Source organism: Notolepis coatsorum, assembly GCF_963971535.1.
Source record: "Notolepis coatsorum genome assembly, chromosome: 20".
Classification (NCBI taxonomy): Eukaryota; Metazoa; Chordata; class Actinopteri; order Aulopiformes; family Paralepididae; genus Notolepis; species Notolepis coatsorum.
Window position 1 is genome coordinate 18898933 of NC_140184.1, and position 72089 is coordinate 18971021.

The 72089-nt window shown below is 42.6% G+C and overlaps 2 protein-coding genes across 3 annotated transcripts in view; both read right to left on the reverse strand.

The window, feature by feature from the left end:
- Positions 1-7015: 7015 nt before the first annotated feature.
- Positions 7016-43074, reverse strand: LOC311246819 (aminopeptidase Ey-like; the record flags this gene model as incomplete). The annotated part of the gene is made up of 20 exons (XM_084337065.1): positions 7016-7173; positions 14769-14844; positions 14949-15086; positions 15185-15352; positions 16011-16121; positions 16303-16391; positions 16523-16670; positions 18029-18084; positions 18473-18606; positions 24348-24424; positions 24729-24907; positions 25760-25825; positions 25918-25983; positions 26749-26892; positions 26990-27103; positions 29660-29814; positions 33524-33650; positions 39407-39546; positions 40713-40855; positions 42521-43074. The coding sequence occupies 20 exons, from the start codon at positions 43072-43074 to the stop codon at positions 7021-7023; spliced, it is 2838 nt and encodes a 945-aa protein (XP_084193191.1). The 3' UTR covers positions 7016-7020.
- A 4682-nt stretch (positions 43075-47756) lies between these two features.
- Positions 47757-72089, reverse strand: part of LOC311247255 (aminopeptidase Ey-like) — a 64643-nt gene continuing 40310 nt past the window's right edge. For both annotated transcript variants that reach the window (XM_084337606.1, XM_084337607.1), the window contains 15 exons: positions 71449-71562; positions 69678-69821; positions 65747-65812; positions 64468-64533; positions 58209-58384; positions 57607-57683; positions 57075-57208; positions 55990-56045; positions 55725-55872; positions 53053-53144; positions 51885-51995; positions 50820-50987; positions 49776-49916; positions 49117-49198; positions 47757-48796 (listed from right to left, as the gene is read on the reverse strand). In XM_084337606.1, the coding sequence (XP_084193732.1) occupies positions 48644-48796; positions 49117-49198; positions 49776-49916; positions 50820-50987; positions 51885-51995; positions 53053-53144; positions 55725-55872; positions 55990-56045; positions 57075-57208; positions 57607-57683; positions 58209-58384; positions 64468-64533; positions 65747-65812; positions 69678-69821; positions 71449-71562 (1728 nt within the window). In that variant the 3' untranslated portion in view covers positions 47757-48643. The remainder of the gene's footprint in view (positions 48797-49116; positions 49199-49775; positions 49917-50819; positions 50988-51884; positions 51996-53052; positions 53145-55724; positions 55873-55989; positions 56046-57074; positions 57209-57606; positions 57684-58208; positions 58385-64467; positions 64534-65746; positions 65813-69677; positions 69822-71448; positions 71563-72089) is intronic.

Consider the following 72089-nt stretch of genomic DNA (forward strand, 5'->3'; position numbering starts at 1 on the left):
CCTGAGTGGATATACAATAAGCTGCAGAGCCGCAGAGCCAGGGCCGCAGCGCCACAGAGCCAACTCTGCTCTGGGCCGAGCTGCAGAGCCTACTCTGCTCAAGGACATTCCCCCTGAATGCTTTATGTTTTTTTTTTGCTCTTTTCTGTTGTAAATAAATACGCCCTTAGTTTTTGGCTAACTCTGAACTACCTGTCTGTGTCGTGCTGTTGGGGTTGTTTACAAACCATAACAATATTCAGGTGTTAAATTTCATTTTCAAAATGGCTAGGTTAAGTTATGAAAGCTGGAGGGAAAACAACATTGTATTTGAAGTTACTGCAAGTTGCCTGTACATTACCTGTATAATTATTTAAGGAAATCGTGCAGCAGAGTGCAGTATCTGCTTTTTTGTGGTTAATTAAAATAATTACGTCATATTTTTGTATGCCTAAAGATTACTTCATTAATACATGTTAAATCTGGGTACTATCATCTATCTACCTATAAATAACACATTTTGGATCGCCAGTCAAAAAACTTTACAGCCATTTTTCTCAGTTTCACTGTTTGGAAGTTACTGCGGTCTGCCTGGGTTTTGAGTGTGATTTTGTAGTTAATGCAGTTTTTAAAACCCCATATCTCCAAAACTGAGCGACATTAACATCTGAAACTTGGTCACAAGATAAAACATTTATTGACAAGTTCAATTTCACTCATAACAAAATTTTGACTTTTTTCAAGTTACTGCGGTTAGCCTTGACAGGGCAGTATAGGCAGGGGTGGATAAAGGGTTAAATCATAATGAGCATTACCCGGGCAGAAAAGGGTTAATACAACAGACTCAGTAACAGACACACACACCGTGCTCCCATTTACATCTCCTTTTATATAACCTGGTTCAAGGTACATGGGTATTACTCAATGGTACACACTATGTTCTCACTGGCACCTAGTGCTCTCGCTCTACAATACACATGGAGGAAAGTTATTCCCAAAATGAAAGCTCTTCCCACACTGAAAGCTCTTCCCACACTGACAGCTCTTCCCACACTGAAAGCTCTTCCCACAATGGGCACCTTGTGCTCTCTCTATATTACAGACACAGTAAGAACCTCTTCCCTTTAAGGGTTATCTACCGCTCCGCTTCGTGGAAGGGGAGAACCAGGTAAAAAGTAAAGGAGTTCAATGGGAATTTTATAAAAGAACACACATGTTATTACACTCAAAAGAAATTAACAGTGGGCCCACATTTAGCACATAAACCCCTATATAAAGCCGGCTGTAATAGTTGGGGGCGCGCCTTTTACACTGCTCCCCAGTGTGCATTCAAAGCACTGTTTATCTTCACTCTTAGAGAACTCGCTCCACACAGTGTACTGTCTACCGAACACGTTTCAACACTCCGAGTACTGCTACTTATCCAAGATGGTGGGCCCAAACCCAGCACCGCTAGTCCGGGTGCTAAGATGGCCGACGGAGATCCCACGATAACAGCCAGCGGGGCGGAGTGGATGCTGGGGCAGGTGCTGTTGGCAACGGCTTGAAGAGGCTGGAGGAGCGTGCAGTGTAGTGGCATCCTCTGCTGGGCTGAAGAGGGGAGCCGTCGTGCGTGCTAAACTGTAGTGCTCGCCTAAACACAGCTAAACTGCGGGTCGTATTGCACCCTCCTACTATGACGCCTATATACACAACTACCGCAAGGTGATCAATGTCTATCACCTGATCTTCGGCTCTCCTCGCCGGGTGAAGCCTTCACAGTGTCTCTGGCACACGAACCAAACGCTAAGCTACCGCAGATATTTCTGGAATAACCCGTTTTGTAGCAGAGCCTATTCCTTTATCCGGCGCATTAATCAACCGCTCAACTACCGCATGTATTTCTGGAATAACCCGTTTGGTAGCAGATTATATTCCTTGCACGCTCGCTTCTCTGATGCTCTTCGGTGCTGACGTCCGTCCTCGTCTGTGTCCAACGCCGAAGAGGAAGCCACTCCCCATTGCACCTTGTGATGAATCATTTCTTCCTCTCTTGATATCCTTCCTGCCCAGTGACCCTCCACCACCGCCACCTGCCGGCACTTGTAATCCTGTCTCCCTATGAAACATCAATGTTTAGAAGAGGAGGATCAAAGGGCAGCAAGTTAATAGTCGATATTCAGGGAGGGGTGATCAAAGAGAACCGCACGTTATTTGTCCATGTCCGGGCAGGTATGATCAAGAGCGGACAACTGGTTACAACGTCCTTGTGAACACAGGGAATGCAAAAGATTACGTTAGCCAATCTGAATAATAGCCAGACATATTCAGGTTGCTACACAAGCAAAACCTGGACATTATCTTTACCTGTGAAACTTGGCACAAACCCAACAACTATGCACTGTTGAACGAAGTCACTCCACCCGGTTACAGTTACATTGAGAAATCACGCTCCCACAGACGTGGGGGTGGATTAGCTATATTTTTTACCAATCCAGCATTATACTTACTCCAATTTCTGTTTATGAATTCACCTCATTTTAATGTCTTGCTTTACACCTCAAAACTCCTGTCAACCCTGTGCTTTTCATTCTTGTGTATAGACCCCCCCAAAGCCAATAACACTGTTTTTCTCAACAAACTATCTGAACTACTGTATGCCCTGTGCCCCACCTACAAAAGTGTACTGTTCCTGGGTGATTTCAATATACATGTATAGACTCCTCACACTGCAACCTGGTTACAATCTGCAACAATGTTTACATTTTCCAACCCACAAACATGGTCACACCCTAGATCTAGTCTGTTTACCCAGTTTATCTATTACTTCTCTCACAAGCTCTGAACTTGGAATCTCTGATCACCTTGCCGTTTGTTTTAATCTGTCTATTCCTCTACCACTCACTAACAGATTCAGAGTTTTATTTGCCACATGGAAGCAATTCAATCACAGTTTTCATACAAAATCATAAATAAAGTGTTGTATATTATGTAAACATACTAGGTTAGCCACAGTGTACACAGTTTGCTGAATTGGAGAGAAGAAGGATAGAATGGTTTCCCCCCTGTGACTCCACTAGCCAGAGGGAGAATAACGTTTGTAGTCAAAACAACAGAGCTAGAATTCAACCCATATTTATTGTTAGAGGCCAAAGTGGGAAGAGGATTTGACATACAGGGATTAAATCATATTAACAAATAATGAATACATGGTTATAGATACTCTCTTATTCCTATAGCCCATCAAATTGGCTTTACACATCTAGTCAAACAAGTCTATACACACATATTCACATGGTTGTCAATTGAAGGAATATACTGTGCATTACATGGTCAACCTGGTCCAGTGTAATGACCTCACATTAAACTAGACAACACAAAACAGTGGTTAATCATGGTTACTCACGTACTGCAAATACACTCTCAGATGGTAGCGGTGGAGACCAGACTGGGTGTTGCCTGGCCTCCTGATTTAATACTTTAGATCTGGTTTTTATACTCAATATAACATCACAGGTTTGACTATTTTCAGCCAATCAGAGTTACATCCAAAATATGGTCTTCACCAATCATGTGGTCAGAACAGAACATTGTCTTTACAGCCTTGATGTCCATACATGGGCTTAGTTGTCTCCATGCCTCAGGGTCCTCTGTCCGCCTCTGTGGCATCTCGCCACTCCTCTCTCCAGTGTTTGACACAATATAACATCTTCTCTTAGTGTTTTCTCTCTCTATTCAGAATTAAACCAGTTCTATTTCAAGGATTCTAATGTAATATTAACCAATATATTTAATTTGCTTCAGTTTGATACCAAGCATTGATGTAAATAACCTATTTTCAGTTTATATATAGAAATAAATCTAATTTACAAGCTGTAATCGTATAGTGTGAAATACATATACACAGTTCCTTTGATTGTACATTTCTACACCATGCCCAGTTGTTTACACCAGATATGTAATATATATTGAAGAGAGAATCACCTATGGTGATCTGCTCCTCCCAAACTAACAAATGACCTTCCAATATACCCTTTCTTAAGTTGACAAGGATATTCTGTTATAGAGACGCACTCAGATGCGATGCTCGCACCCCCGGAATGTGGTACTGTTTACACAGAGAGCAGTTGCTGCTGGTGGTGGGGGTTTTACGACGTCCAGTAAGCGATCTGCAGTCTTATTTGGCTCACAGTTTCCTGTTGTATGTTGTTTCAACCTGTTATCTGGTATTTCAGCAGTCACCCAAGGTTACACAGTCTTATTTGTTGAATGAACCGTTTTATCAAGTCAATGATACCACAAAAGTTCTACCATGGGCAAAAGGAGCAGGAAGAAGAATAATTATTATAGTTACCTGCCCCCTATTCCTAAATTAAACAAGTATTACTTGATGGTCGGCGTACAACCTAATTTACACAAAATAATAATCCATACCATATACAAAGAAACAAACAACCCACAGATTAAACAAGAACAAAATAATAATAATAATAATAATAATAATAATAATAATAATAATAATAATAATAATAATAATAATAATAATAATAATAATAATAATAATAATAATAATAATAATAATAATAATAATAATAATAATAATAATAATAATAATAATAATAATAATAATAATAATAATAATAATAATAATAATAATAAACAAGAAAATAAAAGATTCACATTTGAATTTCATACTGACATTCTTTTTATTTCTTTTTATTCTTTTTGAATTGACAAACACTATTACACCCCTTAAGCTCGCTATGGAGATAATTCCACAACTGTACACCAATAACTGAAGGACACATCTGTTTAAGTGTGGTAAACGCATAATCACTTTCCGCAATGTACAAGCTGTTAATCTACCCATTCTGTGCATTGACATCACCTCCTCTGTAAATGTGGTTCAATTTCACTCCCCCAACCATGCTGTTCAACTGTATAACACATCTCTCATCTCCATTCTAGACAAAGCTGCCCCCCTAAAGTCACGTACAGTCTCCTTTTCCCGCTCTGCTTCCTGGTATACCCCTGAACTGCGTTCCTTAAAAACAACTGTCCGGCAGCTTGAACGCAAATGGTTGGAAACTGGTTCAAATCTCCACCTCCTTGCATATCAGTCCCATCAACAGTCCTATTCTAAAGCCCTGCAAACAGCCAGATCCCAATACTACTTCACCCAGATTGAAACACGCCGCAACAACACCAGGTCTCTTTCTTCCACCAGCAACACTCTCATTGCACCAGTTAAACCAGCCACACACCCAGCATCCACTGACCAACTTCATGAACTTTTTTATCAACAAAGTTGACAACATCCGAGAAGATATCTTAGCCAACGCCGCCAAAAATCTGGATGAATCACAATCTTCTCCAACTCAACAGTACTAAAACTGAAATCCTTCTAATAGGCCCACCTCACCTTCTCAGTAAAAACCCCGACTGCTCCATATCCATCAACAGCACTCTGTCCTCCCCTCCCCCACAGTGAAAAACATGGGTGTTCTATTTGACCCCAAACTATTATTCGAACCACACATCAATAACATCACCAATACATGTTACTTTCACCTCAAGAACATTTCCTGCATTAGACCACTACTGTCCCCCTCTGACACTGAAAAGCTGGTTCATTCCCTCATTTTCTCCTGTCTAGATTACTGTAATGCATTGCTCATTGGCTCAACATCTAAATCGCTCCATAAACTTCAACAGTTCAGAACACCTCAGCCCGCATCATCACCCGCTGCCCCAAGTTCTCCCACATCACACCTGTCCTCTCCTCACTTCACTGGCTCCCTGTTAAGTATAGGATTGACTTTAAGATCTGTCTCCTCACTTACAAAGCCCTCCACTCCTGCTTACCTCCTTCAACACTACACTCCCTCCCGCTCACTCCACTCATCCAACTTAGTCCTTCTGAGCACACCACACTACCGCCTCAAGTCCACAGAAAACAAATAATTCTCCTCCTCAGCTCCCCGACTCTGGAATCAACTCCCATCACACATCAAAGAAGCCCCATCCGTAGAAACATGTAAGCCCCACCTCAAAACCCACCTGTTCAACCTTGCATACCCTCACTCCTGACCCTCTAACCCCTGCATCACTTACACTTTCACATCTGTACACACACCTATATATTAGTATTATTAGTATTTTTTGTATTATTATTATTTATTTGATCAGTCTCTTCTTGTCTCCTTTCTCTGTAGTATCACCATGTTGTCATTGTGAAAGTCCATGTACTGTGTTTGTCCATGTAGCTGTAATGCAATGTCTGTAAAGTGCTTTGAGATACCTTATCTCAATCAAATAGATTTATTATTATTATTATTATTATTATTATTATTATTATTATTATTATTATTATTATTATTATTATTATTATTATTATTATTATTATTATTATTATTATTATTATTATTATTATTATTATTATTATTATTATTATTATTATTATTATTATTATTATTATTATTATTTTGTTTTAAACAATGGAGTTCTATAATTATGCCGGCCTTATCCTATACAATTTGATGTGCTTTTTTTTTTAGTGACATTATAATTGACTGCATTTTGAGAAGAGCTCTAGAGTCTAGACTAACTTTTCCACTATAGTGGCACTCTTGCATCGAACATTCTCAGTGGGCGGCGTCATTTATGTCAACATAAAGTCAGTAAATTATAAAGTAAATACAGAAAAGAGAGCAATATTGGTTAGACTTGTTGGAAGTGTGTCTTCATATTTGCCTTGGTGGCAGTAGTGTGAGCGGGAGAGAAAGCACATGGCTCTGCAACTATGTAATCTGACATACGTTGGGTCTAGTTTATACCTGTGTACCAGTGTTGAAATTAGTATGCAAAGCCTTGTTAGGTAGCCTACTCTGCTTGTTCCTCAAACTCCTTGTTATGCCACTGATTATATATATCCTTGTCAATATTTTTCAATTCAATAACTTTGTCATCAGTCTTATTTAAAAATTGTAAGTAAGCATTTGGTTCCACCTGGCAATAAAAAAAAATGGAGTTGTTATGTTAGTTATCATGTTAGTTGTCAGGTTAATTTGCTGAGGAGGAGAACCATTCGGACACGTGGTCCTTGTATATGGCCATCCAGTTCATATTATCTTTTATTTCCTTCAGAACATTGTTCAGAATGCCCACCGGTATGTCACCGCCAGTCATATTCATTATATCTCTGAGCCGCTGCACCTGTATGGAACCAAATAGAAAAGATGAACATGATTTTATGCCATTATAAAAACTCATCATCATCATAGTATCATCATTATTATTATCTCCACCGGGCGGTAGTCTGGGGGAATTATGCGTATGTCAGTCTGTGCATGATTCTATCTGTCTGCAGCTAATCTCTGAACTACTATTTGGATGCAACGTTGCTCATAGGCTAACAGCAGGACAGGGACCTGGATGCTGGAATATCTTTCTGATAGGTCAAGTATTTTATTTGAATTAATTTCCTTCATTGTCTATTGAAATACATATTCAGTATGAAGTTACATCTTTTGAACGCAAGAGAGGGATACTACACAGGTCCTCTGGTAATAAGTTATATTTCATGCTGGCTCTGCATCTTGATTCACATATCGGGCTACTCCTCATGCCAATTGGCACACAATTGAGTGATTGAGTGAATTTTAGTCTATTCACATAATCACTAACCAGGACATGCCGCCCACCTGCACCATATAAACAGGTAAGAGCCATACAATCCCTCTTCCATGCTCTTTTGTGGAGTAAGGATAGCTCAAAAGCACAAGGATAGCTTGTTTCAGCACGGACAAGATGAACAAGTCTCCAGCTCAACGGTCTGGACCACACTACACAATATCAGACAGTGGCTGCCACCTTCTTGGCAGAGTGGATGAAGCCCCCTGTCCTGAGGGAGAGCATAGGTCCTGCCAGGAGATGGCGAGACTCTGTGACATTGGTCCAGCTGGGCCAGAGCTCTGGGCCGGCATTGCATTGTGGATCTCCATCATCACCCTCTCGTTGAGGGCAACCTTCAGAGTGAGGACTTGTGGTGTGGCACTCTGTCCCAATGCATTGCACCGCCTCCCTGCCTGGTGAGCGTCAATGAGTCAGTAGGAGTTGATTAAATTCTCTGGTGAGGAATGACCAGCCTCCGCCTCACCACCACCGCAGCATACCCATCTGCTGGACCTCACGTTCCCTGGTTAGGTCGGAGGCAAGAGATCTCTACTCTGAGCCCCAGGATGCCTTTCTGGAAGAAGAGGGTCAAACGGACGCTAGGATGTCTCTTGTTTTTCCCAAACTAATCACAGCTGCGACCTCAAAAAAAAGATGAAAAGTATTTTCTACCAAACATGTTCACGGAAAGAGCAATGGTTTCATACCAAATTCCACTTCTCTATGACTTACCTCTCAGTCACAAACACAGACAGGGCACGATGACGAAATGCCAGCCTCACAGGTGTGTGGCCTTTCTGAGCACTCACCGCCTCCATGCCGTCGAGTCTACCCGATTTCCAATGAGATTGAAGAAGGGGGAAAAAAGAATGCCCGCTGCTCTAAGCCAGCAGTATTCAACAGCGGCCAGCATATTGATGGCTGTGGAAAGCCAAGCACAGAGGAGCCTGGTGACATCACGTCAACCAATAATGGCGACCCTGGTGATAATTATCCCGCAAAGGTAGGCAAGTATCTGGTGCTACATTGTCAAGGCAATCTCCATGCTTTGTGTCACAAATGACTCTCTTCTGTGTCCCCCCGGGGAGATTCCTCTGTTCTCTTCTACTCAAGGTGTAGCAACGGTGTGGAATCCCCCACTCCTTCCTTGCCAGTCAGGGCACTACAGGAATTATGCTCTCGGCCCAGATTTACAAATCTGTAATTGTGTTTTGTAGTGATTGTTAATTGTACATAATTCACCCACGGAACTATTGTTAGGAACAAGAGTTCCGCCCGAACATTATATGAGGTGGCACTTCCTGCCACCACACACGAGTCGACTGCACGCAACGTAGCAGTAGCATGTTGTATTTGTGTACCCAATAAATGCTGTTCGCTCTACCTCGAGCTACCGTCTCCGTCTCCCATCTCTCGGCACTACACTGGTGACCCCGACATTGGTCTCGCTGAAGTATCAGGGACCGAACCGAACATGGCAAACGATGCCGTTATTATTCGATTGCCGGAGTTTTGGGAGCATTCTGCGGCGGCGTGGTTCGCTCAAACAGAGGCGCAGTTCGCCCTACGAGGGGTTGACGACGACGCCGCGAGATATTACCACGTCGTCTCGAGCCTCGGGAGCACTACAGCGGCGAGGACGGTAGGCTTCATAACAGCTCCGCCTGCCCGGAATAAATATGAGGCGTTTAAGACGCACCTGCTCAGAATATTCGAGTTGTCACAGTCAGAGCGCCGACGCTTGCTGGCTATACGAGGCTTGGGGGACAGCAAACCTTCAGAGCACATGGAGATGATGTTAAACCTGCTGGGTGCGGAACGGCCTGATTTCCTGTTTATCGAACTGTTTCTCAGGCACATGCCGCCACACGTGCAGACGGCACTTGCCAATTCAGCGACTACTGATCCCCGTGCTTTAGCAGAAGAGGCAGACCGCTTCTACCTGGCCACTCGACACTTTGCCCCAGGGCTAATAGCCTCGACTCGCGGTTACACGCCGCAGGGGGGAGGGGCGAGGAAGAACAGGGGCAGCGCTGCCGCAGGCCTGTGTTATTACCACACACGTTTCGGCGCGAGGGCGACAAGATGCCGTTCCCCTTGCACTTTCGTCATGACGCATAAACGCAGACACCTGCGCCCAGTAGCAGCGGTGAGCGCAGGTATGTCGAACCGGCTGCTTTTCATTAGAGACACACTCTCCGGTTGCAAGTTCCTCTGCGACACCGGAGCTCAGAGGAGCGTCCTGCCAGCTACGAAAGAGGACACCGCCGGCGATGATAGAGGTCCACGCCTGACGACCGCCAACGATACCCCTATCCGCACCTACGGTACAAGGACCGTGGAACTGTGTTTTGGGGGCCAGCGGTTCACGTGGGACTGCATCACGGCCGACATTTCGTTCCCACTACTCGGGGCAGATTTCCTGGGTGCACACGGTCTCCTCGTGGACATTAGACATGGCCGCCTGATAAACGCACAGACACGGGCTTCGTTGGCATGTGTCCGCGATGAGGCGACATACGGCGGCCTTCTTACAGCTTTCACCGACCACGAACCCCTCACGTTTTCTGAGTCAAAGGTAGCGGAGCCATGGTCGGCACGACAACAGCTCACGTACGATTCCGAGTGCGCCGCGAGACACGTCGCCGAGAAGCCCAACGTCGTCATCGGAGCTGTACAGCCGGACCTCGACTACGTCAACAGGGGCTCGGGACAGGCCTCCGACCACGACATCCAGGCCCTCAGGACTGCAGATTCCAGTCTACGCCTGGAGGACGTTGCGATTGGTCACTCGGGTCCGACGCTGCTGAATGACCTATCCACCGGACACCCTAGCCCACAGGCCCCTGAGGACTGGCGAAGGCTCGCCTTTGAGGTGGGGTACAACCACCACAAGATTGAACCCGCCCACGTAGACATTTCCCAGCCCTTAGAGCTGGCCCTCTCCCCCCGCCGAGGCCGTCCGCCGCTACCCCGGGACCCGCCAACGACGGAGCCGCCGTTGGCCTCGTCGACGTCTGTGCCCCCGGGGGTCGGGGAGGACACGGGCGCTTGCGCCGCCCCTACCTCCCCGCCCCTGGCTTTCCGCACTCACCGTGGCCGGTTCATGCCCCCGGGCGCCGTGGAGGGCGCAAGCGCTTGCACCGCGCCCCCGGTTGTCCGCTCACGCCGCGGCCGGGTGGTTGTCTCTCCCCGCCGTGGAGATTTTGACCATGGGTGAATTCTGGGGGGGCTTGTGTAGTGATTGTTAATTGTACATAATTCACCCACGGAACTATTGTTAGGAACAAGAGTTCCGCCCGAACATTATATGAGGTGGCACTTCCTGCCACCACACACGAGTCGACTGCACGCAACGTAGCAGTAGCATGTTGTATTTGTGTACCCAATAAATGCTGTTCGCTCTACCTCGAGCTACCGTCTCCGTCTCCCATCTCTCGGCACTACAGTTTACAGATTGAAGAGTGCTTGTGGTGCTGATGATGTTAATCCCATCATATTCAGGCAAAAGTCTGATTCTCATTATCACTCAGAAAATCCCGTGCCCTGTCACTGTGGTAAAGGCTCAGATAGCGCAGTCAGTGAGCTCCACCTAGAAATCCCCACCGGCATCAACTAGAGGATGACGGGGTGCCCCTTAGGGGCGGCGCTGACATTGGGGGAAAAGGAGAGTGTGTGTTCCCAGACATTGGGACCGTGACATGCAGCCCACGTGAGCATGTTTCAATTATGGCTCCTCGCCTGAGCTTTTAAGCCTACCCAGTGGCTTTTCTAGGCTTTGTCCTCAGCCACAGGCCACTGAAGTGCTTTTCCAGCTGGGAAACATGGTACTCTGATGGAAAGGAGTGTTCCACCAGAGGGAACCAAAGTTCTAGTGCCGTCTCCCTCTCTTCTGACTGTGGCGGAGGGCTTGGATGCTGAGAGATTGCTCCTAGAGTATCTGTAAGTATTAATTCCTCAGTGATTAAAACCATCCAGAGTGCGCATTCCCATTGAACTAAGTGGTCGGGCGCCAGGTTGGCACATCACATAACCAGGCATGCGTTCTTCATGGGACGGGGTTGCACTCCTTGTCACCCCATGATAAGTACTCGCTATTTGCATATCAATAGCGCCGGTCGTCAGGTGTGTTAAATACGTTCTCAGATACATTCACACCTAACTTGTTGTGAAGACATGTGTTACATTCCATTCGTAGAGGCAATTAGGCACTGTCTTTAGTCTGTGCTCAAGCGAGGGGACATTAAATGCGCATTCGCGGGAGCGCGCGCACGCGCCGGGAGCGCGCGTGCACGTGGTGCGTGCAACCCCCGATGATTTCAATAACGCACCACTGCACATAACGCACTGTGGTGCAAGGCGGTGGTCCCGGGTTCGACTCCCGGACCCCGCGACCTTTGCCGCATGTCTTCCCCCATATCTCCTCCCGTTCTTCCTCTCTGCCGGACTTGTCCAATAAAGCCAATAAAAATCTACCAAAAACAGAATCTTAAAAAAAAAAAAAACTAACACTGGTTACGCATTAATGTGGTGCTTTTTTCCAGACACGATGTGTAGCAAGTCTTTAGTCTCCATATCCTGTTTTTTGGATTCGGTTCTAGTTTTTTCTACAGTCTAGGCTTGATGACATGCCCTGTCACCTAGTTCAATCTAACTGTGTGTGTTTAGTGGGGGTCGCTACTTTCTCATGTTGGGTATATTCCATGGCTTTTACACACAAAGATTTCCCTTCATTCCCAGTCTGATTTCGGATTGATTGGATGCACAAAATGTGAAAAATAATTCTGTAGTTGTCCCTTTGATGTAAAATGTCTCCCCTCATACCAGTCTTGTTCCATCTAACTGTGTATTTAGTGGGGGTGGCTATTTTCTCATGCGTGGATTATGCTCACTAGAAGATATCCCTTTATTTAAGTCTTACTACTTATTGGATGAACAGAATGTAGGTTCCAGGATGTTTTTTTCTGTAGTCGCTATCTCAAACATTCCTTTTGATGTCCAGCTAACTGTGTGTATTTGATGGGGAATCGTTTTAAAAGGTTTATTTCACCCAAATGGTCATTGCTCTCACAGTTCTCGAAAGTGCTTGAAAAACTGTTTTCGCATAAGTTAGATGGTTTTGTGGAAAAGAACAAACTGCTGAGCGAAAGCCAGTATGGCTTTAGGCAAAACAGATCAACAGCGACTGCCTTAATGAATATTATTGAAGAAATAACAACAGCAACAGATAAAAGTAAATTAACAATAGGGGTGTTTATTGATTTAAAAAAGGCATTTGATACCTTAGATCATAATATTTTAATTTCTAAATTACGTTCATATGGTGTGAGAGGAATGGTTCTTGAATGGTTGAGTAGTTATCTCCACAATAGGCAACAATATGTGCAGTTGGCAGATGTCAAATCTGAGCTCATGAAAATTGAATGTGGGGTACCGCAAGGTTCGGTTTTGGGGCCCAAACTCTTTCTTTTATATATTAATGATATTTGTGATGTTTCAAAACTATTACAGTTTGTCTTGTTTGCTGATGATACCAATTTTTTTTGCTCTGGAAATAATTTAAAGGAACTAGCCGAATATATTGTGTATGAAATGACAAAGCTAAAGAAATGGTTTGATGTAAATAAGCTATCACTGAATCTGAAAAAAAATTAATTTATGATTTTTGGCAATCGAAAACTGGATGAAAATATAGTACTGACCATAGATGGAGTTGATATAGAGAGAGTTAATGAATTTTTCTTGGTGTGATTATGGATGATAAATTAACATGGAAATCTCACATAGCACACGTTAAAAAAAAAGATGTCCAAGAGTATTTTTGTTATGAATAAAGTAAAGGATGTGTTAGAGTATGAGGCAATGAGAACACTCTACTGTTCACTCATCTCACCTTATATCAGTTATTGTGTTGAAGTATGGGGGAATACTTATGGGACCAATATAAAACCATTATATATACTACAGAAGAGGGCTGTAAGAATCACACATAAAGTGAATTATCGAGAACACACAAACACATTATTTATTAAATCTAGAATAATTAAACTTGAAGACATGGTTACGTTTCAAACAATGTTAATTATGTTTAGGGCAAGAAATAATACACTGCCAGAAAAACTACAAAATCTTTTTCATTTAGAATTTTAAACATCAGTTTGCACGTACCACACTTAAACAGATGTGTCCTTCAGTTATTGGTGTAAAGTTGAGGAATTCTCTCCATAGCGAGCTTAAGGGATGTAATAGTGTTTATCAATTAAAAAAAAAACATTTAGTCAGTATGAAAAGCAAATGTGATCTGAATAGTGAGATATTTTTTTTCTTTTTTTTCCCTTCTTTCTTCTTTATTATTATTATTATTATTATTATTATTATTATTATTATTATTATTATTATTATTATTATTATTATTATTATTATTATTATTATTATTATTATTATTATTATTATTATTATTATTATTATTATTATTATTATTATTATTATTATTATTATTATTATTATTATTATTATTATTATTATTAAATTTTTCTTGTTTAACTGTGGATTGTGTGTTTCTTGTATAATGGTATAAATTATTATTTTGTGTAAATTAGGTTGTACGCCGACCATTAAGTAAATACTTGTTTAGTTTAGGAATAAGGGGCAGGTAACTATAATATTTATTCTTCTTTCTGCTCCTTTTGTCCATGGAATGATATTTATGATTGTGTAATGAAGAAACTCTGATTGTATTGATTCCATGTGGCAAATAAAAACTCTGAATCTGAATCTGAAAAAGGTTTATTCCACAAATAAAGGTGTATGGTAATGGTGTGTGATATTGTGTTATAGTGTAATAGTGTGTACAGTGCAATAGGAATCATGCAGGGAGATGTTTGTTACACTTAAGCCCCGCCTAACATGAACTGACTACTAAAAAAGAAATGGGTGGCTGCCGCCTGGTGGAGATTTGCACTCTACTGAGCACACCTTTCTACTTATTATTATCTTCATTATTATTATCATTATGTGTATTATCATCATCCTCAACACAAAACAGGACATTTGAAGAAAAAAGAATTGATGTAGAAAATATTCTATGTTGTGTTGTTTGCTATATTACAAGCAAATAACAATAATAACTTGAATACCTGTTTGTACTCCATCTCAGAAGAGAAACGATTGGTAACACTCGTAAGTAGATGTGAAAAGGATCCAGCAGCATACCTGAACAATATGGAAATTACAAAAATAAATGCAATTTCTGAAAAAGATTACATTCTAAATCTCTGTAATGACAACTAGTGCAGAAGTGTTGAATGGAGACTTACGCAATGATACGGCTGAAGTTAGCTTGGACAAATTCCCAAGCCAGGGACTGCCCAATCACATTACGAGCAATATGACCAATGGCAATGAGGGCATCCCACTTTCGAATCTTCTCTGGATCCAGACAATAGTCCAAATATCTAAAATAGATCCACAAACATGTTAAGTCAAATGTGTATACGTAATCAAAAACAGTATTAAAATCACTGTTGAAGCAGACCAATTCAACTTAACTGACCTCTTCAACAGCTGGGGGTGTCTGGCACAGGCCAGTGCCCGTTTCAAAGCATCATCCTCTGAGGCGATGGTGGCGTTCTTGTACATGAACCAGCCAAAGTCCCATTCCTCAACGCCTCCTGCTGCTATAGCACTGCAGTACACTGTGGACCTCAGGTTGGGATGAATCCTGGACGATACAAAGACATGTATTGTAGTGTAAGAGTCAGGCTTGGAAAAGATGGAAAAGGTTTACAGGCATTACTGGATCAAGGGAAGGCATCAACAAAGGAGCTTCCTGCTCAAACTAGAGTAGAGATATACTAGTCTAAAACTAAAAAAATTCTATATGCTATACCATCTAGATGCTTCTGTGACTGAGTGAGTCATTGACCACTCACTTATCAGGTCAGATGCACCGCACTGGCAATAACTTATAACCAACAACAACAAAAGACAAATGCATCTTGCCATTTTGCTTTGGCATGAACAAAATTGACCTTAATGCCCTCTTTTCCTCATGCTCCAATCACAACTGTTGCTCCTCTCTGACAAGTTTGTCCATACCTAAAGAAAACATGGGGGGGGGGGGCATTAATACATCACACAGGTCCAGTTATACTAGGGAACCTAGCCTTTTTAAAATGTGACTGTGTTTCTGTGACGATGACCGCCATTCGACAGAGGTAACGACGAACCAGCAAAGGAAGCTTGCAAGGAAGAAACGACAGGGGCAATGCAGGGAGCAAGCAAGGAAGGAAGTAGGTGACGAAGAGCTCGAGCAAGCAATGAAAGAGGTAAGAAAGCAAGGAAGGAGAAGAGGCAGGTAACACGGTCTGGGAACATACGGATTCTTGGTGGAGTTCTTCATCCATTCTCTGTACCAGCCAAGTGCCAGCTCCTCACAGCCCTCCACACCAGTGCTGCAGCCCATGGAGATGGCAATGACCTGGTTGTACCTGGAGAAACACAAAGAAGAGCGCCGGGAAAAGACTGCGCCTACAAAACAATGCATCTAAAATAACATGTGAGTTATGTGAGCTATGGAATTGACCTTAATGTCCAAAAAGGATTTCCAATACAGTTCAATTCTCAATTTCTGGTAAATCTGTGAGCATTTTGTATGATAAATATCCTTACTGGTCATTATGATCAGGCAGCTTGGTCCAGTTGACAGTTATATCTTTTAAGTGATTAAAAAGAGGAGTGACTTGTTTCTTGATGTAAGCCTGGAAAACAAGATATTTCCAATTACTCCTTCTTTATATAGACAATGGAAATGGATCTGTTGAATAGTGTGCAACACTATTCAATTTCTATGATTTGATATATATTTGCAATCAATTTGACCATGACTAACCTGTATGGATCCATAAGTTTCACTGCATCCAAACTTGAAGACGAAAATATCTAAATGTTTTTTGGCCGTTTTCCAAGGCAAATATTCAGTCTCCTTATTCAGGTACTTGCTGGTACTCAAAGCCAGTGTAATATTCACAATATTTGCCCTGAAAAGCACGAGAGGAATTACTTAGCACCACCTGTCAGTTTAACACATTCTCAGTGATTTCCCTTTCTCTCTCTCAAGTAAATATGTTTAAATAAAAATAAAATCGACAGGGCTCTGCCCATCTCTCACCTCAACCCCTTAGCTCACATCATCAGTTGTATTATTCTCTTTGGCAGTACGATTGTAATGTAAGTGAATAATGTCTGTCTTCTTTCTTTCTTTCTTTCTTTCTTTCTTTCTTTCTTTCTTTCTTTCTTTCTTTCTTTCTTTCTTTCTTTCTTTCTTTCTTTCTTTCTTTCTTTCTTTCTTTCTTTCCTTTTCTTTCTCTCCTTTTCTTTCTTTCTTTCTTTCTTTCTTTCTTTCTTTCTTTCTTTCTTTCTTTCTTTCTTTCTTTCTTTCTTTCTTTCTTTCTTTCTTTCTTTCTTTCTTTCTTTCTTTCTTTCTTTCTTTCTTTCTTTCTTTCTTTCTTTTGTTCTTACTCTCTGTGCTCACACATACTATATAGGGCAAACCTGAAAAGTATATTGAAGTTATAGACGTAATCAACATAGTGTAAGTAAATATGTGTCTTTCTTTCTTTCAGCGCTCATGTGTAGAGCACACCTGAAAAACATAGCTTATTGCATACCGTAGTGTGTCTTGCCTGTCTATAAAAGTGATTGAATTGAACTGAACTTGACTTGCATGCATTTACAATGTATTATTATCAGTCATGTTGTGTCAAGCTGATAACATCTGTGATATGTTCCCTGTTTGATGAGCTGATATACTATAACATCTGTTAGATGTTCCCTGTTTGATGAGCTGATATACTATAACATCTGTGATATGTTCCCTGTTTGATGAGCTGATATACTATAACATCTGTGATATGTTCCCTGTTTGATGAGCTGATATACTATAACATCTGTGAGATGTTCCCTGTTTGATGAGCTGATATACTATAACATCTGTGATATGTTCCCTGTTTGATGAGCTGATATACTATAACATCTGTGATATGTTCCCTGTTTGATGAGCTGATATACTATAACATCTGTGATATGTTCCCTGTTTGATGAGCTGATATACTATAACATCTGTGATATGTTCCCTGTTTGATGAGATGATATACTATAACATCTGTGATATGTTCCCTGTCTGAGCTGATATACTATAACATCTGTGATATGTAGAAGCAAGAAACTACAGTAAATGCATTGTTTGCTCCATTACCTTTTGTCTAATGTAGAATAAATAAATACATCTTTTTAGGGGCTTGGTGTGCAGGAAGAATGGGAACATTGTAACATTTAACTGAAGTGCATGGAATGGGATGGAACTGGACTGAATTGAACTGAATAGAAATTACTGCACCTTTGAAGATTAAAAACATCATCAATAATCTGAGCTCTGTTGATTACTGGAATTTCCTGCAAAATAAACAACACAAAGAGTTTATTTTTATTTGTTTACATGCATAAGATGTCACTCATTTGAAGCATTAGAATGTTCTTCCTGTGCCCCAGGACAGCATTGCTATACGATCTGAACCAGAATTAAAATCTCATTTGAGTGTAAAGAGTTCATGGCCTCATAAGATCAGAGCCCCATTCATTGTCTTTGGAACACCCCCAGATTTTACATCACCAATTGGAGGGTTCTAGAGGGTTCTCTATCTGATTTCTAGCTTCAGGAGAGAGTGGTGCGTGTTCACAAATACTGACTGAACTGTCCAGGGGCACAGGAAGAACATACTGTATATGAATTCTTAAAATGGGTGGCATTCCCCTTTAAGTATCACTTTCTATTGAGCCGTACCTGATGGTTTGCATCCAGCTGGGCAAGGAGACGGTCCCAGTTTTCAGAATCATAGTTCACTCTGTAGAAACCACTTATATTGATGTTGGCCAGCACCCACTCATTGCTGTTGGCTCTCATGTGTGTGTTAGTATCTGTTGTAGAGAGATCATTCTTAAAAGGTGCGCTATGCAGTTTCAGGGGAGGGTATTTGTTTACATTTTCAGAGCCTGCAATTAGTTTACAAAACATATTTACGAGATTTCTAATTCCTCTTCATCTCATGACACTTTAAATTTAAAAAAAATTGAGGCACTGTGAACTAAACGTAAGCTTATGTAGCCACCTGAATATGTCTGACTATTATTCAATGTGTCGAACGCTAATTCTTTGCATCCCCTGTGTTCGCGAGGATGTTGTGTAACCGGCTGCTCTTGATCATCCCTATCTTGACATTGACACTTAACTTGCTGCTCTCTTTGATTCTCTCTATCCTAACATTGACGCTTCATAGTGGGACAGGATACAGGTGCCGCCAGGGGCGCTGGTGGTCACGTTGGGCAGGGAGACACAGGTGAAGAAGAATGGGTTCAGAGCGCGGTGCCGAGGGAGGGGCTTTCTCTTCATAGTTTTCCACAGAGGGAGGAAGACGCAGGGAACGGGAGCTCCGGAGATTCAGCACGCGAGAGATAAACTCAGTTACAAAGCGGGTTATCCTAGAAGTATGCGGTAGCTTAGCGTTTGGTTAATGTGGAAGAGACATTGTGAATGCACCGGCAGACGAGCGAATGCCGAAGACCAGGTGGTAGATATTGTCCACCTTGCGTTAGCTGTGTATAGGCGTCATGACAGGGGGTTCACCACGACCCACAGCTTAGCTTTGTTTAGGCTAGCACCACAGTTTAGCCCGCGTGTCGGCCCACCCCTTCAGCCCAGCAGCGGACGTCACTACACTGCACGCTCCTCCAGCCCCTCCAAGCCGTTGCCCCAGCAGTCACCTGCCCCAGCGTCTACCCCGCCCCGCTGCCTGTTATCGCGAGATCTCCCGACGGCCATCTTATCACCCGGACGGTTGGTGGTGAGAGCAGGCCCGCCATCTTGGATAAGTACAGCGGCGCTCCGAGTGCTGAAACTTTATCGGTAGACATTTCCACTGTGTGGCGCAGGCTCTTTAAGGGCGAAGATAAACGGTACTTTGAACTAACGCTGGCAGCAGTGTCTAGGGCAGTGGAGGTTTCTCTATGAAACACAAATTCACTCATAATTCATAATTATTATTAATTTACATATATATATATATATATATATATATATATATATATATATATATATATATATATATATATATTTTTTTTATTATTATTATTATTATTATTATTATTATTATTATTATTATTATTATTATTATTATTATTATTATTATTATTATTATTATTATTAGAAATGTTTTCCTCTGTAAAAAAATGCCAGTGAATTTTTTTTTCTTCAAAAATTGCCAAAATTGCCAGCTCTGAGCAGGCCTGCACTGCAGTAATGACTGCAGTATATATTCATGCAGATGGCTGCACAGGTTGACCCAGGATTAAATAAATAATAAATAATAGCCAATCAAAATAGGCTATTAACGTCATCTAAGCACGGTCTGTGCAGTTAAACTCTTGCCATTGAATGGGGGATTGAATGATTGACAGCCTTGTGATCCAATCAGATAATGGTTTCTCTTTTGCTGCTCTGTGGCTCTGCAGCTAGAATGATTGACAGCCTTGTGATCCAATCAGATAATGGTTTCTCTTCTGCCGTGCTGTGGCTCTGCAGCTTGTTTACAAAATAATTTTTATCTCAGTTTAAGAAGATAACTTGTTGGAGCTAACGTAGCTAAAGGGCTACCACCGCAGCTATCAGGCCTAGGGTGGAGTGTTTTGTTATTGTTCATGAACTTATTGTGCATCGTTTGATGATATATATATACACCTGCGATAAAAGCTAAACGTGACAACAGCAACAACGTCATAGCCTCGCGGGCACTTTGAATTCTCTAGTACTGTAGATAGCGTTGCGTTAGCCTGTATGTTAGCTTGTAGCTCCTGGTTAGCTACTGCGCTAGCCTGTTGGCTAGCCAACGCGCTAGCCTGCATGCTCTGCTTGTTAGCTTGTATGTTAGCTTGTAGCTCCTGGTTAGCTACTGCGCCAGCCAACGCGCTAGCCTGCATGCTCTGCTTGTTAGCTTGTATGTTAGCTTGTAGCTCCTGGTTAGCTACTGTGCCAGCCAACGCGCTAGCTTGCATGCTCTGCTTGTTAGCTTGTATGTTAGCTTGTAGCTCCTGCTTAGCTACTGCGCCAGCCAACTGTAGGAGGAAGGAGATATTGTCGACTAGCTTGCTTGCTAGCTAACGTTATGTTGTAACGTTATGCAAGCCTTGTGAATGTCTAAACAAACGGAATTGTTTGATTGATTGAAAACTTTATTAATGACGCAATGAAGCATATAGCACTAGTTAGAGGGGAAATTCGGATTCCTCTTGGATTCATTCATTGAGCAGAACTGCAATTCGCTCAGCTGCAGAAACGTTGAGGAGACTATACCCACAGGACTTGGAGCAAGGCGCATCAGCTGCAACAATGGTGAGTAACCGAATAACCGTTCATAAGCAGTGTTGTGCTAGTTACTGAAAAATAGTAACTCAGTTACTTTACTAGTTACTCATTTCAAAAGTAACTCCGTTACGTTACTAGTTACTTACACCCAAAAGTAATGCGTTACTGTGAAAAGTAACTATTTAGTTACTTGAAGAAGAAAAAAATTTCTCCCATGCAGATACAGATACTCAAAATCGGTTGATCAACTTGACAGTTTCCATTCACATCACTGAACTCTGCTAAGCAATGTGGTCTAGATACAAACACAAATCTGACACAAACACAAATGTCCCGACGTAATAAGAAATGCACTGTGCCTAATTGCTCGGGGAGGTTGAGCGCAGGCACGTTTAGGTTGCGCGCATGCACGTTTAGGTTGCGCGCATGCACGTTTAGGTTCTAGGTTGAAAATAAGTGCTTGAGGAACAGCCTTGATATCTTTCGCCGGAGCGTTTCATTATAACCGTCTTGCAACGTTGTTTAAGATATCAATCGTGCATTGCAACGTTAGAATAGTTAGGATATCAATTGTGCATGAAAGGACTATATTTATATTGTTTGATTAGTATTGATGAGATTCCCTGGCAGATTTGTAGTCAAAATGCGTTGATCAACTTGAGTTTCCATTCATTTACATTCACATCACTGCACTCACCAGTGTCTGTCGAGATGTAACGTTAGTCCAGCAGCCCCTTAAACATTTTCTTTATCTCATTTCCATGTTGTACTGTATATTCTCTCTCCAAGTAGTTGGAAAAAGTTTTCCGTCCCATTTGCTGTGTGTCGCCTGGTATCATTCTATGCGGGTGGTGAGTGGATTTGGATGAGTCCTGGTAGTTAACGTTAGACTCCAGTATCTTTGAGCCAAAACACAAATGACATAACTAAAACGTTATTTTCTTTTCGCTCGACAAAAGAGAAATACGCGAGTAGCTGGGCGCTGCCATTATCAGTCAGGATCAGGAATAGTAAACAAAACACGCCCCCAGCATAGCGTTTCCCCGCAGCCAGACAGGATATGAGGATAATAATAATAATAATAATCACTACCGCTCGCTATCAATCTACGCCGTATATAACGCAAATAACGCAGTAACGAACCATTCAGTAACGTAAGTAGCGTTACTGAATTTCAAAAGTAATGCGTTAGAGTACTAGTTATCGCCAAAAGTAACTTCGTTACTGTAACGCGTTACTTTGTAACACGTTAGTCCCAACACTGTTCATAAGTGATGCCGCTGTGTGTGTGTGTGTGTGTATACAGTGGCCGCCGAGCCACTGTATACTGTACATGGTCTGCTTGGTTTGATCGGGCCGCCGAGCCACTGTATACTGTACATGGTCTGCTTGGTTTGATCAGGGGCCGCCGAGCCACTGTATACTGTACATGGTCTGCTTGGTTTGATCGGGCCGCCGAGCCACTGTATACTGTACATGGTCTGCTTGGTTTGATTTAGGGGAGTGGTCTGCCCTGCGGGGGGGGGCCCCCGACATATTGCGCAATGCCACTGCATACCATTGACTCAGAATGGTCTGTTTTATTGAAATCGTCACAGCAGTATAGTTTGTTTATACTTCAGAAGGATGATATTTAAACATGGTCCCCAAAATGAATGGAAGCGAATGAGGAGCCTGACACCTGGGAGGAATGGGGGTGTTGCAGCGTTGGGGATGTTTAAAAAATATAATTTAATATATAATATAATAATTTGTGCTTCACCTAAAAATTTGGTCAGCAGCCTCCACTGGTCTAGGGGCGCCCCGATCATTTATTGTTTTGGGGGAAAAGCTGGCTTTAGATAGGACTTTTATTTGCTAACGTGGGCCCACTGTTAATTTATTTTGAGTGTAATAATAACGTGTGTTCCCCTTTATAAAATTCCCATTCAGTAGCCCCATACCCCTCTCCCTCTAACTCTCCTAACCCCCCATCTACGGGTGCAAGAACAGGTATTTAACCCCTTATAGGGTGTCATTACTGTATCTTGACTAGTGTGGGAAGAGCTTTGGTTCTCCACTGTGGAGTGAGAGCACTAGGTGCCTAGCATTTCAACCCTTAAAGGGACAGGTCCCATTACTGTGTATTGACCGGTGTGGGAAGAGCTGTATTTATTGGGTTGTGTAAGCAGGAAGAGCTTTGCTCATGGTGCCTTTTGATAACAATATAATTGTTGCAGTTGTGTTAAGAACCAGATCATTTTCAGTAAAGAACACTGAATGGGAGCACTGTGTGTGTGTCTGTTACTGAGTCTGTTGTCTTAACCCCTTTCTGCCCGGGTAATGCATTTTATTGTTTAACCCTTTCCCCACCCCCTGCCTAGGCATCATTGGGACAGGTCTCTGCTCATCAGCAAGGAAAGGTACTGCTTTGGGGAGAAAGTATACCATCTATCACTACTGCCACCGGGTGTGGTAGGGTGCGGGTAGTATTTGGAGAAGTGTGGGTGTGTGGGGAATTACTGCGAGTCGCCCTGGAGGGCAAGAAGGACCAGATCCGCTGCGGTCCTACTACCTGGTGACAGTGTACATCTACTCTCATAAAGTAGGGATAATCCACCCTGCTACACTTATTATATATTATAGGAGAATACTAAGTACAGTATGTTTGTAAACAAAATTGCGGGCCCTGCCATTGTAAACAACAACAACCACGACAGTGAACCACTAGTAATTTCCAGGTAGATTTCTAGCTTCAAACAGTGTTCCAGGGACTCAATTATCCTCTCAGGACAGTCAATTTATTCAAAAGCCTAAATAGATTAGATTAGATTAAAATGTATTGTCATTATACTGTACAGCACAAATACAGTACAACGTAAATAAGTTTGACATCCAACCAGAGTGCAAATGTAACAGTAAAGTGCGACAGCAATATACAATGTACAGACGATTAAACTGGGTACAAAATATACAAATTAGTACTACTGAGTGTAGTGCTAATCAGATGTATGCATATGTGTGTATACAGTGATACAGGTATAAAGACAGTATGGTAGTAGTCATACTGGCCAGCAGCGTAACTAGTAAGAGTAGGATATGTACAGATATGGATATAGTATCTACAGATATGCAAAAGGACTATGTAGGTACAGTAAGTACAGACAGGTGTGGATAGATATATATGCAGTGAGAATAAATATATATAATGGTACATGCAGCATTATTGTACATGCTATCATACAGAGCTATGGGTTATATGCAGGTGTATAAGTAAGTATATATAGAGGGGTTAAATGCAAGTATATTCATAAAGGAATACCTTCTGCGTTAAGAAGCCAGTGGCGCTCCTGAAGGGTTCCTGTCTTCATCCATGTGATTGGTATAAACCACTCGTAGCTATCTCACACACACACACACACACACACACACACACACACACACACACACACACACACACACACACACACACACACACACACACACACACACACACACACACACACACACACACACACACACACACACACACACACACACACACACACACACACACACACACACACACACACACACACACACACAGAGAAATGCAGAAAAAAGGTCTGTACATAAAAGTCACATAGTGCTGTCTGATGCTGACAGTGAGCCAAAGGTAAAAATGATACCAGTGTTGTCCTCTAAATGTTAAGTGAATTCCTACTTGAACTCAGACTGCCTGTACACGGGAGAGGTTGGGTCCAGGCGGAAGTGGTCCTGGCTGATGTGTCCTGTCCGGGTGTCAATGGTGACCACTGGGAACCCACTCTGAAGGGTCCAGCGGTTCATGATGACCTCCACAGAGTGAGGCAGCCCCAGGCTGGGGGAGGCGCTGTCCACCGCCTGGCAATGACAAAGGTACAATATCCAGCAACACTTATAGAGGGATAGAAAGGAGTGGCTTTAACTCTTAACAACTCTGCATTACCAGGAATATGTATGATAAACGAGCAGTAACCATATTCATAGTATTCTTTATGACATTTCACACCAACCGATATGAAGCAATGCTGCAGCTCATTGGCCACAGTTGTCATTTAATGATAATCACCTGTTATTTTATTACAATCAGCTGTGTTTGCTGACCTAGACGTCTGTGATCGAGTTAACCTATCCCAAGGTCCGCCCTCTCTTAGCTTTACAGAGGAAAGCAACACTTTTTTTTTTTTTTATCTACTTTTTCTCCCCATTTTCTATTTTTCTCCCATCCCAATTTCATATTATCCAATTCTACCCTCCCCTGTCTCGAATGTTGCTAGACTATGCCTCCCACTGGTCGGCTGCAATGTGGACCAAGCCTTGCATCACGTGTCCCCTCCGGTACACAAGGAGGCAGCTGTCGCATCTTTTCACCTGTACAGCGCGATCTCTCAGTGGCGAGGAGTAACGGGTGGGAGGCTCACGCTGCCCCCGTTGCTTCCTGATTCTGCTGTACAGGCGCACCAACCGACCTGTAGGAGTCGCTGTCCACAACGTCCGACCCCCACCCACCGGCTTTCCCACCCCTAACACTGCCAATTGTATTAGTATGAACGACCAGCCAAGCCGGAAGCAACGCCGAGAGCTGGGCTCGAACCCAGCATATCTTGCGTCAGTGGCGAGCGCCTTGCCCACTGCGCCACTTAGCCACCTGGAAAGCAACTTGTGATAGGAGAATCAAGATTTAAAAAATGCAATTGAGCATTACATGATTACCATTTGCAGGTTCTTCCAAAGGTCTGTAGGGACTGTATTGCTGTATTTGAACTGATTCAAGTAGGTCTGTGGAAAACAGAGATAATTTTGAGAATAGGTTACATAATGTGAGCAGGTTAAGTATCAAATTCCAGCCACTCCGTTAGACAACTACTCACACTGAGTCCTTTGGAAAAGACATCCTCAGAAATAAATTCTGATAGCATCCTCAGAACTGATGAACCCTGAAATGACCAACAAATGAACCACGTCATAAACTAGCTTGTACATTTTACTAGGCTGGAAAATATGCAATGCACATGCTCTTACAGTATGTATGTAGCTCTTTCTTTCCAGTGAGAGGGTAGAATTTCACTGTACCACATATGGTTGATGTATAAAATAACAATGGACTCTACCCATACTAACAGCTACTGTACTGTACATCATTGCAATTGTGGGACTGGAAAACCCTGTGCAGGACCAGGATCTCTACTGTTTGTTCTGATCAGTATAATGCATCACTGCAATGGACGTGGACATTGTAGTTTTTTCCAGAATGACTTCACGAGGTGACAGTGTCTGAAGTAGTTCTGGTTCAGGCAGACTTGACACTTGAGGCTATCACTGTCAGTTCATACCTTAGTTCTGGAAACAAATGTTTATTGCAGTGATGAATTATACAGACCAAAATAAAACGGCTCTGTGACTTGTTTTAAAGTTTTTGGGGAATTGAGCTATAATCTAGTGTTGGCTAGATGGACCGTACTAGAAGAAATGTTGGTTTTGGTATTTTCGTAGGCTATGTTGACAATAAAAAAAACATTTTAATTACACCAGCCTTATCCTTTAGTTTAAATAATACCATGGTGTAAATCAAAATTTTAATATCATGGTATTTCCAAATAAGTATGGAAACACCATGATATTTGGAAAGTAAATATTTGGAAATTTTACTTGGAAATACCTAGATACATTTTCATAAGGGTATCCATTATTGTTGTCTGTACCTTACTGTAAGTGGCAGTATTAAAACATAACAAGATTTGTGTGTAGGTTGCAACTTCCTCTTCTTTTACAGAGAGGGGTTTGTGGTAGTCTAGAGCATCAGCTGTCATCACGCTATGTAGATGATCCAGGACAAACAGCTCTGTCTGTAAGGAGAGAGAAAACACACAGAAACGGTCTGTTATTAGGATGCTCATTGGTGTCAGTTCAGTGGCACCAATAAATAAGAAAAACAGGTCTCACCATCTTCCATGTCGGTTCAGCAAAGTTGATCCCAAGATAAGAGACATAGGTTGCAAAGGCCTCATTCAGCCAGACGTCATTCCACCATTTCATGGTCACAAGGTTTCCAAACCACTGTGGATAAATAGGTACCCCCCCCCCAACATATTACAATTAACCTACCTCAAACCCTGCACTCTTTTCTTAATCCTCCAATCATAACTCCTCGGACAAACAAACAACTGTTGTAATTGGAGGATCAAGAAAAGAGGGCAGTGCTTGAGATCAATTGAGTTCAACGCTGTTTTAAGAGCACCTCCACAGTATAGTTCTGCTAAATGTTCTGCTTGTCAATGGTATTCATACATTTCATAGCATATCGCTGCTGTCGGGACAAAACCTCATAACTCCATTTTTTTATTTATTTTTTTATTATATAAATCAACTCCGTAGATCATCCTCCATATGTGTGTGTGGGTTTTACAAAGTTTAAACAATGGGAAAGCATTAAACCGATCATCTGTCTAAATCTCCTAACTCTATTCACCCTCAAATCTGTGTTAGTTTTTTTCATCTGCTGAAAAGTTGGGTTTTTGGAGTTATGAGGTTTTGTCCCGACAGCAGCGATATGTGATTGGACTGTTAAAAATGTTTGATTCATGGAAGTTCAAGCTTTCATAGATTTATTGTTAATGATCCAAAAAAAATCTCCCAATGGCAAAATTAATGATTTTTTTTATGAACACAACCACTAGACAGTTGCTACAGTAGTTTCCATTTTTGGATGTGTATTTAATTTGGTTTAGGAAGTCTCCAGGTACAGTCTCTGGATGGAACCACGCAACGTCTGACTGACGCAAAACCCGTCCATGTAAGCGCTTTCATCCAGAATGTCCCTGGTGTCTCTCCCCAACAGATGCACATGCAGTTTGGTTTTCGGAAGAGGAGTTATATATTGTTAGTGCTTCTCTTCAAAGGTAGCACTATGGGTAAATTCTGAACAGCCATTGGCACCTGAGCATCAGTCTACTTTTCCAGCCAGCCAATCATATCCATGGGATGGTACAGGAAGTGAAGCTTCGCGAGTGCCCTGGATGTCAGGACAGCATGCTGGATCCAAGTTCAAGTTCAAGTTTGGTTTTATTTGTCACATATAATGTACATGTACATTATAGTGAAATGCTTGGTCCTGTATGACCCCCCTGAGATTGTGCTTCATACAATAAAAAATAAAAGAATAAAGACCAAACACTATAAAGATATACAATATACAAAACTAAAATGTACAAAATGCTAAATGCAAAAATGAGGTAGAGAGGTAGTGCAAATCGTTTAGTAATAAATATATAAAATATGGTGTAGTGTAAAAAGTGTTTAAAGTGAATGTTAAAGGTGAATGTTTAAATGTTTATGTGTGTGCATGTGGATGTGTGTGCAATTAATGTAGAATGGGTGAGTTAGTGTTGCATAGAGTCCACATTGAGCATCCTGATGGCTGGCGATAGAAGCTCATTTTGAGTCTCTCTGTACTGGCCATGAGACTCTGGTAGCGCTTTCCTGACTGAAGCAGTGCAAAGAGGCAGTTGTTTGGGTGGCTAGAGTCTTTGACTATTCGCTTAGCCTTGGCCCTGCAACACCTGGTGTAAATGTCCTGGAGAGTAGGAAGCTGATCCAACTGCGTTCTCGGGCCTGGACCGAATATGGCACAGCGCTGAAGAGCCCAAGTCCTGCGGTCGCTGCTACAAGTTGCCCGAGCAGAGGAGAGCGCTCCACTGCACCGCCCTGGGCCGCTACTCTTGCAACGTTGACCAGCAGTCCGACGCTTCCTCCTCGGTGGTGCAAGTCAACATCCCTCAGCCAAATGGCGACGGTGGCGGGAGCAGCCATGCACCAGAGGAAGAGGCAGTGTGCCAGGCAGAGAGCAGCTCCGACAATGAGTCTTCTTTATCAGACAGCTACACTCTACTTGACTAACACCTCGACCACAACACCCTGACGATGTAGACCTTACATCAGCATTTTCTTAATTGGTGGCTTTTAATCCCTCAATACAGGATTCATATGGTTCCCTTGGTTTCTTGCTTGTATATGTGTGGTCCATGCTCAATCTATGCAATACACTAGGGCAGTGGTATGGTTTGCCAAAAACAGGAGAGTAATGGCTAGAAGGTATCCACATCACAGCAAGCTGCTTGTGACCACAGAAAAAGAGCATTCTCTGGGCTGTTGCATTGTGGACTCAGGTGCCAATGGCTGTTCAGGATTTAGCCATACTGCTAGCTTTGTAGCTGCAAGCCAAGTCATATAGAGTTACATATGTAACCATCGTTTTGCCTACAAGATGATGTTGATGAAAAAAGGGTCTGTTATTAGAAATTCGATGTGATTTTTCAGTTTGTACCATGTTCACATATTTACACACTGACCAAAGATCATTCATTCAAATAGAGGATGATTGATGAACAGCAACAAACTATTTCAACATAGTTCTTCCCTTTACACTAGAGGTCATGGATTTTCACAGCAAATTAGAAAATATTTTAGTAAATACTATTCAAGTTATCACGTTCACATGAAGGATCTGCCACCACTGTGCTGGTCAGGGTGAAGTAGTTGTGAACATGACCTGATATCGTCCGGTAATCTGTCTAGGCCTACTTGGAAGGCTACTGTCTTGACTGTGTATCATACCATATGAGCTAGTTCATGGGAGATGGTCTCTAACACATCCTCCTTGTCTTTATTGGTGGACGTAGCAGGATTATACAACAAGCTGTTCTCTCTGTAAGTGACGAGACCCCAGTTTTCCATGGCCCCATGGGGAAATGTAGGAAGAGCAATCTGGTCTGCAATGGATAGAAAGACAGAGACAGAAACAGCATGTTAAAATGTCCCTATTCACAGCCGGCAACACATACTCCACCTGCCGCCATTGACTTTATACCCATCAAAAACGAAAAGGTCAATGGGTCTCATTCTCCAAGGACTTACGACAAAAGGGCTTTCTCTTAGGGCCATATGAGACCTTTTCGGGACGATTTTGGGATTCACCAACCGTCCCAATAAAACATATATAATTAATATTATATTATAATATATTGGGTCTCATTCCGGAAAATTTTCCAAAGAGTTATTTTGGAAGACTTATCTTGGAACCGACTGAGACAGAATCAATGACAAGTTCACTCTGAGTCCCGAACGTGCTGGTAATATGTCTTAAGTGGCTGAAACGGTCGCACCTGTGACATGATCTGATATCTGCTTGGCGAATGTGATTCTGTCTTAAACTCAAAAGCGCGTTCCCGTTCAGGTCATTTGCATACAAAACAACGCCTCCAGAGCTCCTTATAAGGCAGAGTAATGACGCAGCTGTGTGGAAATGGATGCGGAAGTGCCTTGCGAGTCTTGCGCGACCCATCGAAATGAGATTAGATTAATATATTGTCATCGTATATAGTACAGCTCGTGGTACAACTGCCGCAGCGCGCGCGCACACACACACACGTGCGCGCGCGCGCAGTATACTATAGCCTACGGCGTAATGAATGAACGCAGTATAGGCTTTTTATTCCATTAATGCCTACGGCGTAATGAATGAACGCAGTATAGGCTTATTATTCCATTAATGACTTGTTGCATTAGGATTTAGTAGATACTATATGCTCTGCCCTACGTACAGTATAGGTAGGTACAGTCTGTACTTACACTGTACGTAGGGCAGAGGCAGATCATATATAGTATCTACTAAATCCTAATGAAACAAGTAACTAGAATATATTAAGCCTATACTGTTCATTAGACACGTAGGCCATACTGGCGCACACAAGACTTGCTATTTCCATGTGATTAGCTTTAGTTCTTATTTATTTATTTATCCACTGTCATTTCAGTGTTGGTGTATATAGGCTATATAGTGTATTTCAATATAAGTTTAATTGATTTAATTAATGATATATTCGAAGGAATGCAGGTTTATAGCTATATCAACCCCCTCCAATGTACAGTAAATTACCAAGTATGGTTTTGTCAATATTCCAATGTAAAGTTTTGCTTGTACAGTGTCCCCCACCCACCCCTCCTACCCAACCTCCTCCAACAGTTTCTACATCAAATGTATATACTCTCTTTTCTGGACTCTTTTTGTATCACAAATAGTACTGTATTTGCAAATCTGGTATGTCATAAATGTATAGATGTAGCAGTACTGTCTATCTGTATGTCGTGTGTGTCATTATGTTATGATGAATTGAAAATGGGGGACCCTGATGTAAACAAGACGAAAGTCTTTCTCTGGTCTGCATCCCCTTAACAATTGTATGTAATTGAGCTGTACTGTGTTACGTTCTGGTTACTGACTACGGTCGGGAACCACCCACCATCTCTGTCATCTGTCACCTGATTACTGTCACTTGTTTTCCCTATAATTTAGTGCTGTCACTTAGGGGTTGGCTTCTGATTGGCTGTTACGGGGGTGTGTGTGGAATGTTGGTATTTGGTGTCTATTTAACATTCCTTCCTTCTGCTTGTCATTCGTCAGGTCTTCACTATAGGCGTTCGGAGATAACGCGGCCGATTCCAGTTCTGGACCACCACTAAGCTCCATTATCTTATTCTCTCTTAACTTGGCCCCTCGGCATAGTATCCTAGTATTACTCTTTGTGTTCTTTACTATTAAAGTCGAACCTGTTCAAGAGTATACCATCTCCGTCTCTGTGATTGCCTACAACAATTGGAACTCACCTACCTCCATCCTGACAGTACTGTACTGTACCCATTCTGCAATCTGTTAAAGTTTTCAATCAATCAATCAATCAATCAAACAAAGGTCTGTCCCATTGTATACCAATCAATGGGATACATTGCATGTTGACCTGCATTCTTTCAAATGTATATAATTAATCATTAAAACAGATGTGTAACAAATAAGAAATACAAATTCCACAGAAGGCATCAAATAATTATTATTTTCAATCATTTCACAATAATTGCATAATTGTGTTTGAATATCTGAGTAATTAAAGTAATTATACATTTGTCCAAAATAGCTGGTTCAGATATGGTTAAGCAGCTGCCCTGTGATCAGATGAATCCATATTATTTATTTTTCCGACATCAAATGCGTAATTTCTTATCGTACAAATATTGTCATATTTATTTTAATTATGATTAAGTAATTAATTCCAGGGAGGCCTGTAGTGTTAACATGAAGGAATCACTATGAGAACACAGTCTGTCAAGTTAATACAATTTTCAATTAGTCAATCAATCATAAGAGTGCTCCTCAGCACTCTTAAATGTGAGTTGTCTCTGTGAAAAGTGCTATATAAATAAACTTTACTTACTTACTTACTTACTTACTTACTTACTTACTTACTTACTTACTTACTTACTTACTTACTTACTTACTTACTTACTTACTTACTTACTTACTTACTTACTTACTTACTTACTTACTTACTTACTTACTTACTTACTTACTTACTTACTTACTTACTTACTTACTTACTTACTTACTTACTTACTTACTTACTTACTTACTTACTTACTTACTTACTTACTTACTTACTTACTTACTTACTTACTTACTTACTTACTTACTTACTCAGCCACGCTCAAATCTGATCTCAGGAAAATTTGGGGACTCGCGCTACCAGCCCTAATATGTCTTAAATGGGCAGAAATCTGCCTAAGAGGAAATTTGTTGTCGTAAATTCGTTCGGGAATGAGACCCATTGTCAATATTCATGTCTTGCCCGAAAAGGTCTCAAATGGCCCTAAGACAAAGCCCTTTTTGTCGTAAGTCCGTTGGAGAATGAGACCCAATGACATTAGTGTGTCAGAGCAAATGGTCACCTCTCATTCCTGCCACCCCTTACTCAGTCCAAACATTGTACAGTATGTAGAAAAACAATGAAATTCAAGGCGCTTTTCATATATAAAAAAGCTTTAATATATTGCTTAGTTCATGTTTGAACAATAAAAAACTGCCAACATCGGCCTAGCTGTCGGCCTTCTTCAGGGTATACAAACAAATTAACTCTGAGCCATATTATAAAGGAGGCAGTGCTAATAACTCAATCAAGCTCAGGTGTGAGACTGTGAGCATTTAGTCAGCCTAAGGTTTAGCTGTCATAATAGCAAATGCCTGCTGAAGTCCTCCAACATCTAGACAGACAGGCTACCTCCTGCAATATAGGCTACATATCACTTAAATTGGAAGCTACACATTTTAAACCAGAATAGCATCCGACATAACAAAACACCAAAAAGACAGGTAGATAGATACTTCCATATTTACAAAAAATAAACCATATCAATAGTATAATTTATCCCTGGATAAGACATAGCTTTGAGTCTGTATATCCAGCGACTCTCTAGTTGATTCAGTGCTCTCTCTCTATCCCCTCTTCGAGGATTGAGGGGAGCATGGTAAATTCCTAGAGCTGAAGGATTACACCTTCACTGAAGACAGTCATTCTGGATTATTGGCGAGTGTTCCTAAATTTACCTTGGACGTACCCTGGCTTTCACAAGTAGTCAACAAGGGGGTCTTACCTGATTTGATCATGGGGTAACTGGAGTTGTAGTATCTCTCAAAGAAGGCCAATATGGGGCCTGTTTTCTCCAGGGCATATTTTCCATCCCCGTTTTCAATGAATCCTCTGCGAGCCCAAATTCTAATCTGGACACAAAGCAGTGTTAGTCAGATGACTGATATATAGAGTCACTATAACCCTCAGAGACCCCCTCGCGGTGCCGGTGCCTGGGACTGACATTACTGTCTTTCAGAGGCTGTAGTGGGCTCAGTTTTAAAGCTAGAATGCTCCAAGGTTAGGCAAAGTTTTGCGAGGGAAAAACTAGCATGGCCATTTTCAAAGGGGTCCCTTGACCTGCTCACCTCAAGATATCTGAATGAAAATGGGTTCTATGGGTACCCACCAGTCTCCCATGCTAATACCATACCATGTAGTCTTTTACATGCAGTACAAATGTGTTATTTCTGCCAATATAAATGGTGTATTTGACCATTGTCTTGAAATTGCGAACATTGGATATGACTGGAAAGCTGAGACTCTCATGGTTCCTATGAACCCAATTGTATTGGTTGAGCTTATAGGACTAGATATTACAATCCCTTAGATCAGTGTTTCTCAACTGGTGGGTCGCGACCCAAAAGTGGGTCGCGGGGCCATTTTGAGTGGGTCGCGGATGTGCGTGTAAAAAAAAAAAAAAAAAACAATTAAAATGTTTTTTTTTTCTTTTCTTTTTTTTGCACTACCTATCTTTGTGAAAGTGGCTTCTCAACTCTGGTCCAGCTGAAGACAAAGCAGAGGAACAGATTGGACCATCACCCCAGACTCTTGTCAGCAGCAAACAACATCCCCAGTTATCCCAATTAGTTCCCTGGGATGTTAAGCTAGGAAGTCTGCTAAGAAGGATATATTATTTATTATTATTATTATTATTATTATTATTATTATTATTATTATTATTATTATTATTATTATTATTATTATTATTATTATTATTATTATTATTATTATTATTATTATTATTATTATTATTATTATTGTATTTCATTGTGTTTTAGCCCTAGCTGCACTTTTGTTGCAACCCCAGTTATCCCATTAGTTCCCCCAAACTTAGGTTTGTTATGTTAAGCTAAGAAATCTGCTAAGAAGCATATATTATTTATTATTATTTTATTTCATTGGGTTTTTAGCCCTAGTTGTAACTTTCTTGTGTTTATTTCATGTTTTTAACAGTGCATAAAAGATTGTGTATTACTGAAATTTTTTCTTTTGAAATAAATCATAGTGGTTCAAATATTTGGGTCGCGACTTAATGACTAAGGAAAATGTTGGGTCCCGAGGCTAGACCAGTTGAGAACCACTGCCTTAGGGGGCTTTCACACTCAGCCTTTTGTACCGAATCACCGTCCCGGAGCACGGGGGGCAGTGTTCTCACTCACCACTTTTGGGGTGCGAAACGGCGCTGAATCGTTTCACCCCCCGCTGAACGGGACCAGCTGGCAGAGGTGGTCTCGGGGTCGGTCCCGGGAGAACGGGGGGTGTGGCTTTGCGAGCTTGTACCTTTTCACGGGCGTGGCGCCTGGTGCTGACATAACGTCATAAATTTTGTTTGCCATTGCTATGTCTATAACATTGTTCGAATGCATTTATTTCTATTAGACCAGTGGTGCCCAACAAGTCGGCCGTGGTCGACCAGTAGATCGCTCAAAAGCGGACTCTACAACACCATCCATTCGTGATAAAATATAACTTCATATTTATTGGCAATTTGTTCATTTTATATCAACATCCAGAGTCCGCAGTCGTGTTAAGACATTCCCGTTTACATTTTCGGTCGACCAGTAGATCAATGACATTCAATATAATCGATGCGAGTTACTAGTATGTTGCAGTAACGTTAGCGTTAGCCGTTAGCTTAGCGTTATTGTTAACGCTGCAAAACGATCAAAAGCGGACTCTACAACAGAGTTCCATTCGTGAGAAAATGGGGGTGGGTTATATTGACAAGGCTTGACAACAGAGGTTCAAATATAACTTCATATTTATTAGTTATTTGTATCTTTATATCAACATCCATTCTCCAGTCTCCGTGTGAACACTTCCTGTGTTTACATTTCGAGCGTGACATCATCGACTACGGCAAGCTTACAAGCTCAAAACGCAAACCGTAAACAAAACCCAGAGCGCACCCAGAATGAAGTGTGTACACAAACTAGAGGGGGGAGAGGGGGGGGGGGAGAGTTCGGATCAGATCTCGGTACGGGAAGAACGGAACGAAATAGAAACGAATAGAGTGAGTGAGAAAGGGCCCTTAGATAATCAGCACTTTTTATTGAATGGGGTAGTGGTAAAAGCTTCACTGGGGTCTTCAGGTGGGGACCCTCCTTCATTGGTGTTTCGTTGACAGGCCCACGACACCTCCGAAGGGCTCAACGGCAACACCTGGCGTCCCAGGTGTGCCCCCCTCTGCTTTTACCCCTCGATGGTCATTTTGCAGCCCAGTTGGAGTCCTTTCTCTTAATCCATATGTAGCACCCTGAATATGTGGCTATTATTCAGAAGTGCTGACTTGCCTTTTATCTCCCCTTTGTGCACAAAGACATATTAACTAGTTTCCATTGATATTCCCTCGAACAATGACGCGGGCTTATCCTTCTTTCACCGGCTGGAATATGGATTATACACAGTAAACTGGATCATATTCTTCCTACCCAGTGCTTCCTGTGGGGCTAGTTGGCGGTACCAGCAGGGGGTGGCGGTGGCAGGCAGAGCGCACGAGAGACAGCAGGAAAAGCTAGTGAACAGGAACGGAAGTGAGGCGAGCCAGCCTCTTCGACAGTGGACTTGGACCTGGTCGGTCGTGTCTTGACAGAGCCCCCGTTGTGGACCACACGGGTGAACGTATTGAACTTGAGTATATGACGGGTTATCATAGAAGTATCCGTGATAGTGTGTGAGTAAGAGAAACCGAACCCAAGGACTAACGTCCATAGATAACGTGTTATAGTAGCAGTGTGTGCGGTATATTTAGCATGCTGCTAACGGCTATATTGACTCCAGTATACACCGGGCGCGAGTCGCTGAAGAGACCGGTGGTGTAGCCAGCCACGTTGCGTAACAGTATAACCGAATAGCAAGAGGGCTGTCTGGGACCCACAGAGTAGCTTCAGTTAAGGTAGGGCTAGAGTATTGTCGCGCGTCGACCCAGCGCCGGCCGTCAACAACCAGTCTTCGCCGGCGTCCGACGCCTGCTCTGCACCGGCTGTCTTCAGGCCAGCACGGGAGTTCGTCCCGACCAGCAGAGGTCGCCATCACCCAGCACACGCTCTCAGCCCGCTACTGCTCCCTCTGCTCCAGCCCCGCTGGCTGGCGCCCGTGACGAGAGCGTTTGACGCCATCTTGCTACCCGGACAGGGGTGGCGCGGCGAGGCCGCCATCTTGGTTGAGTACAATAGAGCTTCGATGCTCAGGATCTTATTGCACAGTACACAGTGTGATGCGGCCTACGGGTGAAGCTAACATGGCTAACTACAGTTCATAGGGGTACCCCATAAACATTACATGCCGGCATTAGTATAGGACTTTTGTTCTGGTAAAGTGGGCCCACTTTTTCATTTTCTTTGAGTGTGATAACGTGTTTGTTCTTTAATAATATTTTCCCATCTAATTAACCCTTTCCCTGTGGGGAGGTTACAGACCTGTGGTATCATAAGTAAAGCCTTAGAGAGGTATTATCCCTACCATATAATTAAAGCCTGAGAGAGGTATTATCCATGGTACTAACCCAGACGTGGGTGATGAGTCAAGCACATTGAAGTATATTATCCCTGGTACTAACCCAGAGGTGGGTGTATAATATAAGTGTCTATAAGGTATTGAGTTACAAACTGAGTAATAGTAGGACTTCATTCTATTTGACCATTCCTATTAAATCTTTGTAACTGAACAGTACAATTAATATAAAGAATTAGATGGGGTTCTGTGTGCGTGTCCCTTCCTGAGCCTATAAACAACTCTTTTGGTGTGGGTAACGTTAATACAATTAACCCCTTCCTACCCAACTCTCCCCTTTTCATTATAAGGTTTCTAGTGGTCATCAAGGGAGGGTACTGCTTGCGGGAGGAACGAATCTATTTATGCATATTAGTCACTAGGTGTGGGAGGGTTAACGGAGGTATTCAGGGGAGTGAGAGCGAGTTGGGGAGTACTGCTGACCGCCTCTGAGAGGCGAGGAAGACCAGAGTGCCAAACCAGGTTGGTAAATCCCGGGCCCCATTCACTCCCACTACCGGGCCCCAGTTTGACGCTCCAGGCCCAAAGACGAGGGTGCAGTCAGACAGAGCTCTACTGCGTCCAGCTACCTTGTGACTGCCAGCAACCGTTCCCACAAAGCAGGGATAATCCACCCTGCTACACATAGCCATCTGCTGCTTCGTTCGGCAGCCTCTGACAGTGTTTTGACAGCTTGTCGGAATGCCTGTCCTCGCACTCCCATCCCCTTAAGAAGCTTGGTTGTGGACATGGCAACAAATCCTCTAGATCCAACCTCAACCGGAAGCACCTGGGCACGCCAGCCGCGTTGTTCTGCCTCGGCTGCTATGTCGGAGTACTTCAGTCGTTTACGTTCATATGCTTCACCAACTGCAGCCTCCCATGGTACAGTTAGTTCCACAATGAATACAGACTTCTGGGAGGTTGACCACAAGACCAGGTCCGGCCTGAGGTTAGTTGTAATGATCTCAGGCGGAAAGATTAGTTTCTGGTCCAAGTCAACCTGCATTCTCCAGTCCCGGGCAGTGTCCAGGAGGGTTGCCTCCACTCTTGCAGATGGCTTTGCTGGAAGCTGTCCGGCTCTTACAAAAGAAGTGGTGTTTGAGTGTCTAGGCATTGGGGGAGGGAGGGCATTGTTGGTAGTTCTCCTTTCTTCCAGGGTGATTGCCAGTTGTCTTAGGACCTGGTTGTGTCTCCAGGTGTAGCGCCCTTGGGACAAACTGGTTTTGCAGCCGGTGAGGATGTGCCTCAGTGTTGCGGGGGTTTGGCAAAGCGCACAAGAAGGATCTTCTCCAAACCACTGGTTTAGGTTCTTGGGCGTGGGGAGAACATCATAGGTGGCTCTGATGATGAAGCTGATTTGGCTTCCTTCCATCTCCCAAAGATCCTTCCATGTGAGCTTACGATGCTCCAGGTTTTCCCAGCTAGTCCATTGGCCCTGTTTGGACTGTGAGACTGCCTTTGCGCATCTGTCTGCCTCCTCTTGTTGCCGAACCTGAGCCACCACCAGCTTTCTCCTCTGGGTTGATGTTGCCTTGTGCCATGTGGGTCGACTTGTCCCAAGTCCAAACCCACCTCTTCCATGCTGCACCTGTAACAATGTATTGTGACCTCTAGGATAATCACATGCCTCATGAAACTTTACAACCACAAACCACCTCCTAGGCATTCAGAGAATGTATGGCTTTTCTAGGTATATTGACAATACAGGGGAGTTCTGAGAAATGCGTGCGTGCGTCCTAATGTCGTATTTTGGATGGATTATTTGCACGTTTATCAATTTTGAAGTGGTCCAAAATGATTACAACATACTGTAACCACTTTTCAGACATAATTGAGTATAAGAATGGCCATCATATACTTACACTCTAAACTCTCACATTTCTTATAGGTGCCTAACCAAAACACAATGTTTATTACAGATTTGTGACTATGAAAACCTGTTCTGTCCCCCTACCTAAATACCCCCCCCCCCCCCTAATGTCCTAATGGTTGCCCAAATATTGGCAATAATGGGCACTTGACCAACTTTGGCTTGGCTTGTCGGTATAGACCCAGACAGTAAGTTAGTGCCGGAGAAAGTGTGGTAATGAAATACAATGCATGATGACAAGTAGGTGTTTAAAAGGATTACCATAACATCTGTCCCTGGTGGTGTGCCAATAAACCCAAAATCACAGACAACAGAAGCCAGCAGGTAGGTCGACATGACTTCTGTGGGTTCAAAGCTGGTCTGAATGACATCCTGGTCACCCTTAGTGATATTGACAGGCTCTACAGGTAGACAAAGAAAATAGAAATGAGGTTAGATTATGCAAGAATGGTTCTCGTTTACAGTGCATAGGCCTATGGTATGTGAACTCTCTTCTAATGTATTTACCATACAACTTATTTTTTAATCAAGGTCATATTCTGATCATTTTATAAGTTTGAATGAAGATAAATGATCATGTGAAGCACAATGGAAAGAGAATGATAGTTTTGCTTGTTCTGGGTCCTTTGCTTAGTGAATAACTCAATAGCCTACTTTCCTGGAATGGAGCCACAAGTGAAAAGGTCAGAGAAATACACTGTGAAGCCTTAATTGGACCTGCATCAGAGCCAAGGGTGACACAATTATGATCGTTCCTACCTTGTGAGAGACTGAAATGTGTTGGTAAGATTATGTTCTTACTAAACAAACAGCTCACTGAATTAGGAGCTGATAAATCATTTGGGAGTGCAGTTCACTTGTTTTTCAGTCATGGACAGGAAGACAATTACTGTACCAGATCATAGCATAAACCTGCACCCCATTACATCACATTTACATTTAGTAATTTAGCTAACGCTTTTATCAAAGCGACTTACAAGTTTTGTACGACAAGTCAGTAGGAAGGGTACAACTCTATCAGCTGAGTAACAATGTTCAGACTTGTGTTCAGACTTGAGTGCTACAGTGTTGAGTGTATATTAGTATATTAGGAAGAGTGCATGACAATAAGGTTATTATTATAAAAAAAAAATCATTTCAGATATTGATTGAAGAAGTGTGTCTTTAGTCGACGGCGAAAGATTTGTCGGGTTCAGCTGTCCTAACTGTGGTGGGACATTCCACCATTGTGGGTCAAGGACCGAGAATAGGCAGCTTCTCTTTGATGACCCTCCCGGAGCTCGGATAGGAGTAGGTCTAAGGTGGCCAGAGGATGCAGAGCGTAGGGGTCTTGAGGGTGTGTAGTTAGAAACCATTGACTGGAGGTAGGCGGGAGCCGTTCCCTTTGCCCCACGATATGCTAGGTTGAGGGCCTTGAAGCGGATTCGTGTGGCAATGGGGAGCCAATGCAGGTCCCTAAGAAGTGGCGTGACATGGGCCGACTTCGGTAGGTTTGAGATCAGGCAGGCGGCTGCGTTCTAAATGAACATGTTCAGAACATGTTCCCAGTTACATTGAAGAGACTTACTGTTGTTCATGCCATTGGCCAGAGCCACAGTTCCATGGGGGTGAATGAGAGTCATGTGGAAGATAGCTTTCATAGCAGGCTCATCAAAGCAGGGGAACACTTTCCTGGCATCCGTGGGCTCCATTTGAGTGGTGAACACAACTCTGAGAAAGCCAAACACAAACATTACATTTGATCCTAAAGGTGGCTTTGATTATGATAGCAATAGAGGATGTTGTATATTTCCATTGTATATATTTAGTTTCGATTGAGATAAAACAAAACATTTGGACAGTTTTGTTTTATATCTGTGTAGTATATTTTTTATTGGTTATTAATGGTTATTAGACATTATTATAGCATAATCAGAATGGCCAGTTTGAGAGCAGACAATAATGTGAATTTAGCCATCTGTCCCAATGGCTGGAACCAAAGCTCACTCAAAAATAACAGGTTCCCCAGAGAGAGAGCCCCCACCTGGAGGCCAAAACCAGTTGATTAGGGTGTGACTGAATGACCCTTTGTTACTAGACTGACAGAACCACACACACACACACACACACACACACACACACACACACACACACACACACACACACACACACACACACACACACACACACACACGCACACGCACACGCACACACACACACAAACACACTCTCTCATGTGACATTTTAGGGACCACGTTCTCATCTAGAACAGGACAAACTGTTTTTTAGAGCAATTTGATCAAACACACCCCATGACCAATTGATAGATGACTCACACACTTTCAGCCACCAGAAACACACCCATCCAGTTGGCCAGGAGTGCTAGCCAATTACAGAACAGCATTTAGATTCGGTTTGAGCAGATATAAACCACTCATCTTGACATTAGGACACACACTCGACAGGGAACCGAACTGTGTGTGTCAGGGAGACTTTGATAAACCTGTGTACTGCTTTGGAAAATTGCATTGCTGCTGTTTGCCAATAAAACAAACTTTCACCCCAGGACCATTGCTCCACAAACCACTTGTTTCCAGACCTTTTTGTCTCCTCCGAACGGACCCAGAATCAAGCGTGCCAAATTAAGTCACGTCATCTGCTTTATGAGGCTCAAACTGAAGCTGACAATGAAAGACACAATGCCAATAGCTGACAATGAAAGACACAATGCCAATAAATTGGATTAAAAGACTAGCCCTGGTATGCATACCCATCACACTTCATAACTATTATAGAACCCTGGTATACATACCCCTTACACTTCATTACAACTATTATAGAACCCTGGTATACACACTCATCACACTGCATTACAACTATTATAGAACTCTGGTATACATACCCCTCACACTTCATTACAACTATTATAGAACCCTGGTATAAAACCATCACAATTCATAACAACTATTATAGAACCCTGGTATAAAACCATCACAATTCATAACAACTATTATAGAACCCTGGTATAAAACCATCACAATTCATAACAACTATTATAGAACCCTGGTGTAAAACCATCACAATTCATAACAACTATTATAGAACCTTGGCATGAAAACCATCACACTTCATTACAACTATTATAGAACCCTGGTATGCATACCTCTCACAAAATAGACAATATGTGCAGTATATATTTATGTATGTGGTTATACAGAAAAGCACAATACTTTAAAAGAAAAAAGAAAACCTGAGAAAATAGGATTTAAGCTTATTTTAGTCTAATACATTCAACTTGCATTTTCTTTCATAAGGCTCCATTTGGTTCATTTTAATATAATTTAGTTGAGCTGAACTCAACACGACTTCTGTTTGTGTGACATACAGTGTGCTTACTTTTTTTCTCCATCCTCCATGTATTCACTCCTATAGAAACCTTGCATGTCTTCTGCCAGTTCTCCAATAAAATCAGTAAAGAGCTCATATGACTTGCCAACCTCCAGTGTACTACTGAGCTGGACAACCAGGTACTGAGTAGGAACCTCTAGCCATGTTTCCCTCAAGGTCGGTGCTGTAACACCATCCAGACCAGTCAGCTGAGCCCGGTGGCCCTCGATGACGGTCAGGTTCAGCTTGTTGGAGTGGATGAGGATGAGATCGGTCTCCTTCACGCAGGTGAAGACCACAGACGAGTGTCCGGTGAAGACATACAGGCCACCGGGGTTTGGCACCAGTCGAGGCCACAGGGTCACGTTGTAGGAGACCGGAGCGAGAGCGTCTGGCAGCCTGTAGAGCTCCCAGGGGTCTTTGGCCGGGATGGAGGTAGGTGCCACAGAACTCTTTGACTTCTCCAGAGAGCAAAGCAGAGACAAGATGATGATGGCGAGCACGGCCCCGACAGCCACTAGGACAGCAACTAGCCCCACTTTTCTGCTGATGTAAAAACCCATGTTTTAGAACACAATGTGGCGACGACAGAGAAGAAGGACAGAAGGCGGGTGGGCTCTCCTATTTATGCTGTGTGAAATCATAATGCATAAGTCATATCCTGGACTAAGAAAAAGCAGAAGTTGAGAAACGTTTGCATCATCAGGATGGCCGGATGGTTTTCTCCATGGCTATGACTGAACCATGTCAACCATAGTTAATCCTAACGGAGGAAAACAGATTTGTCTGTTGGCACTATTAGAACTAGATCCCAATGGGCAAGGATGTTTAAGGAAGCCCCTCTTTATAACCGACTAGTTTTAGTTTGTTAGTTGGGTGTAATGTGTGGGTACTATTCTCTCTCCCCTCCTTGTATTTACACTCCTGTCTGGAGGTCTTGGGTCCTGTCATCAATTTCCCCGCCCAATCAGGGATGAATGAGGTAGGGCTGCTTGGTTATTATGGCAAACATCATAATCACATTTATTTTGGTCAATATCTGAGATCACGATTATTTACTCAGTGACTTTGGAAAAACACCATGCATTTATTGAACTTTCTTTTTCACAGTGCATTCCTGTCTTTAAATAATATTCAACTGAAAAACAAAAACAGGACCTGGCTGAAAGGCTTGACCTGGCTTAAGCCTTTCACTACCACACTACAGAAGGTTAACCCTTTCACTGTAGTGTGGTAGTGAAAGGGTTAACCTTCTGTAGTGTGGTAGTGAAAGGGTTAACCGTCTGTAGTGTGGTAGTGAAAGGGTTAACTGTCTGTAGTGTGGTAGTGAAAGTGTTCTGTAGTGTGGTAGTGAAAGGGTTAACCCTTTGTAGTGTGGTAGTGAAAGGGTTAACCCTTTGTCGTGTGGCAGTGAAAGGGTTAAGAACACAACCTGGCTTAAAAACACCCCCTGGCTCACGGCCCTTGCTGAAAGGCAAACACGACCTGACTCAAAAGGCTTTACCTGGCTTAAGAACACGACCTTGCTGAAAGGCTTTACCTGGCTTAAGAACACGACCTTGCTGAAAGGCTTTACCTGGCTTAAAAACATGACATGGCTCCAAAACACGATCTGCCTAAAAATGATCTTGTTTTCATAATTGTTGGAAGCCAAAATTGTAATTGAAATTCATTAATTGGTCACCAGGTAGAGGTGGAGCAATATGGTGTGTGACTGAAGTACAGGAAGGCAGGTACTGTATGAGACACCCCAGGTGAATAGGCAAAAAAAAATATTTGAATAGATATCACTATGAAACTTTATATATATTTATATAACAACTTAGAAAAAATGTATTGCACGTTTTCCAAGATCTTATGTTTATATATGCAAAATAGGCATTACCTCATTAAATATGCACTAATTTGCATATGACGTTTGGATATAAATACCAACATTGGATGATGCCAGATTTCTTTTAATTGTTTCATTATGTTGACACATAACACAGTGAACTTTGTACAAGGGGGATTGTGGATATGTCTTTTTATCATCCCATAAATCAGGAAATGCTGTCTACAGTCATAAAAAAAATCTATTTTCGCCATGTTTTTTGGTCTAAATGTACTATAAATCAGGCTATGAATGCTAATATCAACAAACCCCTAAAAAGATGCAGGGTATATATAGGAAGAAATGTGGAAAGTATGGTGTGTGTAGGTGCTATGGAATGGTAGATTTATACCCAAGTGTGTAAGAAAAACACATAAAAACTCATTTTTGGGAAAACACCTTCAAAGTTCTGTATTGTAAAATGCCATACATATTTTTTTGAAACAGCTATTTACAAACACAATACCTAATCAAACCATTAGTAATAGACAACCTAAACACATGCCTGATAACTGAATAATAATAATAATAATGATGTTATTGAACTGAACAGAACTACACACAGGCTACAAGCAGTGTAGTAACAGTGTAGTACAGTGAAGTATCCCCTAATAGGCAAAACAATATTTGAATAGATATCACTATGACACTTTCCCAGTTTGTTATGTACATATAAACTAAGAAAAAATATATTGCACGTTTTCTGAATTTTATGTTTATATATGCAAATGTGGCACTCCCCCATTAAATATGTGCACATTTATGGATGCAATAAGGCAAAATGAAGTAAAATAAACAACTAAATGTGTGTTATTGATGTTTTATTGTCACTAGTTTCATAGAAGACATGTTTAGGAAGCAAAATATAACAAAATCTCAAAATCAAGCAAAAAAAGTATATTTGCCTATTGTCTCGCCTTAAATGTAACACATGGAAACTGGATTGGTGGGAGGAGAAAGACTACGTCTCTGAGTTGAGATTGTCAAACCAAAATTGCTCACCATGTGATATTGTTCATAAACTGATTATTTGTGTGCTGTGATACTTATGTTTACTTAGAGTAGTTTTGTAAACGATTTCTCCTACGCAGAGTTGGACGACGATTCACTTATGTTCCACCATGTTCCTTTTTGTCTCTTTTATAAATAAGAACCAAAAATGTGTTGAAAAAAAGTTAAATAATAAAGATTTTACGGTGCGCAGCCTTGTTGTGTCCTTGGGAACGACGATGAATGCAGCCATAAATGTATGGTTTCCTTAGGCAGAAAGATAGTCAAAATGGCATAGCATACTATTTTGGTCGCGGATATCCGGATTTGGCTCTCTTGGGCAGAGCCGTTTAGCAGGCGGCGATGTACAGGCGTAATAGAGACAGCTCTGCGTATAGGAGTGTGTTTAAAACTGTGGAAACATCTGGTGGGCCTGGACTTAAGACTGGACTTAAGATACTGTACTCTCTGCGATGGATGAGGACGGTTTGAGTTACTCAAGATGCCATGTCTCACTTCTGCATAAGGAGGATGATTAAGATTGTGGTCACCATCTCCTCCGTGTAACACCACTACCAGAGAGAGGAAACAGCTGTGACCTTCCCTTTAATGACTCCATCTACAGTCATCGGTATACTGTATAGATCGCTCCCATCCCTGCCACATCCCTTTAAATCTTCTCTTGTAGAATATATCCACAAATTGCCATGATGGGTTTCAAATATAATTAGATATTCAGTGCTGTCAGGCTTCAAACACTGTGGGAATGTCAATGCCTTGGGAACACTCAAGTGGCATTGTGTTGAATCTATGTAACCATCTGGTAACATTGTGAGAGCTATGACCCATTGTACATCTGGTATGCATGCTTCAAATGGAAACCCTGATGTGCCTACTGGGTTTGGAAGTGATCATGGCACGCTGCTAATGTCACAGGTAAAGGAAATCGACCTGGACAGGGGATAGTAGGGTCCCAGACGGAGACAACGGGTGGAAAGCAAGAATACATTTATTGGCAAAATCCAATGAACACAGGAAATGTTATTTTTTTTTATATGGCCGGGTGGAAGCAGCCAACCTTCTCCCTTGCCAAATCGGTACCTGAAATTCGTACCTCGTTTAAAAACAACAACGAGGGTGATAGGAAGGGACAAACACAGAGGAGACAGCCACTAAGGACGGGGGAGGGTGATTAAACTTCTGTTTCTGCTGTCGCACAGTTGGGTTGGAAGTAGTTGGCATTACTGTTGTGTTGACAAGGCTGAAAAACTGCGTTATCGTGAGACGTCAGTCCATTTCTTTCCTGGTTTTAAATCATGATCCAGAGGCGGAGCGTTAACCCTTTGTAGTGTGGTAGTGAAAGGTTAACCTTCTGTAGTGTGGTAGTGAAAGGTTAACCTTCTGTAGTGTGGTAGTGAAAGGTTAACCTTCTGTAGTGTGGTAGTGAAAGGGTTAACCGTCTGTAGTGTGGTAGTGAAAGGGTTAACCGTCTGTAGTGTGATAGTGAAAGGGTTAAGCACTGAATCTTCCATCTTGCAGGTCGAGTATTTATACCAACAAAGTCACTTGTGACCCCTAATGACCTGAGCTAGGGTATGTCTTCTGGCGTCTGTAACTTTTTCATCTACTCACTTTTGCAGGTCTATACTGTACAGTAGTAGCATTAGCTAAAGCTAAATAATTTACGCTACTCAAGAGCGTGTCGCTGGTAGCCTTGTGACCGCACATCAGTCAGAGTTGCAGGGTACTCAGCGAGTGCTACTCACCCTCCAAGGGATGCGACAAGCTATCCCTCTCCAGGGAAGGAACTTGGTGTCGATGTTCTACACCAGCGGTTTTCAAACTACGGGTCGCGACCCAAAGTGGGGTCGTGGGTCGGTGACAGTGGGGTCGCGCTTAAAAAAATTTGGCAACATATTTTGGCTAAATATGGCTCGTTTTATGTGTATTGATAACATAGTGCTGTAATTACATGTTATAATAAATATGCATGATCAAGTTCAACAACGTGTGCTTTTACTGTGATATTCCTTAATTCCACGTTGAAATTACGCGATACATTAAGTGTGGGGTCGCAAAAAAATATCCTAAATAAAATGGGGTCGTGGTATAAAAATGTTTGAGAACTCCTGTTCTACACCGAATTGGGTCTTCTAGCCTCATCACCAACTGATTGGTCCCAGTAGAATTTACAGTCTGTAGATTATCGTATGCCAATATCTTTATCCAACAACTGCATCACTGATAATAAAGATACAATTTCATACATTTAAAAAGGAAAAAGTCAATACCATTTTAAACAGTCTAACGTGTTTGATCATTAGATTGTAGACATCTTATGATCAGCAATAAAGAAACAACAAATTGATAGAAACCACTTTATTCACCACCGGCTGACAGTATGGTATGCTGTCTTGTCATGTTGTAAGAACTACAATAAATGTCTATTTAAGATTAGCAATGGATTATGAAAATGCTAGGTGTCTGATACATAGACACATTTGCATTCATTGACTAATAAAATGCACAATTGCACACACACACACACACACACACACACACACAAACACACACACACACACACACACACACACACACACACACACACACACACACGCGCACATTAGATTTCGACATGCTCAGGTCCAACTGAATGAAGAAAATGAGTATGAAATCATAGATACTTTGGTCTGTTTTCACAAATGTGCTCTAGGACTTATCCTTACTCCACAATATAATGTAAATAAAATCATTAAAAAGGCTGGCTCAGTGATTGGCCTCCCTCCTGATTCCCTGGAGATCATCATAGCCAAGCGAACCAGAACTAAACTGAACACCATTTTATCTTTTGAAGGCCACCCACTGTTCAGTATTTTTGATGCTCTACGAAGCTCATTTAGTGATAGATTGTTGATGCCTCAATGCTCTACTGAGCGATTGAGAAGGTCCATTGTTCCTGCTGCGGTAAAAAAAATTAACGAACACCGTTAGCACTGTGTTGAGAGGTATCCTGTATTGTATCATGTAACTGTTTCTTTCATGTTTGTATATTTGTATTCGCTCTGGTGGCAAACCATGTTTCCCCTCGGGGATACCATACCATACAACCAGGTTGTGAACAAAAAGGCCTGAAACTAATTCTTAGCACAAGGCACCATTTGTGGTTATTCCCTGACTGAACAGTGGACAGTAAACAACGTTTCACTGTGCATTACAGAGGCTCTCATGTTGATTCCTCAGCGAGCCACTTCATTACATTACAATGTCTCTCATGTCGATTCCTCAGCGAGCCACTTCATTACATGGGCTTTGTTTTCTGTCACCCATTTGATGTTGGCTGTGGTCTTCTCAATGGCCTGCTCCAGCGCCAAGGTCCCTGACCCGAAACCAACGTGAGCATTTTCTACTTTGAATTGCTTCAGCTGTAGATCACAAGAAAGAAAGAAAGAAAGAAAGAAAGAAAGAAAGAAAGAAAGAAAGAAAGAAAGAAAGAAAGAAAGAAAGAAAGAAAGAAAGAAAGAAAGAAAGAAAGAAAGAAAGAAAGAAAGAAAGAAAGAAAGAAAGAAAGAAAGAAAGAAAGAAAGAAAGAAAGAAAGAAAGAAAGAAAGAAAGAAAGAAAGAAAGAAAGAAAGAATTCTGGGTGTTTACTTTATATTTAGGATATTGTGTATAAACTCAAATAAACCCAAGGAATGTACTTCAGCCCACATGACTTTTGTTAGATAGGCTTCTTTATACATACCTGTTTGAGCTCAAACGCTGTTGAGAATCTCCTTGTTATGCCACTGATAAGACTAGAGAAGGAAAACGATCCTGCGCCATATCTGTCACATATACAAAGAGGGAGATTCATTTTAAAGGGGGACGGCCACACATTCATATTCATGTGCCTCAGGACAGCTCAGTCACCACTGTCTCAGAAAGAGAGAGAGAACCCTCAAATTTGGGATGTTGCCTGGATGTAAAAAGGAATGGAGAACTGAGGTGAGTTCTGAGCTTTAAAGGAGCAATAGGTGGCCGTTGATTTTGGGCAGAATTTATTTCAGACAGAAATATTTCAAACGCCCGTTCCAATCGGAATGCATCAGGATGCCTCCAAAGCCACGCCCCGCTAGGTAGCTAGCAGGCAGCTATGTGTTAGCAGCAGGCCTTTGTGTGCTCGTGCAACTGTTATGCACATGTCACTAGAGGGTTTGATAGACAGCTCACCCGAGGGTTCCCTTTCTCTGATTTCTACCTATAGGTGAGAGTGGTGCATGTTCCTATATATTGACTGAACTGTGCACGGGCGCAGGACAGTTCATGTCTTACGCAAATCCTTTAAAGATATTGTCCCACTACTTATTGGTATCTTGTCAAAGCAATGATGTGAAATATCATGCAATATGGCCCAAGTCTCACTGTTGGAAAATGAAGCTCCATTTTGCTCTGATGAAGTCCCAGGCCAGTGGCATCCCCACTACATTACTGGAGATGGACTGCATGGTGGAGGTGGCATCCTGCTTGCGGATCTTAGTAGGGTCCAGGGTGTAGTCCAAGAACCTGCGTTAATCAGACAGACAGATAGATAGATAGATAGATAGATAGATAGATAGATAGATAGATAGATAGATAGATAGATAGATAGATAGATAGATAGATAGATAGATAGATAGATAGATAGATAGATAGATAGATAGATAGATAGATAGATAGATAGATAGATAGATAGATAGATAGATAGATAGATAGATAGATAGATAGATAGATAGATAGATAGATAGATAGATAGATAGATAGATAGATAGATAGATAGATAGATAGATAGATAGATAGATAGATAGATAGATAGATAGATAGATAGATAGATAGATAGATAGATAGATAGATAGATAGATAGATAGATAGATAGATAGATAGATAGATAGATAGATAGATAGATAGATGGACGGACGGACGGACGGACGGACGGACGGACGGACGGACGGACGGACGGACGGACGGACGGACGGACGGACGGACGGACGGACGGACGGACGGACGGACGGACGGACGGACGGACGGGCGGGCAGGCAGGCAGGCAGGCAGGCAGGCAGGCAGGCAGGCAGGCAGGCAGGCAGGCAGGCAGGCAGGCAGGCAGGCAGACAGACAGACAGACAGACAGACAGACAGACAGACAGACAGACAGACAGACAGACAGACAGACAGACAGACAGACAGACAGACAGACAGACAGACAGACAGACAGACAGACAGACAGACAGACAGACAGACAGACAGACAGACAGACAGACAGACAGACAGACAGACAGACAGACAGACAGACAGACAGACAGACAGACAGACAGACAGACAGACAGACAGACAGACAGACAGACAGACAGACAGACAGACAGACAGACAGACAGACAGACAGACAGACAGACAGACAGACAGACAGACAGACAGACAGACAGACAGACAGACCTGTTTAATAACCACGGTGCCTTGGCGCAGGACAGAGAGGACCTGAGTTTGGCTGCCTCAGAGGCCACTGTAGCATTCTTGAACATCTTCCAGGCAAAGTCCCATTCTTCCACTCCCCCTGACGCTATGGCACTGCAGTAAACAGTGGTCTTTAGGTTGGGATGGATACTGGACAGAACAGAAAGCCAAAAGAACAGTCAGATCACGGAGCCAGAGGGTATTATTATTTCAAAAGGATAAATATATCCATCAAGGCTTCTTGCTGTTTATGGAACCTTCAGCAGTGGGGTGTCCCCAGAGTAGATATTCCTATCTATCTATTCTACCTCCCGAGCTGTTGCCCCAAACAAACAAAACATGTGCAAAACAACGGTTGCTGTGTGTTGATATATGAGAAATATATAAACTAAAACATAATAATTTGGTGTCTTATTATTGGATCTTGTAAACAAGTCACAATATTGTGCTTTTCCAGTGTTTTACCTGCTCTACCACTACATAGGAATTAGACCAAAGTTTTCTTCAAAGTGGTTACCATTGGTTACAGGCAGCCATACTATACGTGAAGAAAGAGAACTATGCGATATTCCATGCAAGGCAATAGCTCAATAAATAAATAAACAAACAAATAAATAAATACATACATTAAAAAAATTAACTGTGTATGGCCTAATTTTTTAAACAATAGAAAAGTATTATATCCAGCATTCCTTCCAGGAATTGTGACCAACTACATTAAAAACACCAAATATATAAGACCTGCTATTACAGAGCTAGAGCTTTGTTCACTTTTTCAAGAAGAGGAACTTAATAATAATTTTGTAATGAAGCTTAAGACAAATTGTATTGGTGTTGTTCATTTTACATAGTGTCCCCAAGGGGATCAATAAAAGAATATCTTATCTTATCTTATCTTACAATCAATAGCATGAGGTTCAAATATTGTTCTGTGCCACTGTAAATGTTTAATAAAGCGTATATATTAGAGATATATTACAGTAAAGAGAGAAAGCCTGCATGGCATGAAAGAAAATACAGCGACTGTATGGTTAACACCGTACTTACGGGTTATGCTCCGGGTTCCGCATCCACTCTCGGAACCAGCTTTTGGTCAGATCCCTGCAACCCTCCACACCCATACTGCAAGCCATACCAATAGCATTGATCTGATTATATCTGACGGGGGGAAAAGAAAATGGAAAAGTCACATTAAAATAGAATCAACAATAAATAAGGAAAAGGTCACACAAGACTCAAATAAGAAGAGAAATCAATGAAAAACCAATTCACTGTCTCTTTCCTAATATCATGGTGTAAAAATATGCACAGTAGAGCATGCACAATACTCATGCACAATAGAGAGCATCCTGACTGGTAACATCACCTCCTGGTTTGGGAATAGCACCGCACACGACCGCAGCAGACCGCAGAGAGTGGCTCGATCAGCCGAACGCACCATCGGAGGTGGGCTTCCCACTCCAGGCTTTGCAGGGCCAAGGCTAAGAAAATAGTCAAAGACTCTAGCCACCCAAACAACTGCCTCTTTACACTGCTGCGGTCAGGCAAGCTCTACCGGAGTCTCATGGCCAGTACAGAGAGACTCAGAAGGAGCTTCTATCCCCAGGCCAATCAGGCTGCTCAATGTGGACTCTATGTAACACTAGGTTGGTAAAGCTATCCCTCCTAAAGTGTGAAAACGGAAGTACAGGAAGTACCGGCTACAGGCTTTCCTGTTTCGACAAAACAATTATAGAAACGTGTGAAGTGCACAATATTTCCTTGTTTAAGCCACTGCAACGGCTTTGCCTGAAGAATTTACAACATGACCGGGACGTTCTAGCTTGTTTGCCGACAGGATTCTGGGAAAGTTTGGTCCGTTCGGAGGCAGCTTCCAGGGGAAGTACATACACCGTAAATTCACACTTTCGGCCGTAGTGCTTTACCAGTCTTTATCTCACGGAGGAAATAAAACTGGGAACGAGGTTAATGTAACACTAACCCATCCATTCTACACTCTTTGCACACAACATCCACATGCACACACTCACTTTAAACATTCATCTATTTTATCTATGTATTACTAAAAGATTTTCACTACCTCTCTACCTCAGTTTAGCATTTTGCATTACTGTATGAAGCACAATCTAAGGAGGGTCATACATAACCAAGCATTTCACTCTAATGTACATGTACCTTATATATGTGACAAATAAAACAAAACTGAAATTCTTACTGGTCATTATGTCCCAAGGGCACTTTGGTCCAGTTTGCTGTTATAGTCCTGAAGTGTTCAAACAGAGGTTTGATTTGTTTCTTGAGGTAGGCCTGAAATGCACAAAACACCAGTCACTTTGTTGCCAAGTCCTTTCATATTTACCCTCAAGTGATTTTGTCTTCTAGATTGAAGACAAAAGGAGAGCACAGTGACGCAGCGGTTAGTACCGTTGCCTCACAGCGCGAAGGTCCTGGGTTCGAACCCAGATACGAGGCATTTCGTGTGGAGTTTGCATGTTCACATGGGTTTCCTCCCGCATGTGAGAAAGACATGCAAACTAGGTAAATTTACAGTGTTATTTAGCTGATTCTTTTATCCAAAGCCACTTACGAGTTCTGTACAACAGGTCAGCAGGAAGGGTACAACTCTTTCAGCTGAGTAACAATGTTTGTCAAACAGTGTTGAAACTTGGGTGTTACAGTCTTGAGTGCATAGTAGTAAAGACATATTAGTATAGTAGGTAGTAATATAGGCAAGGAAGATTATTTAGTGGAAAAGTGCATGATAGTAAAAGACAGTAAAAAAAGAGATCATAAAAAAAATATATAGGCCTACATTCGAAGGCGAAGAAACTGTACATTGGAGGGGGTTTGGTGGGTGGGTTGGGGGTGTTTGGACATTTACCGGGGCCAGTTTCTAATTGCAGCCACCCGTAGGTGCTCTTTGAGAGCGGTTTTGAAGGAGGATAGGGATTCACATTATTTTACAGCTGTGGGTAGGGCGTTCCACATTGTTGTGGCATAATTGCGAAACGTGTTTAATCCCTTGTTTGAGCCGAATCTGGGTTGAACATGATTTGTGGAACTCCCTCTGGTGTTGTGGTCGTGGAATTCACTGACCTTTGGGAAGTATTTCGACATGTACATGGGTATCTTAGTGGTGTAGTGTATCTTGTAAACCAGGCCCATTGCAAGTAGCTGTACTCTGTCGTCTACTCTAAACCATCCTAGGTTGTCAAAGTGGGCAGGGGTGAGGTGGGTTTTAGGAGACAAGCAGTAGTCTGACCAGTTTGTTTTGTGATGTTTGTAGTCTTGTTTTTAGGGCCTTTGAGGTGCTTTGGTACCATGAGGTGCAAGCATAGTCGTAGTACCCTTGAATGAGTGCTCCTGTTAGAGTCTTCAAGGTATTCTAGATACTAACTAGAACTAGAAAATTTGATCACATCACACCAGTTTTGTCCGCCCTACACTGGCTTCCTATTCAAGCCCGATCTGACTTTAAAGTGCTACTCCTCACCTACAACATTTTAAATGGGCTTGCACAGCTCTATCTATCTGATCTGATCTCCCGATAGTCGCCCGCTCGTGCTCTGCGCTCACAAAATGCGGGGCTTCTATCGATTCCTAGGGTTAAAAAGAAATCCGCCGGCCACAGAGCCTTTGTCTACCGCGCTCCCTACCTGTGGAACAAATTACCTGCCGTCGTCAGGGGCGCCTGCTCTGTCGAAGCTTTTAAATTCCTGCTTAAGACCCATCTTTTCTCTCTCTCCTTCAACCTACACTGATCTCACCTGGTCGGGGACTGACCTTTAGATTAATCTGTCTAGTTTAGTTAGGATGTCTATTTTCTCCCATGTCTGCTTTTCTGCAGACATGGGAGAACCTTTTAACCTCTGTCTCAACCGGTCCCATGGAACAGCTTCATACCGCCTTCTGTCTGGCCTGCTGTGCTGAACCTTCTGAGTGACTCCTCCTGCCCCCTCGGGGCATACGGCCCTGAGCTATTGTCTTGTATCTCACCCTGTATCCATACGCTTGCAGTAGTTCTATCTATTACTCTATTTCACAATTTTCTTATATACTATGATTCTACTGTCACCATGTATTCATATGCTCACTACATGTATTTATTGCTCCATCTCTGCCCACTACAAACATGGGAACTCTCTAACCCCCCCCCATCTCTCTGAGTGCTTGTCTCGTAGTGCTGACCAAGGTGGTGGTTGTCTCGGGGTCTTGGCCAAGATTGCAGTTACTGTTCTACGTGCACCACCGAGGCCATGGATTAGCTTCTTACCGTCTTCTGTCCGTGGTCTGTCAAAGTGTTTTTTTGGTCTGTCAACGTGGTTTCATTGCTGGGTTAAGTACTTCTATTCTATTCACTTAATATGCTTACTTCATATATCTATTCTATTCACATATATGCTTACCACTTGTATCTATTGCTATGTGCGCCCATTACAATCACACAAGCTGTCTAATGCCTGTCCCGTCTGAATGAACTAGCTAGGTACCCAACTAGCTCATTCGCAAAGATGACCTAGCTAGCTGGGTACCCAGCTAGCTCATTCGCAAAGACACATTTGCAAATGAGCTAGCTCACTACCTAGGTTGCAAATGTGTCAGCTAGCTGGGTACCCAGCTAGCTAGGTAGCATGTGTCTTAGCTAGTTAACTAGCCGGCTTTGTCCCATAGGCTTTACACCAAATTTAGCCTCAGCTAGTAGCTAGCTCATTCGCAAAATGGTCCTTGCGAATGAGCTAGCTGGGTACCCAGTAGTAGTAGTAGTAGTAGTAGTAGTAGTAGTAGTAGTAGTAGTAGTAGTAGTAGTAGTAGTAGTAGTAGTAGTAGTAGTAGTAGTAGAGGTAGTAGAGGTAGGTTCAAAGGTACTACTGTGTTGGTAGTGTTAACCTGTAGAGCACCGTAGACTTCAGTACGGTCAAACATAATGATGTAGTAACTCAAGCTTCTCAGGGCCGACTCCCATGGAATGAAGTCAATCTCCGAGACCAAGTACTTGGTGGTTCTCAAGGCTAATGTAGTACTGATCATTTTGGCCCTGTGGTGGGGGAGGAAATCACAACTATTATCATTTCAAGGAGCTGAGTTCATGTCAGTGTGTGAAGCGTAAAGGGTTTGAAACCTTTATTTCAAAATAAAAGTAAAAAGGCTTCACCTTGCCAGGTTGAACGCATCATCCACTATCTGAGCCCTGTTGATGACGGGAATGGCCTGCATGAGATTGTGATGGTTAGAGCACTACTCCCATGTCTCACATGCAAATACACACATGCCCATGATACACACAAACTATTTATTTATGTCCAGAAATCATTACAGAGGGTTGCAAATAGTAAAGGAACATGCCAACTTTTTGGGAAATTAGCTTATTTGCCATCTACTGTGGAGTTAGACAAGCAGATACATACCCTTTTCTTCTCTGTGCATGCATTAGGCTTAGGGAACAGCCGCACCGTTAGCCTAGCTTAGCGTCAAGCCCTGTTGTTTTTAAAAAAAATTGGCTTTTGAGGTGATGAAATCACTGCGCCCAGGCAGCAGTGGTTCGGCACAAAATAGTTCAGAGTATATATCTGCTTAGAAAACGAAAATGTCAAATTCTTTAATTTGTATTTCTCCACGTGGTAAATACACAGGTCACAACATGTTTACAGGAACATTTTGGAGTTGTATTTGGAGTGTATTTCGTGACTGTTGGGAACTAGGCTACCTGGCACAGCTACTTCCAGTGAATGACGCTAAGCTAAGCTAACGGTGCGGCTGTTCCCTAAGCCTAATGCATGCACAGAGAAGAAAAGGATAGATGCTTGTCTAACTCTGACAATTCATACATTCTAACATTCATATGCACAGACTTTTTATTTGTATTATTATTATTATTATTATTAAAGTCACCCACACTTTCACAATTTCCCCCGCGCGGAATTGTCTAGTTATTATTATTATTATTATTATTATTATTATTACTGTATTATTATTATTATTATTATTATTATTATTATTATTATTATTATTATTATTATTATTATTATTATTATTATTATTATTATTATTATTATTATTATTATTATTATTATTATTATTATTATTATTATTATTATTATTATTATTATTATTATTATTATTATTATTATTATTATTATTATTATTATTATTATTATTATTATTATTATTATTATTATTAGTATTATACATGAAACAGGTAATGTAGCCTGACATGACTGGTACTATGAGGACACTCACCATGTGGTTGGTATTCAGTAGGTGAAGGATCCGCCCCCAGTTGTCGGGGTCATAGTTCACTCTATAGTATCCAGACACATTGGTGTTGGCCAGCACCCAACTGTCTCCTGATGTTTGCATTGGACTGTGAATATCTGGTAAAGAGAGAGGGGGGGGAGTGAAAGAGAGAGAGAGAGACAGATACAGAGAGAGAGAGAGAGAGAGGCGGGGGAGGGAGAGAGAGCGAGAGAAAGAGATAGATAGATAGATAGATAGATAGATAGATAGATAGATAGATAGATAGATAGATAGATAGATAGATAGATAGATAGATAGATAGATAGATAGATAGATAGATAGATAGATAGAGAGAGAGAGAGAGAGAGAGAGAGAGAGAGAGAGAGAGAGAGAGAGAGAGAGAGAGAGAGAGAGAGAGAGAGAGAGAGAGAGAGAGAGAGGTCAGCCGAGTCAGTAGGGTTTAGGTACCGAACTCTGTAGTTTTATGGGTACCGACCGAATTTACATCAGTACTAGACTCACTCACATCACTTACCTGTTTTCTGAAGGAGCCAGTGTTGATCCTGCTCAATGCCCATCTTCGTCCATTTAATAGGCACAAACCATGTGTAACTAGACGGACGGACAGACAAGATGGATGAGCAAAGTCACTCAATGGTCAATATAACACATGCATTTGTGGCAACTGCATTTCACAGTGCTATAGATATGGCACTTACACATACTCCAACATGTACAGCTGCATACTACATACACAAAGTACATATATTAATAGTAATGTATTTGTGTAATATAACGTATGATACATTTTAGGGCTGCACGATTAATTAAAAAAAATGCGATCTCGATTCATAGACCTATGCAATCTCAATTCTAAATTATGACGACTTGACTTTTTAAAATGATGACAAAAAATAAGAATCGTGTGAGAGAAGCGTGATCTCAATTCTTAGAGAGAAAAATCATGATTCGCATTTTAGCAAGAATCGTGCAGCCCTAATACATTTGTATATTTCCTATTACCTATTTCATAGATCCACTTTTACGATATGTAATATACACATTTGGATGTTTGCTGGAACGGCGCATGCTGCAAGGGAATACCCCTGTTCATACGTCCACACGAGTTGTTCCTACTTGAATTCAGAAGGCCTGTCCACAACAGAGTCGGGGTCCAGCAGGAAGTGGTCCTGGCTGATGTGTCCTGTCCGGGTGTCTATGGTGACCACTGGGAACCCCATCTGAAGGGTCCAGCGGTTCATGATGTTATGGATGCTATCCGGAAGCCTTATGCCTGGAGTGTTGTCTACTGCCTGTTAACAGCATACATAGACAAGCAGACAGACAGGGTGAAGGGTTAACCTTCTGTAGTGTGGTAGTGAAAGGGTTAACCTTCTGTAGTGTGGTAGTGAAAGGTTAACCCTTTGTAGTGTGGTAGTGAAAGGTTAACCTTCTGTAGTGTGGTAGTGAAGGGTTAACCTTCCGTAGTGTGGTAGTGAAAGGTTAACCTTCTGTAGTGTGGTAGTGAAAGGTTAACCTTCTGTAGTGTGGTAGTAAAAGGTTAACCTTCTGTAGTGTGGCAGTGAAAGGTTAACCTTCTGTAGTGTGGTAGTGAAAGGTTAACCTTCTGTAGTGTGGTAGTGAAAGGTTAACATGCTGTAGTGTGGTAGTGAAAGGGTTAACCTTCTGTAGTGTGGTAGTGAAAGGGTTAACCTTCTGTTGTATGGTAGTGAAAGCGTTAACCCTTTGTAGTATGGTAGTGAAAGATTAACCTTCTGTAGTGTGGTAGTGAAAGATTAACCTTCTGTAGTGTGGTAGTGAAAGGTTAACCTTCTGTAGTGTGGTAGTGAAAGGTTAACATGCTGTAGTGTGGTAGTGAAAGGGTTAACCTTCTGTAGTGTGGTAGTGAAAGGGTTAACCTTCTGTATTGTGGTAGTGAAAGGTTAACCTTCTGTAGTGTGGTAGTGAAAGGGTAACCTTCTGTAGTGTGGTAGTGAAAGGTTAATCTATTCTAGTGTGGTAGTGAACGGGTTAACCTTCTGTTGTATGGTAGTGAAAGCGTTAACCCTTTGTAGTATGGTAGTGAAAGATTAACCTTCTGTAGTGTGGTAGTGAAAGATTAACCTTCTGTAGTGTGGTAGTGAAAGGGTTAACCTAAGGGTTAACCTTCTGTAGTGTGGTAGTGAAAGTGTTAACGATAGGTTATGTATATAACCTAGTTATATGAGTATTGGCTGAGCGTCCCGCTCTAGCCTATTGAGATACCCCTTATCTCCAAGTACCTACTGTACACCACCACGAAACAACTTATGCACCCACACCTGACCGGGTCCTGCCTCTATGGAGGCGTAGCCTATAAGACCATGGTCATGGTCACCAAACACCCTTCCTCGCCAAATCCCGTTCCAGTAAAAGATCCCTCAAAATGGAACTCAGGGCCGCTTAGAGCGGGACTAGGTTATATACATAACCGTTTTATTTATATTATATCGTTATATTTCGTATGGCTATCGCGTCCCGCTCTAGCCTATTGAGATATGGGTTAGAGCGGACGCGAGACCCGACAGATGTACCCCCTGAGGACCCGTAAGCCCACATCAAGGGGTGCGGGGAGCCTTGTCACCCCATCCTTCCTAACGAAGGGGGGGCGCAGTCAACTCCACCTGAATGCGAACAAGGGGGAACTAGAACCCCTTGAACACACCGCACAGGCGGAACCACGTGTGACTTAACACTGTGGCCCATACCCACACACTCCTGCTACCCTACCAAAGGACGGGAAGCAGGAAAGGCGACAGACCCCAGAACCGCCTGGGAGACAGAACCCCCGGTCATGTCCATGAGGTAAAACCTTACAAAGGGGCCCGGGGAGGACTATGAAGCTGCAGCACAGATGTCCCCCACCGAGGCCCCACCCAGGAGAGCGGCAGAGGCAGCCACCCCACGAGTGGAGTGCGCCCTGATGCCCCCAGGGGGATCCTGCCGAGCCAATGTGTAGCAGAGGGCAATGCCCTCGCACAACCAATGGGACAGGCGCTGTTTCGACAGTGCCTTACCGGCACGAGACCCACCGTAACAGACAAAAAGCTGATCGGTAACCCTGAGGTCCTGAGTATGGCTGAGGTAAAGTCCCAAAGCACGGACTGGACATGACAGGTGAAGGCCCGCATCCAACTCACTGGCGTGAGGAGGAGGACGAAACGCCTGAACCACAATATCCCGGGAGCGGAAGGAACTCCGGATATTTTTAGGCATGAAAGCAGGATTAGGTCGCAGAGTGGCACCGCAATCGGCCCGAAAGGACAGGCACTCTGGACGTACCGAGAGAGCACAGAGCTCACCCACGCGTTTACCGGAAGTGACAGCCAGTAGGAACGCGGTCTTGAAAGACAGCCGTTCCAACGGCGCCTGCTCGAGCGGCTCAAACGGGGCCAAGGACAACCGACCGAGGACCAATTGAAGATCCGAAGTCGGAGCCAAGGAGCGTTGCACCGGCTTAACGCGTCGAGCGCCAAGCAGGAAACGCTTCACAAGAGGGTGGCTGAACAAAACAGTCCCCTCAATTCCCTCATGATAAGAGGATATAGCTGCCGCATATACCCTCACCGTCGAAGCCGACAGTCTATCAAGAAGAGACTGGAGATAACTCAGGACAGCATCCAGGGGGCAGGAGACTGGGTCCCAGCCCCCCGCCTTACACCACTCTTGGAATGCACGCCATCTGCCCGCGTAAACCGCGACAGTGGAGGGAGCATGCGCACACCGGATGGTATCAACCACCGAAGGGTCCATCCTCTCCAGACTCACCCTCCCACCAGCCACACCAACAGCCGTTGGCCCAACACCGGAAACTGGAACAGTGACCCGTCGTGCTGTGAGAGGGCCGTTGCCGACCAAGGAATGACCCAAGGAGGAGCGACCAGAAGCTGGATCAAGACCGGGAACCATACTGACTTGCCCCGGTCCGGCGCAACCAGGATCACCGTCCTGCGCTCCCTCCGTATCCGCTCCAACAGCTGACCCAACAGCTGTACAGGAGGAAAGGCGTACAGAAGACCGGGCGGCCATGGAAAGGTCGAGAAGGCATCCACCCCCAAGGGGGGATGATCTGCTCGACTGAGCGAGAACCACAAGGGGCACTTGTGAGAGCGTCGGCACGCAAACAGATCTACCGAGGCCTCCCCGAACCGATCCCAGATCTGCCTGACTATGTCGGGGCGGAGTTCCCACTCGTCGTGATGAGGACCGCCCCGAGACATCATATCCGCCCCCATATTCTCTGTACCAGGAATGTGGAGCGCTCTCAGACTGCGCAGCCTGCGGGATGCCCATAGCCAAAGTTCGACCGCCGCCCGGAGCAGGCGGATGGAACGAGTCCCACCCTGCCTGTTGATATCCTAATCCTCCCCGCAGTTATAGCTTGCGACATCACAAACATGAACTATGTTTACAATGTCGGTTGGACCCAAAGTCCTACTACCCGACGCCAATATGGATAGGAAACTAGCCAGCTGAGCCATAACACTGGCCGCCGCTAAATACCATCCTGTAGCAGTATACCACTCATCCGTCCATACTGCCACCCTCCGAGCCAATTCGCTATCAAGCATCGGCCGGGCGGGACGTCGTTCATCCCCGCCGGGGCACAGGAAAAAAGCTACCTGGCTGCTTAGCCACGGTACCCCCGGCCTGCACCCTGTTGTTAGCCCATTCACCTGTAAAAAAGGTCTATGGAGGTGAACCAGTCTCCCCTCCTGACAGCAAGCAGAAGGAGTTTGACGGTCAACATTCTGAACGGTCTCGCTGCAATCAACCGATTGAACGCGGACAGATCCAGTATAGGTCTGACCCCCCCTGTTTTCTTGGGTATCAGAAAATAACGGGAGTAGACGCCTGACATTGCGTCCTCTCTTGGAACCACAACGACGGCCTGCTTCACCAACAGAGATTGGATCTCGTCGGCCAGGGCTGTCACTGCGTTTGACCCTGACAATAGGGTCGGCACCAAACCTGAGAACGGAGGATGGGATTGTGCGAAATGCAAAACAAGCCCCCCCTCCAATGTTCTCTCCATCCACCGATCCAGACGGCATTCCTGTCGCCATATGTGAAAATAATCCCACAGCGCACCCGCCGTCAACTGACGCTGGGCCGCAAGGAACAGTAGATAGTGGGCCCGGTCCCTCCCGCTGTGCAACGCACCCAAGGGGGGACCCCGACAGAAAGGGCCGGTTTGATACGGGAGAAGCTGTCATCAAACTTGTTGACACACACCCCCCCCCTGAACACCCCTCTAGCGCATGCTGAGGAGTTGTTCCGCAGCTAGACACGCAAGGCATGAGGACCCCATGGGCTCCTACACGCCGAAGCCCTGCAGTGATATTGCTACCACCCACATCACGCTCGCCTCTCCTTTGCAGACCACTGCCGCTGTGACGGGAGTGGGAGGCATCAGCGCGATACCCCGCCTGGCGAAGGCGAAGCCGGGGTAACCCCTGCTGTGCATTCAACAGAAGAGGCAACGAGTCCCCCAGCTGACCACTGTAGCTAGTGGCAGCTGTAACACCAGGTTCCTCCAACCCACAACATGTGGTGTAGGAACCACGCGACGGAACATTCTCACGGACAGACCCAGGCTCAGCCATCAACTGGGTGTCAGCCCCTGTCCCCATGAGAAGTGAAGAATGGGGCCGCATACACTGAGCCATAACACTGGCCGCTAAATACCATCCTGTAGCAGTATACCACTCATCCGTCCAATGAAGGTTCGCGGCCCGCAGCCAAAGGAGAACGATCAGAGCCCTGCTTCCGTGAGTAACAGAGAGAGGATTGAACAGGCTGCTCGCGGCAAAATGACGACGGCTTGTTTTACCAAACTCGAATTCACCCAAAATGGCCGATCCCTCGGCCGCCAAGGCTGTCGGCCTTGCGGTACCCTGTTGACTCTCCACCCAGGGCACCACTGGCGGGGGAAACATGGCCGCCTGTCGAGGATCTCGCCACAGTCGTTGACGAGACCGTGCTCCCACCTCTGGCTGCACAGCGTGAGGCGGTGTAGGACCCAGATCAACAACCGCCTGCGCCTCCACAGAATGCCCAAAAAGACTATCTGTGGAAAAAGGAGTCATGAGGAGAGAAAACCTATCCTCTTCCCCAAGAGGAGATTGCTCCAACCAAACATGCCTAACAACCAAAGTTGATAGCATCCTAATCCTCCCCGCAGTTATAGCTTGCGACATCACAAACATGAACTATGTTTACAATGTCGGTTGGACCCAAAGTCCTACTACCCGACGCCAATATGGATAGGAAACTAGCCAGCTGAGCCATAACACTGGCCGCCGCTAAATACCATCCTGTAGCAGTATACCACTCATCCGTCCATACTGCCACCCTCCGAGCCAATTCGCTATCAAGCATCGGCCGGGCGGGACGTCGTTCATCCCCGCCGGGGCACAGGAAAAAAGCTACCTGGCTGCTTAGCCACGGTACCCCCGGCCTGCACCCTGTTGTTAGCCCATTCACCTGTAAAAAAGGTAAATAGGACTCAGCGAAACCCCCCACATTCACCACCGACTGACCTTCATCAATGAAGCTGGTAAGAGGAGGGAAAAGCAGTATCCCGCGGCGGGGATTATTAGAACAAGGACCCATTTCAGCGTCAACATTAGCATTAGCAGAAGTAGCAGTAGCAGCATTAACGTTAGCAGCGTGCTCCAGGATTGCCAGGAAACCGTCCACTGCAGTGGAACGATCACCAAGCCGCCCCGGCCCTGGCGCCGAAACATACTCCACAGCATTACCAATACTGACATTGACGCCTAATGACACAGGCCTTACCTTTGTACAAGCCGACTTGCTAGTCAAACCTTGTACGCTGCCCCCCGGTCAGGGGCAGCATGTGTTGCTGAAACATGCTCCGAAGATGCCAAGGAAAAGCAAACCTCCGGTAAGCTTTCAACATTACGAATCTTCTCTAATCTTTTCATACTACTAGTTACATACGGTGCACGCAGCCGATATGATGGAACGAAAATAGAGGAACCATCATTGGTGACCATGACCATGGTCTTATAGGCTACGCCTCCATAGAGGCGGGACCCGGTCAGGTGTGGGTGCATAGGTTGTTTTGTGGTGGTGTACAGTAGGTACTAGGAGATAAGGGGTATCTCAATAGGCTAGAGCGGGACACGATAGCCATACGAAATATAACCCTTTGTAGTGTGACAGTGAAAGGGTTAAGTAACAAAGTGCTTCCCAAACTCTGAAATTGTTCATTCAGCAGCAGTATGACTTTTGGTACAACAGATCAGATTTAACGTTAAATAATGTATAGTTGAACGTCATTAGTTGAATTACTGTTTAGTTACATTATTTCATGTTTGATATAACTTACTTGCTGGAGATGGTCCCATAAATCTGTATACACAGTGTTGCTGAAGGCAAACATATTCAGGTATGTCTGTGGGGGAAGTAGTGAGATACGTCAAGTAAATTATCAATAAGTAAATTATCAATAACAAGTAAATGATCAATAACAAGTAAATGATCAATAATAAGTAACTAACCAATAACAAGTAAATTATCAATAAGTAAATTACAAATAACAAGTAACTGACCAATAACAAGTAAATTAATAATAACAAGTAAATGATCAATAATAAGTAAATGATCAATAACAAGTAAATTATCAATAACAAGTAAATTATCAATAAGTAAATTATCAATAACAAGTAAACTATCAATAAGTAAATTATCAATAACAAGTAAATTACCAATAATAAGTAAATGATCAATAACAAGTAAATGACCAATAAGTAAATGATCAATAACAAATAAATGACTAATAACAAGTAAATTATCAATAAGTAAATGATCAATAACAAGTAAATGATCAATTCAAGTAAATTACCAATAACAAGTAAATGACCAATAACAAGTAAATGCCAAATAACAAGTAAATTATCAATAACAAGTAAATTATCAATAACAAGTAAATTACCAATAACAGGTAAATGATCAATAACAAGTAAATGATAAATAACATGTAAATGATCAATAATAAGTAAATGATAAATAACTATGCTGCAATAAGGAGCATTATTATTATTATTATTATTTTATAAATTCTTCCCTCAAATGAATATCCCACCCATTTTAACAACCTACATCTGATTTGTTACAAATTTGTCTTTTCAGTCCATCCAATGAACCATTTAGTTGTTTACCAGAATTTAGTTTTTTAGGATATAGGAAGCAGAAAATGTTTGCATTTATTAGTAGTTTTAAGTAAACGTGGTATAAAGCAGCACCTTCCTAATTGTTTCACCATATAGTTCACCACCTAGTATGACTTGTGAAAATGTGATTTATTATGAGACATGCTTCATACTCCAATGACTTCCACTAGCATTGACAAACGCTAATGATTTCTACTTCTACTAATATCTCAAACAGCAAAACATTTGGTCATGGTACTTTTTGGAAGAACTGAAATGCCAAATCAGATTGACTTCTTAAAATGGATATAATATCCCTTTTAAGTTTATAGTGCGGCTGGGGGAATTCATGCTAACATTTTCTAAAATGGTCCACTGCGCAGACAGATGTTTTAGTGGTGATGTGGACGTGATGTCTGATCATCTGCTCTGACGGCACCAAACGCTGATACTCACACTGAGACCTCTGGCAAAAACAGGCTCTGTCAGAAACTCAGACAGCATCCTCAGCACTGCTGCACCCTGGGAAAGATGACACATGCATAGAAATGCACAAATGTATCTTGAGAAATTGAATATGTTAATTATTTTTGCATTAGTAAAGAGTCCTGTAATTCTGTATCCATGTGAAATTATATTTCTTTATTACATGGCGTTTTCACATTCGTCGAAATGCTTGCTTGTGATTGGTCAATAGCCCCCCGACAGCGGTCATTATTACACATTATTACATGGCGTTTTCACATTCGCCGAAATGCTTGCTTGTGATTGGTCAATAGCGCGCGTCAGAGGTCAGTTATCAGACAATAATGACCGCTGTGGGACAATAATGACCGCTGTGCGCAGCTGTTCGCAATCAAGCCCACAATAATGACCGCTGTGCGCAGCTGTTCGCAATCAAGCCCACTGACATCAGTGCAAACTGCCGGCTGCCGGGGAAGCTGCTGGGGGGCGGAGCGACGAGCACTCAGCGGAGCCAGAACCAGTGTTACTGTTGCGAGTCGATGTAAAATGAATTAGGTATATTGTTAGTAAGTTAGCCATGTAATAAGCGGGATAATGTATAGCTATACTCGATCATTGTCGCAAAATAATTGACCTTCACTGACGTTTAAAACACCTCGCCGAGGCGGCTCGGTATTTTAAACTCCGTGTCGGTCAATTATTTTGCGACAATGACCTCGTAGCTATACATTATCCCTTACATAATGACCGCTGTGGGACAATAATGACCGATGTGCGCAGCTGTTCGCAATCAAGCCCACATCAGTGCAGCAAATCAGACACACCTGCCGCGGCTGCACTGATAGCGGAGTGTGTGTGACGATTACAGCGGAGCCAGAACAGAGGCTGCCCACGATAATAATAATCACTTTATTTGGGCTGACAGAGCTGGAACAGGCTGTTTTCCGTAAAGCCTTTATTCCAGTGAATCACCAGATTCTCTTGAATAAACTTGGCTCTTTTCAACTTTCCTCCTCTGTGTTAAAGATGATTTCCTCATACCTATCCAATAGGTCCCAAGTGGTAAACATTGGCCATGTGATATCACCCCCTATATCCTGTGATATGGGAGTGCCCCAAGGTAGCATTTTTGGTCACTTACTCTTTATTTTATATATCAATGGGTCTCATTCCCGAACGGATTTACGACCAAAAATGTCCTCTCAGGCAGATTTCTGCCCATTTAAGACATATTAGGGCTGGTAGCGCGAATCCCCACATTTTCCTGAGATCAGATTTGAGCGTGGCTGAGAGCAGATTTAAGAGTGCTGAGGAGCACACTTATGATTGATTGACTAATTGAACATTTTATTAACTTGACAGACTGTGTTCTCATAGTGATTCCTTCATGTCAATGCTACAGGCCTCCTTGGAATTAATTACTTAATCATAATTAAAATAAATGTGACAATATTTGTACGATAAGAAATTACACATTGGATGTCGGAAAAATAAATAATATGGATTCATCTGATCACAAGGCATCTGAACCAGCTATTTTGGACAAATGTATAATTACTTTAATTACTCAGATATTCAAACACAATTATGCAATTATTGTGAAATGATTGAAAATAATTATTATTTAATGCCTTCTGTGGAATTTGTATTTCTTATTAGTTACATATCTGTTTTAATGGTATACAATGGGCCAGACCTTTGTTTGATATAAACCTGCATTCCTTCAAATATATCATTAATCAATTAAACTTATATTGAAATACACTATATAGTCTATACACCAACACTGAAATGACAGTGGATGAATAAATAAATAAGAACTAAAGCTAATCGCATGGAAATAGACTGCATTAATATTCCATAACAAGTCTTGTGTGTGCCAGTATAGCCTACGACGTGTCTAATGAATGAACAGTATAGGCTTAATATATTCTAGTTACTTGTTTCTAGGCGTTGTTTTGTATGCAAATGACCTAGACGGGAACGCATGTTCGAGTTTAAGACATGGTGTCATTCTCCAAGCAGATGTCACAGGTGCGACAGTTTGAGCCACTTAAGACATATTACCAGCACGTTCGGGACTCAGAGTGAACTTGTCATTGATTCTGTCTCAGTCGGTTCCAAGATAAGTCTTCCAAGAGAACTCTTTGAAAATGTTTGGGGAATGAGACCCAATGATCTTCCAATGGTACGTAATCATTCAAACTGTTTATTATATGCCGACGACACTGTTATAATTTTTTCTGATTCAACCCCTGAGGTTATAAACACAAAACTTCTGATCTTCACCTTCTCCACGACTGGCTGCCCCCCCAACCCAGCCCCACCCCACATACCCAACCTCCTCCAATGTACAGTTTCTACGTCAAATGTTTTTCTGGACTCTTTTTGTATCACAAACAGTACTGTATTTGCAAATCTGGTATGTCATAAATGTATAGATGTAGCAGTACTGTCTATCTGTATGTCGTGTATGTCATATATGTTATGATGAATTGAAAATGGGGGACCCTGATGTAAACAAGACGAAAGTCTTTCTCTGGTCTGCATCCCCTTAACAATTGTATGTATTGAGCTGTACTGTACTGTACCCATTCTGCAATCTGTTAATAAAGTTTTCAATCAATCAATCAATCAATCAATCAATCAATCAATAAATCATCTAACTGTTAACATCAAGAAAACTGAATGTATGTATTTCCGTTCCCCTAGAAAAAACATATCTATGTCTGACCCTATACACTTTGAAAATCACACATTAACCATAACAGAAATCTACAAATACCTTGGAGTAACTCTTGACACTCACCTCACTTACAAACATCACATCAATAACTTAGTCAAGAAGGCAAATAAAAAACTATTTGTTTACAGCAAGATCAGACCATTACTCACCCTCACTGTTTCAAATACATATCTACATGCAATTTTTCTTTCAACAATATCTTACTGTCTCCCAATCTGGTCCCTCACAACAAAGGAAATTACAGAACCCATAGCAAGACTTTACAATAGAGCTTATAAAATTCATGGTAAATGTCCACCCTGGACTCACCACTGTATGTGCACTCCCACACTCACACTACAACTTTTCAGAACTACACAAAGAATCTAGCCACTAATATGTTCTATTTTCTGCTCAGAAATAACTCTTCCCCAACACTAATAGCTTTACTCCCAAGACACAATACAAGACAAGAACGCATTACCAGATCAATCTCACATGCACTCATTCCAGTACCGGCTTGAAAAAATTATTATGGACACATTTTTCCACACAAACACCAACATTTGGAACGAGATCCCATTCCACATCAGAGCAATAACCTAATAACCTAATCTCAAACAGGCCTACAAACAACATCTGATGCTAGAAAACATCTGTAATCACTGATCCGACTCTTTCCTAGGTCTTAATTTTGTTGATACTGTCGATTTGTATTGATTGCTATGACTGCATGTTTGTCCTTGCTGTCCACAATGACTATAATGCAATGTCTTTATCCGGATTATATGATTGTATGTAGTAGAACTGCCTATTTGTTTTGTATTTAAATTATTGTTTCATGTGCTGCAGAACAGGAACCTGCTGAAAAACAGTTTGTAACTGAGTCAGGACAGTTTAAATGTACATTTTGAAATGTCTTTTTTTACCCTTTCCTGTATAAATAAAGTAAAATGAAAATGTTTAAGTTCCTCAAATCCTTAGCACAGAGCTGAAGAGCTGGAATTTAGCTAGGAGTGGCAATTTGAATTTCCTGTCTTTTGGGGGCACATTTTCTCAGAGAACAGAAGGTACAATGCCATGTATTGCATAACAGCAACATATTGCAAAATGCCACTGCTGATTACATAAGACCAAACCAAGGAAAGGAAATGTATATATTATAGGTTCCTATAGGTTTGAATGAGAGGAACATACCTTGCTATAGGATATGGTGTTGAACATCTCACTGATCTGGCTCGGAGTGTTGACTTCGTCCTCTCGGCGAGACAGCGGATGAGAGGAGGCCAGGGCATCCACAGCAAACACCTTCTGGACCTCATACAGGATGATGTGGTCTTTCTGCAGTAGAGCAGAGGGATGGTTAGAACCAGATGTGATATGGCAATAGGTTGGAGAATTATTTGTAATCTATTTTATACCGTTTTAATGACAATGGCATTAAGGAACAAGGTCAGAAATATTTAATTATTCCCCTGCCGCAGTTATTGGTTCATTCTAATCCAGCCACTTATGACAGGCCAAAATGGCTTCAGTACCAATAGAGAGACAATTCTCAGTCAAATGGTAATATCTTGGCACAGCATTTGGCTGGTGGTGGCTGAAGTTCATTTTCTCCTAACTCAAGAACTAGAATTAAATTGACATAGTTTGACAGGCGAGAAATAATCATCATCAGATTATTCAATGTGAATGAATGAATGAATGAATGAATGAAAACTTTATTTAACAGATTGCAGAATGGGTACAATACTGTACGGCTCAATACACACAATTGTTAAGGGGATGCAGACCAGAGAAAGACTTTCGTCTTGTTTACATCAGGGTCCCCCATTTTCAATTCATAGTGACATTTATGACATACACAACATACATGACATTTATGGCATAGGGACATACATGACATACGGGTATTTAGTACTGTTACATTTGTGACATATACAATATGCAAATATGCAGTACTGTTACCCATAGATCCTGACAGAGTATATACATATGATGGATGGGGAGGGGACTGTGCATTAGGAGGGGGTGGGTGGGTGGGAGAGAAATATACATACGGTGGGGAGAGAATATATACATACGGTGGGGAGGAGACTGTACATTAGGAGGGGGTGGGTGGGTGGGAGAGAAATATACATACGGTGGGGAGAGAATATATACATGCGGTGGGGAGGAGACTGTCTATTAGGAGGGGGTGGGGTGGGGGGGGTTTGGACATTTACGGTGGCCAGTTTCGAATTGCAGCCTCCCGTAGATGCTCTTTAAGAGCGGTTTTGAATGTTGGTAGGCACAGAGTAACAAACTGAATATCTTCTCATATTTACTCAGTGTAAAGTAATGGTGCCACAGTCTCTACAGAAAGCCCTGAAACCTACTCCACACTGCACCCAATGCAAAGCAGTTTGCTTTGGTTGCACCTTTGCTTTTTTACAGTGGCCTCATCACTTTACATTTGTTTTGTGACCACGGGTATCCAGTATGAACAGCACAGCATGGATTGTGCTGAGAAAGGACTCCACCATTTGACAATGTCATCAGTGACTAGGAAATAGGGCTAAGGGTCAAAATCATTGAACATACCCTTTAATATGTGAATGTTCAAAAGTTTCAAAGTTCAAAGTTTAATTCATAGTGGTATGTGAAAAAAGCTCCACCAGAGGAGAAATTCGAAAAAAGCTAGCGTGGAACTATAAATGCTCATACTCTTTTAACCACTGCAGATAAAAAAATATATATATATTTGGAAGTCTATATCAGCCTTACAATGTTCCAGGTGGAATAGGACCACAGACACATAGTTACAGATGAAGAGTTTAGTCATGTTCAAGTTGGAAGAAGACAGATAGTTAAAGAGTTTAGTCTTACAAAGTTCCAGTTGGAAGAAAACAGATAGTTAAAGAGTTTAGTCTTACAATGTTCCAGTTGGAAGAAGACAGATAGTTAAAGATGAAGAGTTTAGTCTTACAATGTTCCAGGAGGGCTCGACGGTGTCTACTCCCAGGTACTCCACGTAAGAAGCAAAGCCCTCGTTGAGCCACAGATCATTCCACCACCTCAGAGTCACCAGGTTGCCAAACCACTGAAGGAAAACAAAACACGCTCAGAGGCTTCTATGTAGAAAGCATTAGATAAGAGAAAAACCATCCACATGTGGCAACAAGCTTAACATTTGCTCTGAAGGTTCTCTTGGGTTTACTTCGCTGAAAAAGAACATTATCCAATATGGCTATTATTTTTCAAGATTGCTGACAATACCAAAATGCCATTTCTGTCATAGAATTGTATCTAGCATTAGCAATGCATGTCATATTTCCAAGTATAGTAGTGAGTCAGCCTCTGACTGTCACGATCGGGGCCCGAGCCACCGGCGGCGATATAGGCGAGGCAGGCGAGGCAGTCGCCTCAGGGCCCGCGGGGGGGGGGGGGGGCCGGGCCGCGTGTAACTGTTCCGCAACAGTAAGTGACTTCCGGGGTAGGCCTGATTGGCCCCGACAGGCACGTGACGCGGCAAACTCAGGACGCGCAACGAGGCTGCTGAGAGCTGTCGCGCGGAAATAGGCTGTCTATTGCCATTCTCTAACACAAACTCTAACCTTAACCAGCTCC